At 38.2% G+C, this 72,089-nt stretch overlaps 1 protein-coding gene across 1 annotated transcript; it reads left to right on the top strand.

Moving 5' to 3' along the window:
- Positions 1-37,733: 37,733 nt before the first annotated feature.
- LOC114417829 (annexin D5-like) lies at positions 37,734-48,727 on the top strand. The gene is made up of 6 exons (XM_028382865.1): positions 37,734-37,906; positions 38,726-38,871; positions 39,263-39,481; positions 47,549-47,764; positions 47,853-47,942; positions 48,391-48,727. The coding sequence occupies exons 1-6, from the start codon at positions 37,831-37,833 to the stop codon at positions 48,592-48,594; spliced, it is 951 nt and encodes a 316-aa protein (XP_028238666.1). The 5' UTR covers positions 37,734-37,830; the 3' UTR covers positions 48,595-48,727.
- The last annotated feature ends 23,362 nt before the right edge of the window (positions 48,728-72,089 follow it).

The raw sequence follows: 72,089 nt of genomic DNA, 5'->3' as shown, positions 1-72,089 counted from the left end.
CCTCCTTCACACTCACCTTTACTTGGCCAGGCAACAAAGGAGTGTTATGAACAACTGTGGATCCCTCATAAACTCTCCCCATGGCCACCAGGCGGGTAGGATCTGCTTCTATGTACAAGCCGCACCTGTCAGAGTCACCCGTCTTAGGATCGTTTCCTGAGGGATCAACACAACTCCCCTTTGTGCTCACTCGAGGATCGGAGGGACCAACCAGAGGGTTAGGAGGCACTGCAAGTCCCTGAGATTGCATCTGCGACTGAAGTTGGGACTGCATGTGGCTGAAGGATGCCATGACCTACCGCGTCACTTTCTCTGTGATGGACTCCTCTAGCTGCTCCCTGATTTGCTGGGTCAGCTGCTGCAATTCGTCAGGAAGCAGGGAGGAAGCGTTGCGGGACATCCGTGGAGCCGATCCAAAGTATTTCTTGATGGTGACACCGGCTCCACGGACACGTCCAGGGTGCTTTGGACGTCCAATAGCAGCGGCGAGAACATCCTGACGTCTATGGGGGACGAAGGATCCCTGTGTGGCCTACTCCTCAAAGGAATCTTGCACAAAAAACACACAGTGGTACATGGCATTCACAAAATAATGAAATATAATTGTAATGGTTAGTTGAAAATGACTTACAATCTTCTCAGCGATTTCCTTTGCGGCCTCAGTCGTCATCTCCCCTGTTTTCTTCGTGCGGGCCATCTTCCACTTCACGTGGCGTCTGACCAGGGATGGAGGGTCGATGACGCCATCAACGCTTCCTGACTGTGTAGCTTCCTCCAGCTTCTTCTTCGTCTTCTCAGCCAGGAGCTTCTGCTCCAAATAATCATAACCCCCACGAGACAAAACATGGGGGGCAGTATTTTGCTTCTGGATGGCCTGTGCCTTCTTGCACACATCTTGAAAAAATTAAACAATAATGCTTGAAATTGGTAGAATGAAGTATAACAACATCATGTTTTTGGAAAAACAACTTAAATGGCAAGGAACATACCTCCCAAGAAGGGTCTCTGCGAGTCTGGAAAAACAGGGCCCACTTTTCCTTACTGATGCCGTATTTCTCACAGACAGTGTCCTGGACACCGTCCTGATCGGCTGCAAGGGCCCATTTCCTCCTGAGGTCTGATTTAAACTACCTCCATCTCTCCCCCACGGTCTGCAGTAACTTCCTTTTCGTCCTACTGTCAGAAGCCTCTGGGATATCAAATTCCGCCTGACAACATCAAATAAAGTTTATTTGTTACAATAATGTATTTTTTGGCTATTAATTAAACAAAATCAAATAAGAAAAGAAAAATACCTAAATATCCTCCCAAATCAGGTCCTTCTGAACGGTAGGGACCTCTTTCCTGTTTTCGTAGGTGATGTCCACCTTATCACACGCCACAATCCCCAAATATGTTCTTAATTTCTTCTTGTGGGGACAGTCGGCCTTCCCGGTAGCAGGATCAACATGCACCACTGGTCTCTCAGCACTAGGTGGTCTAGTGGACAACGATCGTAGACGTGAGGCTTTGTGTGTCCGCTTCACAGTAGACGGCAAAGCCGATGCGTTAAAAGGAGGAGGAGGAGAAGGAGGAGAAGGAGGAGGAGGAGGAGGAGAAGGAGGAGAAGGAGGAGGAGGAGTGGAGGCAGGTGGAAAACTCATGATCTTTTATACAATAACATACAACAACATACAAAATAGGATTATTCAAAAAAGGATCAGTCATAAGTTTTTTTTTTGGAAGGCAAAAGTATAATATTATTAATAAAACATAACAGTACCAGAGGTACTGAGGAGATCAGATACAAGACACCCAAGGTGCCACCTTCCAAAAACAAAAAACCCAACAAAACCCCACCACAGAAGGAGACAAGACAAATTAACCAAAGGACTCCGAAAGATTGGTAGACCAATGGTTAAATAAAGTATTGAAACCTTTCTCACTAGCTTTTAACCAAGACCAAGCAAGAAATAAAGCATCATCCATGACTTTGGGAGGCTCAAAAGGGGTGCCCTGAAAGTGATTTAGTTGTGCTTTTTAATTGTGATTTGGGGCAACTATGTTATAAAAAGTCTATTACATGTAATCAACAGTCAACGTATGCTTGATGGAATATAAATACTATATCTTCAGAAATACACATGTGTGTGTGTGGGTGTGTGTGTGTGTGTCGCAATCTGTGTGTGTGTGTGTGTGTGTGTGTGTTGTTATGTATGTGTATGTGTGTGTGGCTGTGTGTGTGTGTGTGTGTGTCGATGTGTGTGGTTATGTATGTGTATGTGTGTGTGTGTGTGTGTGTGTGTTGGTCTGTGGGTGTGTGTGTGTGTGTGTGTGTGTGGGTCTGTGGGTGTGTGTGTGTGTGTATTGTTATGTATGTGTATGTGTGTGTGGTTGTGTGTGTGTGGGGGTCTGTGGGTTAGTGGGTGTGTGTGTGTGTGTGTGTGTGTGTGTGTGTCTGTGGTTGTGTGTGTATATGTGGGTGTGTGTGTGTGGCTGTGTGTGTGTGTGAACAGCACAACCTACATTTCAAAGATAGCTTTAGGGGAGGACTATTCACAGATACTCATTAGATGTTAGATAAGTTAGTCAAACAAATACAACAATTTATCTACCAAACAATGGTATTGGGCTTACAAATTCATTATTTGTTACAGCAATATATCAAACAGTTCTAAAAGTATACCAGTAATGCATACAAACAATTTGACAGTAGTTTTCGAATAAAACATATAAATACCTGAGTTCGAATAAAACAATTTGACCGCTAGACCAGTTTTAATTAATTTTGAAACAGCAATGACCTCTGGCTTCTCAACAATGCCTATCACCACAGGATAATTTCAAAGTCAACAGAAGCACAATAAATCTTATCATAATAATAATAGGAAGAATTTTGTAATGACTTATTACAAAAAGAAAATTATATGAAGCCGATATAATGTTTACGAACATGCTAAAATGGTAGGAAATAACAAATTATGACTTATGTATTATATGTTCCTCTGACTGTGGCCCGGTTGTATCATTACCAAAAATTTAGAAAATTACATTCTTGTTTTAATATCTTCTGATGGGCAATAAGGTGCTGGAACCTTTATGTCTTCTAGACAAGGTAAAAGTTTTAAAAAAAATCCCATTCCCTCTTAGGAAGGTAACCACAACACTCAGTTGAGGGCAGTGTCAGTAAGTCATTTTGATTTGGAACAGAAATGATTTCTACTGCAAGCAGAAACCAGTAGTGATTTGTTTCTGTTTAATCACTACAAAATATTAAACCCTTTTGATTTATGAGTTTCTCAAACTTGTTTATTCACTTCATGCAGAACTAGGAAACTGCTGTGGAGCAACCGAGTGAGTCCTAATGTTATATACTCCTTACAGCACATGCATAGTGACACATCAACATTAGTTGTTGGCGGAATAGATGGTATCTTAAGATTGCTAAATCAGAACGATGGCAGTGTTATTTCGAGTTGTGTTATGGGAGATAAATTGTTTTCACTAGATCCTCTATTTTTGAATAATAAATTGTAACCTTTTTGGATTCTTTTTTGACAACATCGTTTTCACTCTAATTCAAATTTTTGAGAATAGGACACAGAGTAACATTTTTGTAGTAAAAGTGAAAACAAAAACTCCTCACTTGCTCACAACAAACAGTCCTTTATTTGTCTTGCATTCTGCATTCATACAAATATTTATGAAAAGAAAGACAATTGTTCAATGCATACCTTGGAATGTATTTGCATCAATTATTAGAAAATTTATTAGCATATATTCAATGTATATTTTGGAGTGTAGAGTGGGATCCTTGGGGTGTTCCAGATGATTACAGATGTGAGGTGATTGAGAATGATGCACCAGTTCCCAAGCATGTTCCTCTCCTTATAGAATTTGACAAGACGCTAGAGGCACTTTGATAGAACCAGCAGGGCTACTGGCTTCGAGGGCCTGCTCCCCCAAGAAGAAGAAGAAGGAGAAGAACTATGAAGGAGAGGAATTCTGTGTTTTTCATTGATTTCCCACTTGCTTTATTACATGGCTATTTATTATGATTCCTTACTAAAAACATTTGTCTCTTTGTGATTACAGGAATATTACAAAATGCCCAAAGGAAATGCCAGACGATGAGACTGTTAATGAATTAGAATAAATTTGAATGAATCTGATTGATAAGAAGGAGCCCAAGTATTTGACTACATGAAATGGGAATAAGTCCCTGAATACAGAAACAAACTTACTCTTATAAAACAGGAACAAAAACAGTGCAAGTACTAAGAGGGGTGGTGGGTGGGCTTCCTCCCTTCCCAAATGTTACTCATAGTTCTCTGTCTTTCCCCTCTCCTCTCTTCTCCCTTTATCCCATTCCCATTACTCAAATCTATTTCCTGGCCCTAGATGCCATGTGGACAGGTTGTTACAAGCCACTCTCTCTATGTACTTATTACACTTCCCTTGCACACTGCCCAAAACAGCCTCTACTCTCCTACATTCCCTCCTAGTTTTCTTTATACCCACCCACTTGTTATGGATGAATATCTTTCATTGGTGCTGCAAGTAGCCAGCTCCAAGGTGTATCATGCTTTGTAATTTGACAACTGAGGATGCTCTTAACTGCAACTGTAATAACTAATGATTGCTTATGAATTTCTTTGACAGTGCTATCATGGCACCTCCAAGGTTACAGATCAGCTAGTGCAGATCATCCTTGGTCCAGGTCTAGAACCTGGAGCAGTAGAGGTCTTTCTCGAGTTTATTTGTTACACTGGTGGCCCTCTTCCTGAGGAACTACTACCTCAAGTAAAGGTAAGCCTTCAAACACCGGTAGTTTGAGAAGCCAAAATCCAACAAACATAATAATATGTGTAATTTCTCTTCTTTCAGTGCCCGATTTTGATAGCATGGGGTGACAAGGATCCTTGGGAACCAATTGATATTGGAAAAAATTATGAAAATTTCAATTCTGTTGAAGACTTCATTGTCCTTCCCAATGTTGGACATTGCCCCCAGGTAGTCTCTCTCTCTCTCTCTATTGTGTTCATGCCCTTGCTTGCTCCCATATGTAATGATTATTTTCGTTTTCCCTCATGGCTTTCTTAAGTTAGTATCAACTTAAAATTGCCAACATATTAACACCATGACATGTTAAGAATTGAAAACAAAAAAAAACATAGCAAGAGAAAGACAGAGAGAGAATATTGTTGGTAGAAGATTATTTTGCTTCCTGTCTACATGTTTATATAAGGTGTTTAGAAATTAGAATATGTCTGTACATGGGAATGTTTGTCAATTTATAAGAGAGGTATGCTGGTTTCGTAATCTTTCTTTTGGGCTTCACCATTTGCACCCCTGCTTGCACCTCTGGTTCTGCTTCTTTGTTTCTGTTTTTCTATTGCTGTGTATGCTTCCCTATCACACTTACAATCAGGGAATCATATCCCTGCTGCCAGCTCTAGTGAATCACCGTCAAGTGAATGGATCAAATGTCTTCTTCCTATCCAGGTTCTTCTAAATTTACTATCTATTGTTTATAAATGTTGTAATTATGAATTAAACCGTAGAATTAAAATGTAATGTTGTTTCTCCCATATTTCTTTATATGATTGATTACATTTATCATAATTATCTTGTAGGAGAATTCTGGCATGAGGAAGAGAAATTTGTCTTTCTAATATCCTAGAATAAAAATTTGTCCATATTATGCCACTTAACCACTAATCACTCTCCACCGCAGTTAAATTTTCAAACCCCCCAACCCCGATTTGGATTTGGCATACACTCCTATAGTCCTATCACACTTGACTCGAACTCTAGGTTTTTGGTTCAATTTAGTCCTGGACAAGCATTTTGTCATTTCCCCAAATGCATCTATTTTTATTGAATTCATTCAAGGACAAGCATTTCGTTAGAAGACAATCCCCAAACAAAAAATGGGTTCTTGTCCTTTTGTTTACTGCAATTACTAATTGGATTCTATATTGAGATTTTTTCAACAAGCATCCACTAACTGGGGGGAGGGAAGCATAAACAAAAGGTACCACATAATGTGATCGTAGGTAAACAAGGGGTGCAGTGGGAGCTGTGTAGACATGCAAATGGAAAAAGCTAGTATGAGCCCAAGGGGTGCAGTGGAGGAGCAGAAAGAAGAAGTTATCGAGGTGGCAGAAATGGATCAGAAGCAAAAAGGCTTGGTGGTCTTGTCTGGTGCCAAATGGGCAGCCATTAGAAGGCTCATCTCAAAGCATAAGGTGGATATTGTTTGTATTCAAGAAACTAAGAAAGAGAGCTTTAATAAAGGTATATGTCAGTCCATATGGGGGGATTCATCTGCCTCCTGGGACAATGTACCTTCAGTTCAGGCTGCTGGTGGGTTGTTATGGTTATGGAATAATTCTGTTTATGAGGTGGAAAGGAAGGAGAAAGGTAGAAACTTTCTAATGCTTGAAGGTAGGTGGGTCAATAATAATCAGAGAATGTTTCTTGTTAATGTTTATGCCCCTTGTGACCTTGCTGGGAAGAGAGTTCTTTGGGATGAATTGAAGCAGCTGAGGGCCTCTAATCCTCCTAGTGTCTGGTGTTTTCTGGGGGATTTTACAGTATTAGAAGCCAAGAGGAAAGAATTAGTTCCTCTTAAAGAACTGCTGATCCCTCGGGTATCTCAGACTTCAATCAATGGATATCCGAGATGGAGCTCCAGGAGATTAAGTGTGCTGGTAGCAGTTTTACTTGGATTAGGCCCAATGGAAGTGTCAAGAGCAGGCTTGACAGATTCCTGGTTTCAGACCAGTGGTTGTCTATTTGGCCTGATAGCTGTCAACATGTCCTCCCAAGGGACTTTTCTGATCATTGCCCAACCATTTTGAAAACTAAGATGGTGGACTGGGGTCCTAAGCCTTTTCGGTTAGTTGATTGGTGGCTTCATCAAAAATGGTATCAAAGATTGGTGAGGGAGGCTTGGAGTAGTGCTCAGCAGGGGGGCTGGGGGTGATTTTTGCTCAAAAACAAGCTGAGGTACTTAAAAGATGTCATAAAGCAGTGGAGTAAAGATTATGGGTTCATTAATGCCAAGGGGATTCAGAAAATTCAGAAGAAGCTAAATGAAGTGGAAGATCTAGTCTCTAATAGAAGTCTATCTAAGGATGAGATTAAGGCTAAGAGAGCCTTATAGCAAGATCTGTGGGAGGCCTAAAATGCCTATGAATCTCTTTTGAGGCAGAAATCTAGAGCAAAGTGGTTAAAAGAAGGTGACTGCAATTCAGCTTATTTCCACAAAGTCATAAATTTCAGAAGAAATTATAATGGTCTACAAGGAATTCTCATTGATGGTGTGTGGGTTCAGAACCCCAATGTAGTCAAGAATTAAGCTGTGAATTTTTTCCTCAAGAGATTGACTGAACAACACTATTTCAGACCTACCCTTGATAGAGTTCAATTCCCCTTAATTAATCAGAGGCAGAGGGAGGACTTGATTGCTCCTTTCTTAGATCATGAGATCAAGGAAGCTGTGGTGGGGACAAATGTCCTGGGCCTGATGGTTTTAATTTCAATTTTATTAAAGAATTTTGGGGAGTGGTGAAACCTGACTTCAGAAGATTTGTGGATGAGTTCCATGTGCATGGCAGCTTCCCTAGAGGTAGTAATGCTTCCTTTCTGGCTCTAATTCCCAAAGTAAAACACCCTCAGTCCTTTGATGATTACAGACCAATCTCCTTGATTGGTTGTATGTACAAGGTGATAGCCAAGTTATTAGCAAACAAATTGAGGCATGTTATATCTATCCTTATTGATGAGAGACAGACAACTTTCATCAAAGACAGACATATCCTTCATGGCATATTAATTCTCAATAAGGTGATTGAGGAAGCTTGTAGAAGTAAGAAGCCAGTTATGGTCTTCAAGGTGGACTTTGAAAAGGCCTATGACTCAGTCTCATGGTCTTTCTTGGATTATATGCTGCAAAGAATGGGCTTCTGTCCCAAATGGAGAAAATGGATTTCTGTTTGCCTCAACTTAGCAACCATATCAAGGCTCTGCTTAGAGGCTTTGAATTGGCCTCAGATCTGAAGATTAATTATGCTAAAAGCCAGTTTAGGATTATAGGAGGTATGGTTAATTGGGCCAATGAAGCAGCCCAAATCCTGAATTGTAGGCAATTGGAAACTCCTTTCTATTATCTGGGTATCCCTATTGGGGCTAAACCCTCAAGCTGGTTGATGTGGGAGCCTTTGATCAAAAAATGTGAATCTAAATTATCCAAGTGGGCACAGAAAAATATATCCATGGCAGGGAAGGTCACTCTGATAAATTCTGTCCTCAATGCTTTACCAATTTACCTCTTATCCGTCTTCAAGATTCCTCAAAAGGTAGCTCGTAGATTGGTAGCTTTGCAAAGGAATTTTTTGTGGGGGGGAGATAAGGATTACAAGAAAATTTCGTGGGTAAAATGGGAGGTTATTTGCCTTCCAAAGGCTGAAAGGGGTCTGGGGATTAAAGAAATATCTAAATTCAATGTAGCTTTGCTGAGCAAATGGATATGGGCCTTGGCTTCTGATCAACAGCATTTATGGGCTAGAATCATTAACTCCAAATATGGAGGTTGGACGAGACAAAAGGGGATTTTCCTACTGGTGGAGGGACCTGAGGAAGCTTTATCTTCAAAAATGTGGCTATCCAAGAAATGTGGCTATGTCTTCACTTGGAGGCTCCTCAAGGACATGATCCCCACTAAGGGTAATCTCTTAAGAGGCTGTTTGTCCTCTCTGTGGTCAAGTGCAAGAGGAAGTGGGTCATCTCCTCTTCAATTGTAAAAGGAAAATAGGCCTGTGGTGGGAATCCATGAGATGTATTCAGGCTGTAGGACCTCTTCCAGCTTCCCCAGCAAGCCATTTTGCCCAATTTTGTGATGGGTTTGGTGCAGACATAAATCATAGCAAATGGTGTGGGTGGTGGGTTGCTCTAACTAGTGCTATATGGCAACATAGGAACCTCCTGATCTTTCAAGGAAATCCTTTTGATTCCTCTAAAGTCATGGAAGAGGCTATGTTTCTAGTTTGGTCTTGGCTAAAAGCTAGAGAGAAAGGCTTCAACACTAGTTTTAACCACTGGTCTTCCAACATATCAGACTCCTTTGGTTAATCTATGTGGGGTTGCCTTTCTTGTTGGGTTAGTTTGGGTTTTCTTTTGGAGGGCAGCACCATAGGTGCTTTGTATTTCCTTTCATTCAGTACCCCTTGTACTGCTTCCATTATCTTAATAATATATTATATTTTCTGCCTTAAAAAAAAAACTCTACAAGCAAAATATCCTACTTTGTATTTAATAAGCAATCAGCAGACCTTTCTATTTCTATTTTTTACACGTTTAAAACTCAAACATATAAAATATAAAATATATAAAAAACTAACAAAGATAAAGACAAAAAAAAGGAAATATAAACTCACCTCACTTTTTCACTGGAAGGAACAGATTGTACGAAGGCTAAACGGTTCAATCTTACTTCTGAAGCAGATAGAGGTTGAGATATTCCAGTGGTTTAACCTATGAACAAAGAAGCTATAGTAAAGCAATAAATAATTATACCCATTTGAGTTCAGTTTAATTTTTTATGACAATATTGAACGCAGATGCAAGTAAAAATGTTATTATCATCACAAATAAATATCAATCAAATTTGGTAACTAACTTAAGCAATTTGGTCTTCAAGTTGGTGTGTATCAGGCAACCAAATTGACTGGTTCAGAACTTTATTTTCAATATTAAGGATATATTTACCTAAATATTAATTTCTCAAACTAAATTGAAAATTTTAAAATTTAATGATTAAATACATTTTTGTAATATGAAAAGGATTTAAACTGATTAATAGAACTAGTATCAAAGCCACCAAATTGATGCAGTGCAGCTTCTAGAATAGCACAAAAATCTTATAACCTTGACAAATTTTTGCAGCTTCCTTGACAAGTAAAGACAGGTCAAACATCACCATGGATGCTTTGCATTGTGACTCAACTTGAGGAAACCAACCAAATGATGAAAATGGTTTTGGTTTTGATTACTACATGCATTCCAAGCATCATCATAGCTCAAACCACCACACTCTTTATCAAAAAAGGCACCACACTAGACAGGAGAATGGGACCCCATTTTGAAATCCCTCCAGCATGTCTCATAGCACTTGTAAGCAACTATAATGACTTAGTATTGTCTTAGTCTAATTTAAATCTCCAAATTCACAGTAACATGAACGGGTAACAAAACCTATTGTTTGGAAAAATAATCATATTGCCTAGTCTCAGCTTACTCAAATATTAATCATATTAGTTAGTCTAACTAAGGTTTTGAAACATCACAACAGAGACAGACCATTGAACAATGAATTTTCATCATTAACATACAACAGAGACATACCTTCAATGGCTTCCCTGGGAGTCTTAAAGCCAAGCACAATGGACTTCCACCCTTTCTGGGACTCTTTCCTTTCCTAGTTTTCTTCGACCTGCGAAAGTGAGCAAATGTTAAAATGAGGAACGCCTAATGTTAAAATGAAAAGACGTACCTCAAACGATAACTGGCAGACATGAACTCCACAATGTGGTTGCAGTCATGGAAGCGCAGCCCAATTTGCGACAAAGACGAACTCAAGCAGAAGGAGAAACAAGAAGAACGCCCTGGGAGTACCCTTTCCGGGACTCTTTCCTTTCCTAGTTTTCTTCGACCTGCGAAAGTGAGCAAATGTTAAAACGAGGAACGCCTAATGTTAAAACGAAAGAACGTACCTCAATCGATAAGTGGCAGAGACGAACTCCACAATGTGGTTGCAGTCACGGAAGCGCAGGCCAGTTTGCGACAAAAACGAACTCAGGCAGAAGGAGAAAGAAGAAGAACGATAGGCTTCAAGCGCGTGGGTTGTGCAATTTCAGATTTTTAATATATAATGATAACAACATCAGTTTGTTAAAAATAATTGATGTTAACATCAACTACCTAACATCGGTTTTCTTAAAACCGATGTTAACATCAACTCGATAACATCGGGTTTTCCAAAACCGATGTTAACAACGAGATACTAACATCAGTTTTGTTAACATCGATGTTAATATCGAGTAGTTAACATCGGTTTCGGAAAAACCGATGCTAACTAAGTCTACTTATTTACAAAAATGCCACCGCGCTTTTGTTAACATCGGTTTTGTGAATAACCGATGTTAACCGTCTGATGTTATATCTAAAAATTGTAGTAGTGTGGGGGAGTGCATCGACGACATACTTCACCTTCCATTCAAGATAGGGGTGCACTGATGTCATTATCTAGCCAAGCCTCTACTCCCTCTAATCTACGTGGTTATGGAACTTCTGCTATTGTTGCGATGGATAGAAGTTCAAGTTAAGTCGTTCATCTTTCATAATTAATGCTGATTTATCTTATTTTGAGGGGTATCTTTTTCTTGTAGTTATTTGGTTTTTGGATTTGTGGTAGGATACTATTATTATGGGTGTTGCTTCGTAGGGGTTGTCTTCGCTAGGTGTAGAGTGATGGAAGGACTTTAATATTGTTGTGTACTCACTCACTGTGTGTGTTTGTCATAAGACCAAGTTAACATCATGCTCCTCTATTTTGGTCTTCTCACATAAACGCTATTTAGTACTACTTAGTTGATGGGTGATGCAATGCAATTATGTGATCCTTCTTTCTAATACCACTGCTTACTAGATGATAACTGACGAGGCTAATAAGGATAGGAGTGTTTGTTGGGGTACTCTTGCATGCAAGCTAATTGAAATTCTGATACCAATGCCAGATGTCGTACCGGATGTCACGACATCACGCTTCAGAACATGCAGATTATATTTGAGAGTATGAACAGATTAAACAAGTAAATAACACACGAGAATTGTTAACCCAGAGTGGTGCAACGTCACCTACATCTGGGGGCTACCAAGCCAGGGAGGAAATCCACTAAAATAGTGTTAGTTCGAAGATCTAACAGCCACTGTTTACAACCTTCTCACCTAACCACTACCCGTGCAATCTCTACCTAAGAGCCACTCTTAGATATGAGAACCCCTCTCACTCCCTCTCAATCACTCTCCCGTGTTTACAATTAAATCAAATACACACCAGAGATTGCTCTCTGAACAAAAGAGATCAACTCTACACACTAGAGATCAACTCTACACACTCAGGTCCGACACTTGATGTTAGAGTAACATCAAGGTGGCTCACAAAACACTCAAGTCCCAAAACTCACAAAATAACTCTTCAATCCCGGACTTGGTACAGAACTCGTGCAGCCTCCATGTTTTTATAGCAGTGTGTGTATCTGGGCTGCAACCACTTGTGCTGGATGAGATCTATCATTCTTCTGAAAAATCTGCACTTAAAGATCTAAAAGATACAGTTTGATCTTTTAGTTTTTATCTTTAATCTTTAATCCCTGAACGAACTCTTCTAGTTTGTAATTCGAACTTTAATTATCTTTTAATTCGTTCCTAAAGATAGATCGTCTAATCTGTTGCTAACTGCACAATAATCTGTTAAAGATATAACAGATTTATGTGTCCAGTATTTTCGGGCAAGATGTCCTGGACATCGTATCCGACATCGTGGATCCTGCAGCTTCAATTCTTTTATCTTGCCTTGTGCATTGTGCAGCAACTCCAGTATTTTCGGGCAGGATGTCCTGGACATTGTATCCGACATCGTGGATCCTGCAGCTTCAATTCTTCATTGACATTTTATCTTGCCTTGTGCATTGTGCAGCCCGATCTTATTTCTTGACATAACGTTGGACATCATGTGCAGCAACTCCAGCTTTCCTTCATTGTCTAAGTGCTTATGTTTTAACAAAATCTTAGCCAATCTTTTAAAACTCAGTAGAGCTAAGCACTAACAATCTCCCCCTTTGGCAAATTTTGTCTAAAACATACTTAGACACTTCCTGAGCAGGTACGAGCAGTTATGCAATTGGGATCAGCAACTTTCATTATCAGAGTAATCAAGCACAGCGGTATCTGTAGTGGTGACAGCAAAATTCTGCAAGTTGCAAATCGTTTCCAGGATGTCAAGACATCTCACGTGACATCAGCTTTCTGCTCCCCCTGTCTCCATGCTCCTACTGCTGTGAAGCAGTTCACTGCAGCATCTTCTATCAGCTACTAGTCTTTTCCAGGATGTCAAGACATCTCATGTGACATGTCTCCATGCTCTTACTGCAGCATCTTCTATCAGCTACTAGTAGTTACAGTAGCTTACATCAGTCATCATCAGCAGCAGCAGTCTCCCCCTCAACATCATATACATACGACTCCCCCTCAAAATCATGAATCATGCATACATCGTATCCTACTGCCATACATCGTATCAATCATGCATAGTACTACTATTGCATACATATATTGCATACATAGTATCCTACTACTCAGAATCATAAATCATGCATGATACATAATACTATTACTCCCCCTTTTTAGACAGAATTTGACAAAAGTAGAATGCATGAACTTAAAGTGCAAATATTACAGACCAATAGCAAATCAATTGTTCAAAGGGACATGTCCCTATAGCTAGTAAAAACAAAAATAAAGGTCTGATGATCATGGGGTGGCTTCAGAATCATCATCATCTGATTCTGTATCCTCTGCTGCATCTTCCTCTTCCTTTTCCTCAGCTGCTTCTTCTTCTTCCTCAGCTGCTTCTTCCTCTTCTTCAGCTGCTTCTTCTTCATCAATGCCACTGTCTGAGAGTCTTTTGATCAGCCGTTCCAGCTCCATTTTCTTCTCTGTGTTGGCTTTGATGGTTGCCTCCAGCACCTTGCATGTGTCCTTGAGTTCAGTAATCAAAGCATCCTTGGACACAGCACCTGAAGCAGCAGCTTTCCCTGATGTCGAGACAATGTCTGGGACATGTGTCCCCTCAAACAGTTTGTAATGCAGGGATAGAGGAGATTCTCTCTTCATCACAGAGTCAGTGTAGTTTAAAATATTGGGATGCTGACTCAACATAATGCCACACAATACAGTTGGGAAGGCAATGGGTAATTTGACAGCAAAGGATTCTGAATGCTTAACAGTTTGATCAAAAATATAGTTTCCAAAATTAAATTTGGACTTGGTTCCAACAGCATACAGAAATTTACCCAAACCTGTGGCAACAGTGGAAGTATGATTGGTGGGTACCCAGTTTGCAGCGCCAATCCTGTGCAGGATTGCATACTTCACACTTAGCTTCCCTGCAGAAAGCTTCCCTTTCTTTGGCCAATGCTGGACCTGTTTGGCAGTGATTTCCTTGGCAATTTGATGCTCAGAAACAGCAATGTCCACCACTCCATCTGTTGGTCTGCCCAGGTATTTGTTGATTACAGCAGGGGAGAATCTAACACATTTTCCTCTGACAAATACTTTTTGATACTCATCACTCTTTCTGTTTGTTATGTCAGAGGGAATGTTGACAATAAATTCCCTGACTAGACTTTCATAGCAATCTCCCAACTTGGTGACAGTTTTCAGCAGTCCAGCAGCCTTGATGAGGTCCATGATCTCCTTGCAATCCAAGGCATCTCTTCCCAGTTCTCTTTCTACAGCAAGTCTGCGTTGATATACAAATTTCCACCTTTCAACATTGCCAATGGAGTGGAATGAAATGTTGTCCAATGGTGCATCAGGGACATTTCCAGGCACCTTTTTCCCTGATGTCTTGGTCCTCTTGATGTCGGGAACATCTAGTTCGACATCATCATCAGAATCAGATGAGGAAATTTCTTTCCTCTTCTTGGAAGGGATTGCAACTTTGCTCCTTCTGGATGTGGTAGGAGTGATTGGAGTGCTCTTCTTCTGTGCCATAGTCTTGATTCGTCCAGACCTCTTAATGGGGGTTTTACCTTTTCGGCTTTGTAATCTCTCTGCAATGCCAGGTGCCAACCTGTTGGCAATGGGTTCCTCATCAGATTCTACTTCTTCTAGGTCAATGAGGTCACCTGGAGCAGGTTCTGGTGCCCTTGGTGCAGGGGTCTCCTCTGTGGCTTGATCCTCTTCCTCTGTTGAGTCCTCTTTACTGGGTGAAGAGAGGACTTCAGCATTTGGGGTGGAAGATGTTGGAACATCTTTCTCAGCATCAGGAACAGAAACATTTGGGGTGGACGATGTTGGAACATCTTCATCAGCATCAGGGACAGAAGCATTTTTCAGAATGTTACTCACAATACTGCGGATCTTCTTATCCATCTCTGTGTCTACTTCCCTAGGACTTGTTGCAAGGCTAGGGTTTTCAGAAATCTTCACACCCTGTTGTCGTTTGGGGACCAGTTTTTCAGGAACAGGGGCTGAACCAGGAATCATTTGTATGGGCTGGATATTGAATTCAGGTCGTTCCTGGTTTGATGGTGCTTTGGTGGATGATGGAGATGATGGTACAGAGGGTGAACCAGGAGCTGAAGTTTCTTTTGGTGAGGTAGCCATGGAAGTGCAGAGCCTTTGGAATGATTTCGTAAATCTCTGAGAGCTGTTGGGGAATGCTGAAAACGAGATTACCACGAAAATATAAGTTTGAATGAGGAATGTAGAGGGACGTGTGAAGCAACGGTCGAATTTGTTTTGGCTCAGTAGTGAACGTGCTATTAATGTTAAGTGAGACGTTTGAGCACGTTCAGATAGCAGTAGCTGCTATAATTCCTCTAGCAGACAAATGCCCAGCTTGCCCCTCAGTTTTTCAAACTGTTTTGCATCCAATGCCTTTGTGAAAATATCTGCTATTTGTTCCTCAGTGTCAACATGCTCTAGTGTGATAACTTTATCATCAACAAGCTCTCTAATATAGTGATGTCTAATGTCAATGTGCTTGGTTCTGCTGTGTTGAACAGGATTTTTAGAAATATTAATAGCACTCATGTTGTCACAGTACAATGTCATGACATCTTGTTCGACATTGTACTCCTTCAGCATCTGCTTCATCCAAACTAGTTGTGAACAGCTGCTTCCTGCTGCAATATACTCTGCTTCAGCAGTAGATAGGGACACACGGTTTTGCTTCTTGCTGAACCATGAAATAAGATTGTTTCCCAAATAGAAACATCCACCATAAGTGCTTTTTCTGTCATCTGCACTTCTAGCCCAATCAGCATCACAATACCCAACCAGCATTGAACCTGAACAATGACAGTACATGATCCCATAGTCACTGGTGCCATTTACATATTTCAGAATTCTCTTTACTTGATTCAAGTGACTTATCTTGGGATTGGCTTGATATCTTGCACAAACACCTACTGCATAGGTGATGTCAGGTCTGCTAGCTGTTAAATATAGTAAGCTCCCAATCATGCTTCTGTACAGACTTTGATCAACACTGGTGCCAGCTTCATCCTTTGACAGCTTCAAGTGAGTAGGTGCAGGTGTTCTTTTATGGCTGGCATTTTCCATCCCAAACTTCTTGACAATGTTCTTTGCATACTTGCTCTGTGAGAGGAATATGGAGTCTTCCATCTGCTTCACTTGGAGTCCCAGAAAATATGTCAGCTCTCCAACAAGACTCATCAAATTCAGATTGCATCTGTTGGACAAAATGTCGAAGCATCTCATTCGACATCCCTCCAAACACAATGTCATCAACATATATCTGTGCTATCATCAAGTTTTCAGCATCTTGTTTGACAAAGAGAGTCTTGTCAATTCCTCCCTTCCTATACCCTTGCTGAGTAAGGAACTCTGTTAGCCTTTCATACCAAGCTCTTGGAGCTTGCTTCAATCCATAGAGAGCCTTCTTGAGCCTGTATACATGATCTGGATGAGTTGGATCTACAAATCCCTTTGGCTGCTCCACATAGGCTTCTTCATTCAGGTATCCATTCAGAAACGCGCTCTTCACATCCATCTGGTACAGCTTGAATTTGAGGATGCAAGCTACACCAAGTAACAATCTGATGGACTCAAGTCTAGCAACAGGGGCGAAAGTTTCATCAAAGTCTACACCTTCAATCTGAGTGTAGCCTTGAGCAACAAGTCTGGCCTTGTTTCTGGTTATAACACCTTCTTCATTGGTTTTGTTCTTGAAGATCCACTTGGTGCCAATCACATTAGTGCCCTCGGGTCTAGGAACTAGCTCCCAAACTTCATTCCTTTTGAATTGCTCCAATTCTTCTTGCATAGCATTGATCCAGAACTCATCAGTCAGTGCCTCTTTCACATTCTTGGGCTCAATTTTGGAGACAAAGCATGAATTGGAGACAATCTCAATCTCCCTTGATCTTGTAGTGACCCCTCTGTTTGGATCTCCTATAATCAGCTCCTTGGGGTGCATCTTCTGGATTCTAATGGAGGGTCTCTTGTCAAGTTGGTTGATGTTTGATTCATCTGTAGCAGAATCAGAGTTTTCTGCATTTTCTGCACTTTTAGCTGTATCTGCCACATTGTCTCCCGATGTTCTGACATCTTCTTCGACATCCTTCTTTCTTGCTGGAGTTAGATCATCAACAACCACATTGATGGATTCCATCACAGTTCTGGTTTTGGAATTGAATACTCTATATGCTCTGCTGTTTGTAGAGTATCCCAGGAATATTCCTGCATCACTCTTGGGATCCATCTTTCTCCTTTGCTCTCTATCTGCCAAAATGTAACATGGACTTCCAAAGATGTGGAAGTGCTTGACAGTTGGCTTCCTCCCTTTCCAGATTTCATACAGTGTGGTTGGAGTCCCTCTTCTAAGTGTGACTCTGTTGTGGATGTAGCATGCTGTGTTCATGGCTTCAGCCCAGAGATTATAGGGAAGTTCTTTGGCATGAAGCATGACCCTAGCAGCTTCTTGCAAAGTCCTGTTTTTCCTTTCAACTATGCCATTTTGCTTGCTGTTTTCAAACTCTCTGCCATGGTCACTCCTGATTCTCTTGATGACACAGTCTTTTTCTCTTTGAAGTCTTAGACTCAACTCCTTGAATACTTCAAAGGTGTCTGATTTCTCTCTGATAAAGTTGACCCAGGTAAATCTGGAGAAATCATCCACAACAACATAGGCATACCTCTTTCCTCCAAGGCTTTCAACTTGCATGGGCCCCATCAAGTCCATGTGAAGTAGTTCCAGCACCCTGGAAGTGGTCTGATGTTGAAGCTTCTGGTGGGACATCTTGACTTGCTTTCCAATCTGACATTCACCACAGATTCTGCCTTCTTCTATTTTCAGATTGGGAATGCCTCTAACAGCACCTTTGTCAATGATTTTCTTCATGCCTCGTAAGTGCAGATGTCCAAATCTTTGATGCCATATTTTGACTTCATCTTCTTTGGAGAATAGACATGTGGAGGAGTGACTGGTTTCTTGAGGTGTCCATAGGTAACAGTTGTCCTTTGATCTGCTGCCCTTCATTAGAACTTCACTCTTCTCATTTGTCACCAGGCATTCTGACTTTGTGAAGTTTACATTCAATCCTTCATCACACAACTGACTGATGCTGATCAAGTTCGCAGTCAGTCCCTTCACCAGCAGTACTTTGTTCAGACTAGGAAGTCCTTCATGGACTAGCTTTCCCATTCCAGTGATTTTTCCTTTAGAGCCATCTCCAAATGTCACATAGCTAGTGGAGCAAGGTTCAATGTTCACCAGGAATTCTTTAACTCCTGTCATGTGTCTGGAACAGCCGCTATCTAGGTACCAATCTTCCTTAGCTGATGCTCTAAGTGAAGTATGAACAACAAGACTAACAGTCTTGTGTTTTGGAACCCACATCATCTTTCTTCCACTGCTGCTACTTTGAGTTCCATGATGTGGATGGCCATGTAAATGATAGCAAAAGGGCTTTATGTGACCATACTTGCCACAGTAGTGACACCTCCAATTCTTTCTTTTGCTCCTTTTCTGCTGCGTTCCATGATGTCGAGACCGATGTTGTGACATCGTGGCTCCAGTGCTGTTTTTGGCAGGAACAAATTCTGTCATGGTTGTTCTGCCAGCAGACTTATGATTAAATCCAAGTCCTCTCTGGTTTCCAACATTCTTCCCAAGCTGTAGCACCTCATCAAGCAAATCTGAGCCTTTATTCAGCATCTTTATTGACTTTGTCATGTTTTCCAGTTTAGAGTTCAGAAAGCCAATTTCTCCTTTAAGTTCAGAGATTTCCTCTTCATGTGCCTCCTTCTCAGCCTCCAGATTTGCAATGACCTTCTTCAGTTGTGCTTCTTGCTGAAGAATCTTCTCACTTTTGATGCATAGTTCTCTATAGGATGTAGCAAGCTCATCAAAAGTGATTTCACTGTCTGTATCACTTGAATCTTCAGCAGATTCAAATCTCCCAGTGAGTGCATTCACATCTCTGTCAGAATCACTTTCTTGTTCACTCTCTGTATCATCAGACCGACATACAGAAAGTCCTTTCCTCTGCTTCTTGAGATGAGTGGGACATTCAGCTTTGATGTGTCCATAGCCTTCACACCCATGGCATTGAACTCCTTTGCTGTGACTGGGCTTTTCATCTGACCTTTTATGGTATTCACTACCTTTCCTGATGTCGAAAAGGATGTTCCGGACATGTGGTTTCTGCCTCCTGTCCATTCTGTTCATCACTTTGTTGAACTGTTTTCCAAGGAGCACAACTGCGTTAGTCAGACCTTCATCTGTATCCAGGTCATACTCATCTTCTTCTCCTTCATCATTGGACACGAACGCCAGATTCTTGCTCTTCTTTTCAGTCCTATCCGAGAGTCCTAGCTCAAAGGTTTGAAGGGAACCAATGAGTTCATCTACTCTCATGTTGCAAATGTCTTGGGCCTCCTCTATTGCAGTGACTTTCATGTCAAATCTCTTAGGCAAGGATCTGAGGATCTTTCTCACCAGCTTTTCATCAGTCATTCTTTCTCCCAAGGCAGTGCAAGCATTGGCAATTTCAAGAATGTTCATGTGGAAGTCATGAATACACTCTTCCTCCTTCATCTTCAGATTTTCGAATTTTGTGGCCAATAGTTGCAATCTGGACATCTTCACTTTGGAGGTTCCTTCATGAGTGGTTTTCAGGATCTCCCATGCATCCTTGGCCACTGTGCATGTGTTGATCAGTCTGAAGATATTCTTGTCAACTCCATTGAATAGAGCATTCAAAGCTTTGGAGTTTCCAAGTGCCAATTCGTCTTCTTCTTTCGTCCAGTCTTCTTCTGGCTTCAATTCATTAGTGGGCTTTCCTTCTGTGTCCAGCATCTTGGGATGTTCCCAGCCTTTGATGACAGCTTTCCAGGTTCTGCTATCCAGTGATTTGAGGAAGGCCACCATCCTTGCTTTCCAGTATTCATAGTTGGTTCCATCCAGAATTGGTGGTCTGTTCACTGGTCCTCCTTCTTTCTCCATGTTCATCAGAATTTATCTCCCTAGATCTCACTCAGTGATTTCGAGTGCCTGCTCTGATACCAATTGAAATTCTGATACCAATGCCAGATGTCGTACCGGATGTCACGACATCACGCTTCAGAACATGCAGATTATATTTGAGAGTATGAACAGATTAAACAAGTAAATAACACACGAGAATTGTTAACCCAGTTCGGTGCAACGTCACCTACATCTGGGGGCTACCAAGCCAGGGAGGAAATCCACTAAAATAGTGTTAGTTCGAAGATCTAACAGCCACTGTTTACAACCTTCTCACCTAACCACTACCCGTGCAATCTCTACCTAAGAGCCACTCTTAGATATGAGAACCCCTCTCACTCCCTCTCAATCACTCTCCCGTGTTTACAATTAAATCAAATACACACCAGAGATTGCTCTCTGAACAAAAGAGATCAACTCTACACACTAGAGATCAACTCTACACACTCAGGTCCGACACTTGATGTTAGAGTAACATCAAGGTGGCTCACAAAACACTCAAGTCCCAAAACTCACAAAATAACTCTTCAATCCCGGACTTGGTACAGAACTCGTGCAGCCTCCATGTTTTTATAGCAGTGTGTGTATCTGGGCTGCAACCACTTGTGCTGGATGAGATCTATCATTCTTCTGAAAAATCTGCACTTAAAGATCTAAAAGATACAGTTTGATCTTTTAGTTTTTATCTTTAATCTTTAATCCCTGAACGAACTCTTCTAGTTTGTAATTCGAACTTTAATTATCTTTTAATTCGTTCCTAAAGATAGATCGTCTAATCTGTTGCTAACTGCACAATAATCTGTTAAAGATATAACAGATTTATGTGTCCAGTATTTTCGGGCAAGATGTCCTGGACATCGTATCCGACATCGTGGATCCTGCAGCTTCAATTCTTTTATCTTGCCTTGTGCATTGTGCAACAACTCCAGTATTTTCGGGCAGGATGTCCTGGACATTGTATCCGACATCGTGGATCCTGCAGCTTCAATTCTTCATTGACATTTTATCTTGCCTTGTGCATTGTGCAGCCCGATCTTATTTCTTGACATAACGTTGGACATCATGTGCAGCAACTCCAGCTTTCCTTCATTGTCTAAGTGCTTATGTTTTAACAAAATCTTAGCCAATCTTTTAAAACTCAGTAGAGCTAAGCACTAACACTAATATTATTTAGAAATTAAATTAAATTTAATGATATTGTTTGATTGTGGCGTGAAGGTAATGCAAGAAATAAATTTGATGCACCATTTATTGAACAAACCTTATGTTGGGTTTTAAAGTTGTTATTTGCATATAATGAAAATAACAATTAGTTCTTCATATGTGTCATACCCTAATTTCATCCGGGTACCATTGTTTGATGGCATGCAACCTTTGTTTGACCGCTTTGAGGTACTGGACACCCTTTGTTGCACAATACGCGAAGTTTCGTGACGTGCCGGAGATCAAAAGGAAGCATTGTTACACAATTCGTGAGTTTCCGTAACATGCCGGAAATCAAAAGGAAGCATTGTTACGCAATCTGGGAGTTTTCGTAACATTCCGAAAGCTAAAAAAGGAGTAATTACATGACCCGTAAGGTTTCGTAACCTTACGGAAAGAAAACAAGTATCGTTACGAAATTTGTAAAGTTTCGTAACGTTACGGAAAAAGAATCACCAAAAAAAGCAAGGGGTGTATTTAGTAAAAAAGGGGGTGCAAATAGAAACCAGGCCCACTTGGGCCTTCCAGGATGTTCCTCTAGAAGGCGGTTGCTTTTGGAGGAAGCAACCTGGCTCGCCTGGGCAAACTGGCTGGCAAGCTCCTCCCCTATTTTCCTATAAATAGGGGGAGTAAAGGAGAAAGGGGTTCAGTCCTTCTGGTACTTTGTAATAACTTAAAATTAGTGAGGAAAATTGTTTCCGTGAAGAAAATCCAAGCCGAGGCGCTTCTGTAACGTTTCCGTGGGTGATTTCGCGAAGATTTTCAACCGTTCTTCGTCGTTCGTCGTTCGTCGTTCGTTCTTCGTCGTTCTTCGGTCCTCAACCGGTAAGTTCCCGAAATCGAACTTTTCAATTCATTCTATGTACCCTTGGTGGTCCCCATTTGTTTCGCGTACTTTTATTTTCGTTTCATTTACTTTCCGTACCCCCTTTTGACGTGCTTAGTCATTTACTTAAGTCATTTTCTCGCCTAATCAAAAAATAAAATAAATTTCCACCGATCATTTGATTTGTAATATCCGTTAATTTCTGTTAACCAAAAAGAGGTAAAATAATAATATAATAATAAAAAAATATCTTTTAGTAAAATAAACCAAAAAAAATCAATCGGACGTTTCTCTTTAGGATTTCTCTTTCTTAATTGAATTGACTAATAACTAAAGTGAAACTAAGGCTAAAATCGACTCGCAAAGTCAAGCTCGTCCGTAAAAAATCACTAAAAAGGATTTTAAGGTTCGATACCTCAATTTTTCTCACCAAGTAAAAATGGATCATTTTAAGGTCCAACGCCTTAAAAGGACCACCTTCCAAGTAAAAAGAATCACTTGATTCGCCCTCAAGAAAGAACTACGTAGGTCTGATTTCCTCTTTGATGGAGGGTACGTAGGAGCAAGAGCTCCGCTTTTGTCGACCTCAAAAATAAAAAAGAAATAAAAGTTTAGGTACACAATTTCACACAATTCTAAAATTAAGGTTTTTGTCCTTTGGGACAAACGTGAAAGGTGCTAATACCTTCCTCAAACGTAAATACAACTCCCGAATCTGGAATATTCTTCATGGCCGGTTTCCTTCAATTTTTCCAACGTTCTCCACAAATAAACATTAGTGGCGACTCCGCGCATTTTCCTCCTTTGGAAGATGCACCCGTGAGCCTCACCTCGCATCGCTCGCAAAAGGGTAGGTTGCGACAGTTGGCGACTCCACTGGGGACTGTTTTTTGAGTTAGGCCTATTTTAGGAAAGTGTGGAATTATGAAACTTTATGTGTGCGTTTTTTCTTGAACTGTGTAAAAATAATAAATGCTGTCTTTTCCCCATTTTTACGCCGCATTCTAAGCACCCACGGGTTTGAGTAAAAAGGGGCCCTATACCCGGGTCCATGGAAATCCAAGGAGTGGAGGTGAATCTATGGTCATCCTAGGTCTCCGTGTTATGCTTTATTTGTGGATATTGCCATGCTATGTGCATCCCCGTGCTATGCTTTTGCGCGTCTACATCATGTCTTCACGCACACATTGTATGTTGGTCTCTTCTTTTGTCATGGGAAGCCGGAAGATCCATATTACCTTCTTAAACTGCACACATGGGGCACTGCACCCCCAAATGCGCAAGTAAGAAGAGATAATTTTTCGGGCCCTCGTGTCTGTAAATGCATTCATATCATGCATCGCATAAGCATCTCTTCATGGCATCATAATGAACATATCGTTCCTGCATTTGATATTTATCATATTCCAGCATCACATTTTGCATGAGTCATTGCATCATCATGCATATGCGTTCAACTGTCTTTTTGATCTACAAATTGCATACCTTTTGTTTTCATGTTTGCTCATGCATGATCCTTGCGTTTTCCTCTACAAAACAAAAAAACAAAAAAAGGAAGCATGAAAATTCATGATGCATTCTTAGTTGCATATATTCGGTACCATGAGCCAACCATGTTGGGATCATAAACCCGTTTCACTTAAAAACAAAATGATTGAACATGGTACCTAATGCGTGGTTAACTAGGAAATGATGTCTCTTCGGGCATCTCAATCTCATTTTCCATGCATAGCATGCGTATTCCCGAGTCTTTCATCCCTATGAAATGTTGTTGAAGTATTGGCGATCAAAATTTCCATTCCTTGGGTTATGGGATTGAACCAAGCTCGTGCTTTTATGAAAAGGTTCATCAAGTCAAGTTGAAGTATGGAAGTAACCATCTTGCAAAAAATTGGGGCAAGAGATGGATCGAGTTACATCATTGCATCGTCTACTGCCAAACACGTTTAGGATTGTTGATATCCTTGTTACTTCTAGTTTCACCTTGACAAAGATGTCATGGACCATGTTGAAAATCTAAGTTGATTCAACCCCATGTCCTGCGTAAAAATTCGCAATACTTCAACTATGCATCATTCGCATACATCCATGCTTTTCATTGGGTGCATTGCTCATTGCATTCTTTCCTTGAAAAAAGAAAAAAAAACAAACTTAATCATTGTTATAAAAAAGAAAAAAAAACATGCTTTACGGTGCCCTTACCGAACCCATGCTAGAGCTAGAGTAATGGGTAAAGCGGAGGAGGTACAAGAGAAGATGAAGGCCGACATGAAGGCCATGAAAGAGCAAATGGCCACGATGATGGAGGCCATGATGAGCATGAGGAAGATAATGGAAGCCAATGCAGTTGCAGTTGCCGCCACCAGGGCTGTTTCTAAGGTGAACCCGATGCCCCCATCTGATCTCAACCAAATGAACCATCCAACCTCAGATATGGCGGGCAAAGATTTGGGAAGTACGGGCGGCCCCCATGATGTGCAAATTCAAAATGAGCACGCCTTCCCGACATATGGTTTGCCTCTCAACTATACGCCACCTAATGTGGCGTACACTCCCAATAAGAATGTCAATTACTCCACTCATATACCCATTGAGAGCCAACAACCCCAAACTGATCATGCACATGTCTCTTAAACCGTGGGGGAGACACATGAAATTCCCCACCACAATCTAGCCGACTTCGAGCCTTGGCTCGGATGTGCCACTGAAGGGCAAGCAGTTGGTGGTATACCCCTGCAAAACACTTTGGAGGGCCTGAGTATCACCCCCAACTACACCTCTTGCATTCCATAACAAGTAAAAGCCCTCATGCTATGGAAGAAATGGAAAAGTTGGATCATCTAGAGGAAAGGCTTTGGGCCATTGAAGGAGGTGAAGATTATGCCTTTACTAACCTAGAAGAGTTGTTCCTAGTGCCCAATATCATCACCCCTCCCAAGTTCAAGGTGCTGGACTTTGACAAGTACAAGGGGACTACTTTCCCCAAGAACCATCTAAAGATGTATTGTCGGAAGATGGGGGCATACGCAAAAGATGAGGAATTGCTGATACATTCCTTCCAAGAAAGTCTTACTGGGGTAGCTGTTACCTGGTACACTAGCTTGGAACCTTCCCGAGTCCATTCTTGGAAGGACCTAATGGTTGCCTTCGTTAGGCGGTGTCAGTATAATGGCTTCGGATATGATGCAACTACAGAACATGTGCAAAAAGGAGCATGAATCCTTCAAAGAATACACCCAAAGGTAGAAGGATCTGGCAGCCCAAGTGGTACTTCCAATGATGGAAAAGGAGACGATAATCGTGATGGTAGACACATTATCGATATTCTACTATGAAAATATGGTGGGCTACGCACCTTCAAAGCTTTGCGGATTTGGTCTTCGCTAGTGAAAGGATCGATGTGGGTCCGAAAAGAGGAAAATTTAGTCATCCTGCTTGGACGAATGAGAAAACTGGGGCAAATGAAGAAAGTGAGGATGAAGGAGAAGCCCATGCTATGATTGCCATTCCTATATGGCCAAGTTTCCCACCAACCCGACAATGTCATTACTCAGCCAATAACAACCGTTATCCTTACCCACCACCCAGTTATCCCCAAAGGCCATCCCTAAATCAAACCACAAAACCCACCTACCACACGACCAATGCTAAACACCACTTTTAGCACGAACCGAAGCACCAACCAAAAGGGAATTTTGCAGCAAAAAGCCTGTAGAATTCACCCTAAATTCCGGTGTCATATGCTAAAGTTGCTCTCATATCTACTCGATAATTCAATGGTAGCCATAACCCCTGCTAGGTTTCCTCAACCTCCATTTTTTCGAGGATACGACTTGAACGCAACATGTGCATATCATAGAGGAGCCCTGGGGCATTCCATTGAGCACTGTATGACCCTGAAGCATAAGGTGCAAAGTCTAATTGATGTGGGCTGGCTGAAATTTGAGGAGAATCGCTTGTTGAATCCAAACACTGACAAGCGACACCACACATGGGGCAATTTTGAAATCTGTTGTTAGATGTCTCTGATGACTCATCAATATCTTCAAGTTTATGCCATTATTGTAAACCATTGTTACAATGCTAAATAAAATGGATAAGTTTGACATCTTTGTCCCTCATCCTCTCGTAATTACATCTTTTCTTCCACTGGAATGTGGGTGCAAGCCATTGGTTTGTTTGCTCGAGCGACGTGCGCTCCTGAGTGCTGACTTCCAAGACCGTTCAATCAGAAATTACTCGTCTTGCACGTTGGTGGGGGTGCCGTAAAACAACGAGTAAAGTCCAAAACAAGTTTCAAAATAAAAAAATTCAAATAGAAAAAAAAAGCATTTGATTGACTGTGTTTCCCAAACATTCATGTGACCTCATTTTATCATTCTAGAAAGTTTTTCTTTTTAGAGAGAAGTGAGTTATCAAGAATAGGATGTGGGACAAATGGCCTCAGTTATCTTAAGAAGGGGGGTCGAATTAAGATACAAAGACTATTCCCCAATTAAACTTTCACTCTCTCTTTTTGGATTAACAATGCACCCCTAAATGAATTACTCAAAAGGCAATTCAAAATAAACTTCTTTAAAGCAAAGATAAATAGCAATAAATAAAAGAAGTTTAAGGGAAGAGGGGAATGAAAACTTGATTTATACTGGTTCGGCCACTTCCCGTGCCTACGTCCAGTCCTCAAGCAACCCACTTGAGATTTTCCACTCTCTTTGTAAAATTCCTTTTACAAATTCTGAACCATAGAGGGACAACCCTTCCCTTGTGTTCAGGAATCCTCTACAACAAGAGACCCACGGTCTCTTAATCCGTTTTCAGAAATAAGAAGAAGAGAAGAAGAAATCTCTCTTAAAAGAGATAGATTGTACAATGAAGATCAATCAAAATTCCTTATTGAATATGCAAGTGGTTGACCAAGGAATCTTTTTTAGAGGATAAGACATTTCAGTTCAGAAAAACTCTTAATCTTTTGAGAGGATAAAACTTTTTGGGCAATGAAAACTCTCTTTAAATTCGTGTTTCCAAGTCACCTTTGAGGGTCATTCATAAAACATTTGAATAGATGTGACTCTTGGAAATTATTTTTTGAAAATCTCCTCTGGTAATCAATTACAAGACTTGTGTAATCGATTGCAGGCTTTAAAATTTGAATTAAAACGTTCAATAAACTGCTGGTAATCAATTACAATCCATGTGTAATCGATTACACATTATAAATTTTGAATTCAAATTTCTAGTGACTATTATAAACATTTTCAGCTTCTGGTAATCGATTACCGGAGAGTAAATCTCAATTTAAAATGATTTAGATAGAATTCTTTGGCCAAACCTTTTACTTTTTCAATTTGGAAACTTCTTCCTAAGATTCTAAAGATCAACTTGATCATATATCTTGATTTTCTTGGATTCTTGTCTTGAATAAAACTTAGAAGCACTTGATCCTTTGGCATCATCAAAACATCTTGCTTCTACATAGGAGTCATTTGACTTAATCCATCAACTGAAAAAAATCCTTCAACTATTTCTTGTCCTTGGAAAATTCTTTTTGCAAGAATCAACTGCTTCTTTCATTCTTCCTCACTACAAGGTTATGAAAACAAGACAACGATGGTTACCTCATAACCCTACACTGGGGCAATGAAAGGCACCATGCATAAACCTCAAACGAACCTAGGTGCAGATTAGAAGTTCTCACCCAATAGGTTCCCTGCTACAAGGTCATGACAAAAGACAACGATTGGTACCTCAAAGCCTCACACTGGGGCAATGAGGGGCACCATGCATAAACCTCCAACGAACCTAGGGGCAGATTAGAAGTTCTCACCCAATAGGTTCCCTGCTACAAGGTCATGACGAAAGACAACGATTGGTACCTTAAAGCCTTACACTGGGGCAATGAAAGGCACCATGCAAAAACCTCAACCGAGCCTAGGGGCAGATTAGAAGTTCTCACCCAATAGGTTCCCAGCTACAAGGTCATGACGAAAGATAACAATTGGTACCTCAAAGCCTTACACTGGGGCAATGAGGGGCATCGAGTGAACATAGGGGCAGATAAAAAATTCTCACCCGTCAATGTTTTTAAACAAAAAAAAGGGGGACAAACCCTGGAATTTCAATGGATTGATTAAACATCAAATGGCTCCATTGCCATCACTCCAAAATGGTCAAGTGACTAAATCAAACAGAACAAACACTCTGAGGGAGTTCCCGGAGAGATTTGCCACAGATAGGATAAGGTTGCATGAATTATCGCCTCTTTCAAAAGGACAGTCAATCTGTGTTTTCCAAAAAAAAAAATTCAAAATCAAAATCACAAAATAGGGAAAGAATGTCATGAACATTGTACAACTTTCCATTGCATGGCATTGTTTCATATGAGGTCCGCATTTACCAAATTTCACAACAAAGGTTACATGCATCTGCATCCCTAAAAATCATGTTAACTGCATAGATTTCCTACATCTAATGTCCAATCTTTTGAATTTGGGATGATCGGCCCTCTCGATGAGTCAATCTCTTGCTTTCTCATAAGGGTGGACCCTTGACTACATGTCCTCACCTTCAAAGGACTACACGTCCTCACCTTCAGAGGACTAGACGTCCTCACCGCAGAGGGCTAGACGTCCTCGCCATGATTTCAGTGGGCTCCACATCTGCACCTTAAAAGAATTTAAGGTCCTCTACCCTTAATGCTTAACCGAGACTTGCGCTCCCGGTTAAGGGGCCAGTAGTTTCCTTTTATTAGTTCCTGGGCCACCCCCTGATATTGGAGGGCAACCAACTGTGCAAGCACAACCAGGGAGGCTATCACACAACTACTATACATACAGGGGCAAGATTTCACCCGTGCCGCTGCAAAGAGAGGAGTGCGGATCATGCGCGCCAACATGACCACTCTTGCACATATATACATTGACGTTGCTACTTAGGAACATTTTGCCCAACGACCGCAATGCCGATCTCCCCCCCCCCCCCCCCGTGGAAGTATCAGTTGGTGTGTGTCGTTCCGACATAGGTAAGTATGCATATGGTTAAACTGATTTCATATACCATCTATTGTTTGCAGGAATCGCACCCACAAAGACACCCAGTGGACCCGAAGAAGTCCAACAGGGCCCTGGGGTTTCCAGCTCTGGTTACAGGCCTCCGTTAGTCCTATAGGGTGCTTGTTTCCCCCAGCAAGGTCTCGCCATCATGACATAGGTAAGTATGCACATTGCTCAACTGATTTCTGATGTCATCTATTGTTTGCATGGATCGCGCCCGCAAGACACTCGTTGGACCTGAAGAAGTCCAACAGGGTCTTGGGGTTTCCAGCTCTGGTTACATGCCTCTATTAGTCCTACAAGGTGCCCGTTCCCCCCAGCAAGGTCACACCATCATGACATAGGTAAGTATGCACATCGCTCAACTGATTTCTAATGTCATCTATTGTTTGTAGGGATCGCGCCCGTAAGACACCCAGTGGACCTGAAGAAGTCCAACAGGGTCTTAGGGTTTCCAATTCTGATTACGGGCCTCTGTCAGTTCCACAGAGTGCCTACCGCCCCCAGCAAGGTCATAAGGCCCCCTACTAATCGAACTTTCATCAAGAAGTACTACGCCCCCAGGCAGACGCAGGGCAAGACACCACAGTAGCCTGGGGATGGCCGACAGCGGGCAACAGACGCACCGCCACCACCTCCAAAGCCCCTCAGCTCATCCACAAAAAAAGTTAGTGCGTTGCCTACGACCCATGGCCGACCAGCAGGCGACCAAGTCCAAAGCCAAAGATAAGCAAAGTACTAGGTCCGTGACCGACAAGTCATTAAGCGTCCAGCTCAAGATGTTAAAGAAGCGCTACTAGGAGGCAACCTAGTACCTTTTAAATCTCTGCTTGTTATTTGATCACCCTTTGTTTCGTAAGTCATAGTAGGACACACCTAGTTGCTCATGATCCTAGAAATTTAAATAAAACAAGCACAAGCTCGGAAGGTAGTCATACCTCAAAAAATATATGTATGTGTGTTTAGGTAGCAAGATACCTTGGATATGCATGTGTATAGAAAAAATACCTCACAAAAATATACAAATGTTTAGGTAGCAAAATACCTCATGAAAAAAAAACAAAAAAACAAAAACAAACAAGAACAAAAAATATATCTTTCAGCTAAAAAGCCAACATGCTTTTGAGAAGAGATAACTTCCAGCTTTTCTTTGGAAAAAAAATTCACTGATCATAACCAATTTTTGAAAGAAAATGTGTGTAATACACCTGAAGGTTGAATGCTGTGAAAATTTTCCCGAACACCCAAAATGGACTCGGATGAATGCATGAATTGATAAAAGAACATATTTTGGAAACACTGGGTTGACTTAAATAGGAAAAAATGAATCCTGAACCCTAGTATCACATGACCATAAAAACTTAATGCTTGAGTGTCCACATGGGTGCATGCATGACCAGTTCTGCATAAAATTTCCTAATCATCATTGTTGCGTGTGTATCATGGAAATAATGTGGGGCATCCCCTTTATCTCTGAACCGCTGGCCACACCCTGACATATATCATGACCAGCCGTTCTACAAGCCTTGAGCCAAAATCCCAACTTATCATAAACCTTGACCCAGGGTGAGAATGTCAATCCTTGCCCTCAGAAGAAAACAAAGCAAAAAAAAGAAAGAAAATTCTCGATCAAGGATCAGAAGAAAACAGAAGAAATATGTAGAAAGGCCTTTGGACCAGACAATATCTGAACAATACATAATTGTCACCAAATAAACAAGAAAAAAAAGGAAACCACGACCTAAAGTGGTCCTCTCCCTTTGATTGCCAACCAAAATCCTGTGCGTCGGTGACTTGTTCACCTCACACTAAACAAAAACAAAAAAGGAAAAGGCCAAAAAACACTCAAAGCCAAATTTCCCACCAAGAAAAACAAACCATTCCCAAGAAAAAGTCCTATTGATCCATGATCACACATGTAATCTTTGATTTAATAGGAAATGATTTGCAAAATCAAGTCATGACATATCTATGATTCGGAATTAGGATAAAACACTTATCTTGTGAGATTGATACACTTTGAGTGATTTTCTTCTATTTTTGTTGGACCCAGTGTTTCCACTAAATGTCGTTTAGAAACGAAAAGCTAACCTCCAAAATCTCATTTATGGTTATGAGAAAATTTCATCAGCATACTCTCCTTCCCCAATAAACACATTGTTTTTCATCCAAAAAAGCATATGTTGCTCTGATCAGTTGGAAGTTTTGTCTCTTTACTAAAGCATGTTCGCATTTTAGTGAAGAAAATACCGAGACTATTTTTAGTCTCACAGTTATCAAGAACTACGTAAGTCTGAGTTCCTCATCACAAATTGAGGATACATAGGAGCAAAAGCCCTGCTTTTGTCGACCACCCCACCTTTTGTTACCGTGACCCAAGAGTCCAGTGGCGTGGGGAGCCCCATGAATTGATTGCCATTCATGCATCCTCCACCATCGAGTCTGGAGCCCCACGAACTGATTGCCTAGCTTGTTCGTCTATCCTCCACCCTCAAATTTTATCCGGAGCCCCATGAATTGATTGTTGTTCATGCATCATCCACCATCAAGTCTGGAGCCCCACGAATTGATTACCTAGCGCTGTTCGTCTATCCTCCACCCTCAAATCTTATCCGGAGCCCCATCAATTGATTGTCATTCATGCATCCTCCACCATCGAGTCTGGAGCCCCACGAATTGATTCCCTAGCACTGTTCGTCTATCCTCCACCCTCAAATTTTATTCGGAGTCCCATGAATTGATTATCATTCATGCATCCTCCATCATCGAGTCTGGAGCCCCATGAATTGATTGCCTAGTGCTGTTTGTCTCTCCTCCACCCTCAAATCTTATCCAGAGCCCCATGAATTAATTGTCATTCATGCATCCTCCACCATCGAGTCTGGAGCCCCACGAATTGATTGCCTAGCGCTGTTCGTCTATCCTCCACCCTCAAATCTTATCCGGAGCCCCACGAATTGATTGTCATTCATGCATCATCCACCATCGAGTCTAGAGCCCCACGAATTGATTGCCTAGCGCTGTTCGTCTATCCTCCACCCTCAAATCTTATTTGGAGTCCCATGAATTGATTGCCTAGCGCTGTTCATGCATCCTCCACCATCGAGTCTAGAGCTCCACAAATTGATTGCCTAGCACTGTTCGTCTATCCTCCACCCTCAAATTTTATCTAGAGCCCCATGAATTGATTGTCGTTCATGCATCCTCCACCATCGAGTCTGGAGCCCCACGAATTGATTACCTAGTGCTTTTTGTCTATCCTCCACCCTCAAATTTTATCCGGAGCCCCATGAATTGATTGTCATTCATGCATCCTCCAACATTGAGTCTGGAGCCCCACGAATTGATTGCCTAGCGCTATTCGTCTATCCTCCACCCTCAAATCTTATTCGGAGACTCATGAATTGATTGCCTAGCGCTATTCATGCGTCCTCAACCATCAAGTCTGGAGCCCCACGAATTGATTGCCTAGCGCTGTTCGTCTGTCCTCCACCCTCAAATCTTATCCGGAGCCCCATGAATTGATTGTCATTCATGCATCCTCCATCATCGAGTCTGGAGCCTCACGAATTGATTGCCTAGCGTTGTTTGTCTATCCTCCACCCTCAAATCTTATTTGGAGTCCCATGAATTGATTGCCTAGCGCTGTTCATGCGTCCTCCACCATCAAGTCCGGATCCCCGCGAATTGATTGCCTAGCGCTGTTCGTGTATCCCCCACCTTCCTATTCGGAGCCCCATGAATTGATTGCCTAGCGTCGTTCATGCGTCCTCCATTATCAAGCGCGGAGCCTCCGGTGACTAGGAAATGTGGTTTTTTGTTATTTTCCCGATTGGTTCCTTCGCCAAACATGTGTATATGTGTATATTATGTTATTGGTGTTTTTTGTTGTTTGTGTTTGTTCTGTGTTTTGCAGAGAAAGAAGGAGAGACGAAAGTCGTCATAGACTAATCACGCAAAGGGCGAAGACGGACGAAATTAGTGTTTTATCTTTGCTTTCCTCTTATCTCCGATAAAAGGTAAGTAAAGAGGGGCAACAGTCATACCCTAATTTCATCCGGGGACCATTATTTGATGGCATGCAACCTTTGTTTGACCGCTTCGAGGTACTTGGCACCCTTTGTTGCACAATACGTGATGTTCCGAGACATGCCGGAAATCAAAAGGAAGCATTGTTTCGCAATCCGTGAAATTCCGTAACATGTTGGAAATCAAAAGGAAGTATTGTTACACAATTCGTGAGTTTCTGTAACATTCCGAAAGCTAAAAAAGGAGTAATTACATGACCCGTAAGGTTCCGTAACCTTACGGAAAGAAAACAAGTATCGTTACGAAATTCGTAAAGTTTCATAACGTTACGGAAAAAGAATCACCAAAAAAAGCAAAAGGGGTGTATTTTGTAAAAAAAGGGGTGCAAATAGCAACCAGGCCCACTTGGGCCTTCTAGGATGTTCCTCTAGAAGGCAGTTGCTTCTGGAGGAAGCAACCTGACTCGCCTGGGCGAGCTGGGTGGCAAGCTCCTCCCCTATTTTCCTATAAATAGGGGGAGGAGTGAAGGAGAAAGGGGTTCAGCCCTTCGGGTACTTCGTAATCACCTAAAATTAGTGAGGAAAATTGTTTCCGTGAAGAAAATCCAAGCCGAGGCGCTTCTCTAACGTTTCCGTGGGTGATTTCGTAAAGATTTTCAACCGTTCTTTGTCGTTCGTCGTTCGTTCTTCGTCGTTCTTTGGTCTTCAACCGGTAAGTTCCCGAAATCGAACTTTTCAATTCATTCTATGTACCCATGGTGGTCCCCATTTGTTTCGCGTACTTTTATTTTTGTTTCATTTACTTTCCGTACCCCCTTTTGACGTGCTTTAGTCATTTACTTCCGTAAAAAGCAATAAAAAGGATTTTAAGGTTCGATACCTCAGTTTTTCTCACCAAGTAAAAATGGATCATTTTAAGGTCCAACGCCTTAAAAGGACCACCTTCCAAGTAAAAAGAATCGCTTGATTCGCCCTCAAGAGAAAACTACGTAGGTCTGATTTCCTCTTCGATGAAGGGTATGTAGGAGCAAGAGCCCCGGATAAAAAAGAAATAAAAGTTTAGGCACACAATTTCACACAATTCTAAAATTAAGGCTGTTGTCCTTTGGGACAAACGTGAGAGGTGCTAATACCTTCCTCGAATGTAAATACAACTCCCGAATCTGGAATATTCTTCATGACCAGTTTCCTTCGGTTTTTCCGACGTTTTCCACAAATAAACGTTGGTGGCGACTCCGCGCATTTTCCTCCTTTGGAAGACGCACCCGTGAGCCTCGCCTCGCTCGCCCGCCCGCCCGCAAAAGGGTAGGTTGCGACAACATGCACTACGAAGGTTGTTCCATCAAGCTAGGAGAAAATTATAATGTTTCTAGTTTTTATATGGTAACTGTGGTTTAAATAATCCAATGCTTTATTTGGCCTATATAACAAATGCCTTGTTTTCTCATTTCCATTTTTTTTTTAATTGTTGAGGGATTTTTTTTTTTTTACCTTTTTAGGTGAATGGGTTGCAAGCTCAATTGGTGCTAATTTTACTCTCTATATCATCACTGTTAATTTTGGAGAGGTAAGTGTCCGAAATATCTACTGCCTATAAGCTATGCTCTTGTTATGCAATGAAAAATAACATTTCTGATATTTATGGTCAGGGAATAGCCAAAATTATTGTGGAATAATATTATTATCTGACATTTTTCTTGGGTGGAAGCACAACTTTCACCAAAAATAGTCATTGCATCTATGAGTATGGATTTTTCTTGTGTTGTTAGCAGATTTTTAGTTAAACCAGGAAAAGAGCATTGAAATGCTGTGAAATGGATTTTCAGATATGTTAGAGCCAACTTCCAAAGTCAGCTTCTTATCATGGCCTTGTAGAATATAGTAAGATAGACTTAATTTAAAGATCTTGTGTTTTTCATTTGTACGATTATGAATAACATACAAATTATTTAACATATATGCTACTCGAGTTTGTATACTCTTTTCAACTATCAATAATATAAATTGCTTTGCATAGCAAAAGTTTTCTCAATTAATACCATTGTAGTTGTTTCACAACTTGTATGATTCACGCATAATGAAATGCATGGTATGTTTAACATGCATGATTGGTCAAACAAAAGCCTTAAACGTACATGACTTTTGATTATGGATATCAATAATTGTAAAATACCTGGGAAAAAAATTTAAGATGAAAAAAAATCTAAGACGGTTATGGCAAAAACCGTCTTAGAATGAATGACATTCTAAGACGGTTATGCCAATAACCGTCTTAGAATGTCACACATACTAGACGGTTATTGCAATAATTGTCTTAGAATCCTATACATACTAAGACGGTTGTACCAAAAAACCATCTTAGTATGTGTCACATTCTAAGACGTTATTTCATACGATTCTAAGACGGTTACTTTAATAACCGTCTTGACCATTTCTTTTGCCACTCATTCTCGGGCAACAGCCGAACCATTCTCCTCCTTTCCAAAATCTTGATTTTTTTTACTCAAACAATTTAACTCATTAATTAACCTAAAAAATTAGAAGATCAAACCAGATTCTCTTAATGCTTTGGCTCAACGTCCTCACCACCTAAGCAATCTTCTCTCTTACTCAAAACTTGCTATCTAAGGTATATAATGGGGAGTGAGGAATAACTTTTTTTTTATAGTGAAGAATAACCTTTTATATCTATAATCAAAGATTACTAACATCATCTAGAGGTCTATAACTCTTATAAACACAATTATCTTATTTTGTGTACATTTTTTTTTTTTACATTTAGTGTTCTAACTAATTCTGAAAATTACCTCTACAACAGAGGGTAATTATAAAACATAACTCCTAAAACATGACAATTATTTGCATCTTTCAATCATCTTTTTTTTTTGATTAAAAACTAAAAGTTTAAATATATTTTTATCCCTAATAAATATATAATTTTGTGTTTGTTTCCTAATAAATTTTTATTTTGCACCAAATCTCTAATAAAACAACAATGTTATTATTTTTGGTCAATGACACTTATTTGTAGTCCTTGATAAATAAAGAATTTTCTAATTGCTTCCTGATAAATTTTTTACATTTGTTATTAGTCGGTATTAAAATAAAATTTACTAATTTATTAGGGAGCAAACAAAAATTTGCTAATTTATCAGGAATTAAAACAAAATATCAAGGATTAAAAGCAAAAAATTTATTTTATTAGGAACTCAACTGAAGATAAAAATTTATTAGAGAGTAAACACAAAAATAAAATATTTATTAGGAATCAAAAATATATTTAAGCCAAAATTAAAAAAATAAAATATATTATTAGTTAAGGCATGAAATTGCTTATTTCGAACTAGTATATAATATCAATTTAAGAAATTTGATTTTTTCTTGTGGCTACTATAATTATGACTTTTGATTCTCAAATAGGATCTCAAGATATTATTATAAGCTTGGATTCTTTGGGTCGATTATGGGGTCTGTAACTTGATTACATTTAAAGTTTATTGTCCCCCTCCAAAAGTATATTTTATGGGGACTGAATTTTGATAATTTCCACAAACTCAATTTATGCTATCAACTAAATTTCCCTCATTGGATCATTTTAATTTTAACTACACAAATGATAAAATATTGAAGTTCCTGTTGTTCAGTAATATTTTAAAGGAAAATTTTAATAATATTAAATTACATTAAAAAGTATTTAAATACGCATGTGATGAGTAGCTAATATTAGCAATTTTTATATAAAAGATTATATTATCTTCCGGTTATGTATGTCAGAACACTCAATAAAATAACAAACACAACAATGTCAAAACGCTAGTTTTTTGCTAGCATTCCTCATAAATTATTGAAGCTATCCTTGTGTCATTTGACATTGATCTTAAAACGAGCCAAGGACATATCCTTCACAAAATATTTTTCTCTCAATGAAGATTTTAACGTCTTTACTGTTTCACAAGATTTGCTTTCTCCTTCATGTATTTTAACAATTGATTTATATGCATTTTTCACATATTTGAATTATATATATTTAATTTTTCCTTTCATATTTACAGTTTTTTTTGTGTCTGTAAAACACAACAATTAAAATTTGAATGTTTTTATATTTATACAATAATCACATTGAAAGTATATACGTAACTCTAGACAAACATCCATCTCGTAGCCATTGCTCCACTTTACTATTTTTGTGGATTATTTCCCTTAAAATTAGTTGAGGCATATTTCGTGTCATGAAAAAACACCAAAATTAGTAAATTGACAATTGAGATTGGTAAGAAGTGTTAGCTAAGTTTATTGTGTGCGTTTCATTCAAAATGCCATAAGCTGGAAAAACGACAACTTATCTATGCAATAGAATTTGATTTGTTTGGCAGAGATACACATAAAACAGAAAGATTGGCAATGACAACTTTGAGCGTACCTCCAGTAATACCCTCGCCTAGGGAAGATGCTATCAAGTTGCATAAAGCTTTCAAAGGTTCGCAAAATTCACAAAGGCACATATTGATATAGTAATGTTTTTCATATCATTGTTGTAAGTTAAGTACTCTTAGAGCCACCATGCATATCACAAGTGATTGCGTGATGAACATTTGAAGAAATACTATAAATTGAAATTAGCATGATCATTTTTATACCATAAAAGAAGTCTAGTTGATTTGTTTATGTCAAATACTGAAATTCTGATACTCAATATCAAAGGACTTAATTAATTGAAAGAACAAAATTAATTTGATAACGGAGAGGCAAGTCTTCAGATTGATTAATTAGTAGAGATGAAAATGGAAGAAATAGTAGATGATTATGTAAAATGAAGCTATAGAGAAAATTTGAGAAAGCATGATGAGACAGCATTTGACACATACCATAAACTCATAGACTCTATCAAATTTGGTGCCTTTTGGCGTTATTTCTTTTTCCTAACCTCCCCCCACCACACCTGTTCGCATTCCATTTTGACCCTTTCTCAATTTGCATATACCCACCTTTCCTTCATGTTTCATTTCTCAATTTTATGCTTGACTCAGCCATTAGTGGTGTAATGGGTTGATAAAAAAAAGTTGTTGTAAAACTCCGTTGGGATGTAAACGAAATTAATGCATGCTAATTCATTGAAAACAATATGTGCTACTTTCCCCCCTCTTCTCTTTACTTTTCCATGTCACATTGAATATGGTTTGGTTTCTCTTAATGCTTGTACAAGACAAGATATAGAATTCAGGTAAATGGGTGAGAGATTATATAGAAAATAACCATTTGAATTTTGAGTCATCTTATAATGTATTTCTCATTACAGGTCTTGGTTGTGACACGTCTAAAGTTATCAAAATCCTTGCTCACAGGAATGCAGAACAACGCAGCCTCATTCAACAAGAATTTGAAACCAACTACTCTGAACTACTTTCCAAACGATTATCAAAAGAGCTTCGTGGGCATGTTAAGGTAATTAGACAAATATCACAATTTTGTGTTGTTCTCAGCATAATTCTATTAAAGTACTTTTATTTGTGTGGTTGTATACTTGTGAAATAACTCAAGGGCTATTTTTTGTGTGCGTGCGTTTTGGCTGATCAACATGGATATTGTTCTAATGCAATATCGGATATCAGGTTAAACATTGGACTAAAATTAAATAATGGATATCAGGTTATCAAATGGACTAAAATTACATAATTAAAATAGTAAGGAGATTTGGAAAAAAACGGGGGATCAAATTTGTAAAATGACAATAGTAGATGAATCAAAAGTGCAATTAAATCTTTGTATCATACCACTCTCAAATGAGAAGAAAATACTAAGTTATTTCTCTCATCTTACTTCTAAATGCTTTCAGAAAGCAGTGTTGCTTTGGTTGCATGATCCTGCAACTAGGGATGCTAAGGTAGTAAGAAAAGCCTTAACTATCTCAGTTGTTGATAATCAAGCTATAACAGAAATAATATGTTCTCGTACCCCATCACAATTAAGGCGATTGAAAGAAGTTTATCTGTCAACTTATCATTCCTATCTTGAGCAAGATATTGAGAGCAAAACCAGTGGTGATCACAAGAAGGTGCTTGATCCACCCCTTACTCCTATCTTTTTGCAAGGCATTTTTGGTTGTGCATTATTTCTAGTATGATTCATGTATCCAAGTGCAAGCATTTATTAGAGTGAAAGCTAGCTTGCTATAAGCAATGATTTTTATGAAGTTAATTAATTAAAAATAGGTGATAGTATTGGTTATCATGCTATAGGAGTGAAGTATTGATCGGCTTTATCAATAACTAATTTCTATCAAGGAATTATAGTAGGCTACCTTTAGTATGATCTCCCTTTTAATCATGTGTTTTTCATTTAGAAGACTTAGATCCAAGATCTTATTTAAGGGATTAAAGCTCGGTTTTACTTAGACCAATAAAATGTAGTGAATTAGTTGATAGTATAGTAATTATATCATTGGTCTACACCCTTTTTCAAACTAAATACATCTAGAGAGGAGGTTTGTAGATGTAAAAAAGGATTAAAATATCTTTATTTTAGTTCATAATGCATGTCATTAGGAAAGAGATAGATATACGAACAGTTTCCTTTCCTATGCAATAATGTGGGTCGCTATACAAGATTTACTCACACAAATAGAGAGAGAAATTAAATTAAATTTATGTATGATATGTTGGAACTTTAGATTAAACACAATTAAAATTATAGTCGGGACTTAAATATGTTTGACGTCCTTGATGTATACCTAATTTTATTTTGAATCTCATAAAAAAAAATTGTTATTCTAAGTCCATGATATATTAAAAGTTTTGTTCAAGGTCCTTGGCATCATTTAAGTGATGACATGACACCATCTCAACGACTCTTCCAATATATTAGTTGTTGAGATGTTGTCATGTCATCATTTAATTGATGACATAAACTTGAAACAAAACTTTTAATATATCAGGAACGTAAAACAATAAAAAAATTTATTAGAAACTAAAAAAAAATCAAATATATATCAAGGACCTAAAAATTATCAAGATACTATATAAAAGAATTCAACTACTAATAGCAATTTAGTTGACTATGAACTAATATTGAATTTGTCTATGTAGGGATTCAATCAATCAACCTAACTTGATTCTAACAAACAATCATCAATCCTAACCACATGCTTTCTATTCATGTAGAGAGAAATTACTGCATAAAGATGAATAAAACCCCATTGTGTTCCCATGCTCAAAATCATGATGAAAACTAAATGCAGAAGCGTAGCTGAATTAACCATAAAGGACTGATGAAAGGTTGATGATGATCAATATTGGTTTTATGATCTTCCAAATGTAGAGAGCTTTATTTTCTTCTCTGAATTTTCTCTTATGACGGGGATAAAGAGAAAAAGAAAGCAAAATTGTACGTTTTGTCACTTCTCTCTACACATGGGAACCATAAACTCTTGTATTGGTAATTGTCATCAGTTATCCCAAATTTGATGATTATAATTTGGTCCCTCATCAAATTATAATATCACTAATGGTATCTATACAATTAGTCTTTCATGACATACATGCCCTTAGCCATAATTTTCTATTGATTAGACCACTTTAATATTTTGGCTAATAAAACAATGATCTTAACTCATTCAATTATGTGATATATATATATATATATATATATATATATATATATATATATATATATATATATATATATATATATATATATATGTATGTATGTATATATATATATATATATATATATATATATATATATATATGTATGTATGTATGTATGTATGTATGTCCCAGAATTGCTAACAATCTCTCACTAGTCTCAAATATATATATATCCTTACAATCCTTATGAATGTGTTAGACTTTATGAGCTCAAAATTTGCCATTACATGCCTTGAGCATATTCCAAAAATCTTGTCCATTGATTACATCCACACATATAACCAGAGCAGTTTTCATTGTATCAATCATAACTAAACCCATCAATGATCACTAATGCTGATAGAAACAAATGACATGGACTCATCATGAAATGCGTAGCATGAAAATTACGTGAAGGTGGCCTGTACATGTTTATTTTTAACTAGTTCTACTTTACCTCAATGAGATCATTTAATAACCTTAATGTACAAAGTGTAATAACTGAATAATAAAACACACACACACACACACACACACACACACACACACACACACACACACACACACACACACACACACACACAGATATATATATATATATATATATATATAACCAAATATATCCAAAAGTCAATGTATGCATACATAAAATCTAACATAGAACATAAAATACATAAAAGTGACTAACTCCCATCAACCAAAGATTCCTCAAACTGTAAAACACCCATGTGAGCAACATGGTCATGAAAGACCTTGGGTGGAAGTCCCTTAGTATGAGGATCTACTATCATAGAGTTTGAACCTAAGTGTTACATGAAAATTTATCCACTCTGTACCATTTCCTTAACAACTAGGAACTTGATGTCAATATGCTTCGACTTGGTCGAGCTCCTATTGTTGTTAGAATACAATACAACTAATTTATTGTCACAATATAACTTAAGTGGTCTTTCAATTCCTTTCACAATTTTCATCCCAGTGACAAAATTTCTTAGCCATATTCCATGATTTGATGCCTCATAGCATGCCACAAATTCTACTGCTGCCATAGTGGATGATGTAGTAAGGGTTTGCTTGGCACCGCACCAAGAAACCGCACCACCAGCTAACATAAAAATGTGACCTGAAGTGGATCTCAAACTATCTAGGCATCCTGCAAAACTCGAGTCAGAATACCTAGTGATCTCCAACTAATCTGACCTCTTGTATGTGAGCATATAATACTTTGTTCTCTTCAAATACCTCAGAACTCTTTTGACCGCTTTCTAATGATCTATTCCTGGATTGCTTAAATATCTGCCTAATACCCCAACTATGTATGCTATATCTGGATGCATACATACTTGGGCATACATCAAACTCCCAATAGTTGATGCATAGGGAATCTTCTGCATTTCCTGAATTTCCAAATTTCCTTTTAGGAACTGTTTGAGACTGAACTTGTCTCCCTTAGCAACTGGAGTGTCCCCGAATTTACATTCCTGCATGTCAAACCTTTTAAGTATCTTTTCGATATAACTCCTTTGTGATAATCCTATAATACCCTGAGATTGATCTCAATGTATCTAAATTCCTAATACAAAGGAAGCGTCACCAAGACCTTTCATTTCGAAGTTTCTTGATAGAAATCTCTTGGTTTCATGAAACATACCTATATCATTAGTGACAAGCAGTATGTCATCAACATATAAGACCAGGAAAATGTACTTGCTCCCACTGAATTTGTGATACACACAATCATCAACAAGATTCATCTCGAAACCAAATGAGAGAATTACTTGATGAAATTTGTGGTACCGTTGACGAGATGCATGTTTTAGCCCGTAAATGGATTTTGTTAGTTTGCAAACCATATTCTTTGGGTCTCCTGACACAAAGTTTTCTGGTTGCACCATAGAAATTGTCTCATCAATGTTGTCATTGAGAAATACCGTCTTGACATCCATTTGATGAAGCTCCAAATCATAATGTGCAACAAGATCCATGATTGTCCAAAAAGAGTCTTGCGATGAAACTAGAGAGAAAGTCTCTTTAAAGTCAATCCCTTCCTTCTGGGTATAGCCCTTCGCCACAAGACGAGCCTTATACCTCTCAACATTACCTTTGGAATCTCGCTTGCTCTTAAATATCCATTTGTAGCCAATGGGTTTCACACCTTTTGATAATGGGACATGTTCCCATACCTTGTTGTCTTGCATGGACTTATACTCCTCATTCATTGCTTCAGTCCACTTTTCTGAGTTGGAATCTTGCATGGCTTGATGGAAGTTGACTGGGTCATCTTCCATCATACCATTATTTTTCTCATGTTCCTGGAGAAATACCACATAATCTTCTAGAATAGCACTTCTTCTTTCTCTTGTAGATCATCGCAAAGGTACTGGCTCATGAAGCATAGGTTCTTGAGGATCTTGAGTTTGTTCTTCATGAACAACCAAATTATCTTGAGTGGGAGATTCAATAACAATATCTTCTAGAGGTTCCAAATTTTCTTTATCAAAAGCAACTATATGAATCGGTTTTGGAATTGTTACTGATTCTTCCTCTAAGACAAAGTCTCTAACCTTATTCTTCCCCCCAAACTCAATATCCTCAAAGAATGTGGCAGTTCCTATCTCAAAAATTATCTTTAATTTGGGATCATAATATTTATAGCCCCTGGATCTTTCAGAATAACCAATAAAGTAGTTGCTGACCATTCCATGAGCAGGTATGCATCCAGAGATTGTGAACACATCCAGAGATTGTGACTTTTCATGTATAAGAAACATGTATGCATATTTGGAGTAATCGTCTATGAATGATATAAAATATCATTGACCATTCCATGAAGGTGTATGAAATGGCCCACAAATATCAGTATGTATCAATTCCAAGATGCCTGTAGCTCTATATGCACCTGATTTCTAGCTTTTGGTCTGTCTACCTTTAATGCATTCAACACAAACATCAAAGTTTGTGAAATCAATGGAATCCAAGGTTCCGTTTGACACAAGTCGTTCAATTCTATTCCTAGAAATGTGACCTAAGCGCTTATGTCATAATGCTCTTGAGTTTGTATTATCAATTCTACGCTTAGTACCACACAATTCCGCATTAAAGGACTCACCATAGGAAGCTACAGTATCAAGTAAATATAGATTATTATAAGCCAAGAGTGAATCAGTTCCAACAATATCTGAATTGAAAGACAACCTAAACACATTGTTTCCAAATGAACACAAATAATCCAATTTGTCCAAATAAGAAACTGAAACCAAATTTCATCTAAACGATGGTACAACAAAAGTGTCTTTCAAATCCAAATAAAAACCAGTACATAATAATAATCTAAAGTGCCTTATCGTTTCCACCTCCACCGATTTACCATCTCCAACATATATCCATCTTTCATAATCAATTGGCTTCTGGTAGCTTAGGCAACCCTTTATTGAAACATTGATGTTAGTAGTGGCACCAGAATCTAACCACCAAGTGTTTCTAGGTACTGAAGCTAAATTGACCTTAGAATAGACCAAAGTAAGAAACATACCTTTCTTTGCACGCCAAACATGATATTTGGTACATTTCTTCTTTACATGTCCAGGCTTACTACAAAAGAAACAGTTGTCACCTTGATTTTGTTTCTTTTGTGCTGGACCCTTAGCAGCTTCATTCTTGGGCTTCTCAGTTCTTTTTATTTTGCCCTTGTCTTTAGAGGTACCCACAACATGAGCACTTTCAAACTTTTCTTTCTTCATTAAGAGACTCCTTCTGACAGTTATAAGAGATCTTAAATTGGCTAAACTGTGAAGGTAGAGAAATTAGCATTAAATGAATAAGCAAGTCTTCTAATAGCTCAAGCTTTAGTGCCTTAAATTCTGAAGAAGAGTACTTGTTTCCGCCTTATCACTTTTTTGCAAAGTGCTTTTCAATTTTAGCAAGGAATTCTTTGGCACTAGTTATATCATCTGAAACAGTACCCCTAAAGACCTCAGGAATGCCACACTTAATAATCATAAGACTCATGCGATTTGAATGATCCCACTTCTCATGAAGTTTCCTATGTTCAGAGGTAGGAGTAAGGGGTTTCTCAATCCTTAATGAAAGGTCTAGATTCATGCAGCCAAGAACAATTTGCATGTTTTATTTCCAGACCTTAAAATTTGTACCATTAAGAACCGAAACCGAATTTAGATGAGCAGATATAGAAGCAACAATTGAGAAGATCAAAACAAATAATACAATAAGTTCACATAACAGTCACCAATGCATTTAAATAATAGTATATCTCATCTCAAGATATTTAGTGCACCATTAATATCAAGTCTTTGGACAGTGGTATTAATTGCTAGTGATATCCTTGTTGTAATGTTCAAACATTGATAATAAAAGCATATCAAATAACAAACCCATATTTTGATGTGATTTCACATGCAAAACCTCATAATTATCACATGTTTAACATCACAGGTGTGTATGTAAATTAGTTGAATGGTAACTTTCCTTTGGGCCAATCACCATTCATATAAATAATCACTCACGTTTACCTTTCTCATGAACAATCTACACAAGAGAGGTCACTTTAGAGATATCTTGATTCAATTAGCTCATTTAAATGCTAAACAATTAAAATAATATATCATAACTAAATTTTGAACATTGATGCACCAAATCCAAAATTAAACATTTCTAGAGTAAATTATTTTAACTATTTATTTATTTTAAATTTTAGAAGCCCATGATTGTTATTTTAATTTACTACAACAACCTCTAAAAGTAAGAACGAGCACAAAGTAATATGTATATATATTAATGATGCACTATAACCTTTAAATGTTTGTACCTATTATTCCACATGAAATATGTACATGATACTCATAAAATGCATAACCTACTAACACATCGAATTGCTATGCCTGCACCGTTTTTGCAGTGTTGCTCTACATGTGCTATATTGATGTATTGTTACCAAGTATCATTTACTACCTGTGAATTTGTCATGCTTATAGCATTTAAATAACATTGCAGAATCATTTTCATGTAACATATCTATATTACCAATCACGCGCAATATACTCTACTATATAATTGTTATATTAATTTGATGTTATCAATCACCTTTTATTTCACTGTCCATTCCGCTGTAATAATGTAATAATCTTATTTGTTTCCTCAAAAAATACTGTATTTAATGTGTGTATGTTGTCCAAACATCATCATAACACACAATAACAATATACACTATTTAAATGACCCATTGCTAGAAAAGTTACGCTTTAGTAAAAGGTAAGATCAAGTAACAGTATATAAAATATCTAAATTCATTTAAAATTTAGAACATGCCAACAGCCTGAATAAATAAAATTTTCAAAATCATACATGAATCAAGTATGAGTGGCTCTGATACCAAATTGTAAGAATTCAATTAATCAACCTAATTTGATTCTAACAGACAATCGTCAATGCTAACCACGTGCTTTCTATCCATGTAGAGAAAAATTACAGTATAAAGATGAATAAAATCCCATTGTGTTCCCATGCTCAAAATCATGATGAAAACTAAATGCGAAAGCATACCTAGATTAACCATAATTGAGTGATGAAAGGGTAGATGATGATCAAGATTGATTTTATCATCTTCCAAATGTAGAGAACTTTATTTTCTTCTATGAATTTTCTCTTTTGATGGGGATAAAGAAGAAAAGAAAGGAACATTGTACGTCACTTCTCTCTACACATGGGGATAATAACCTCCTCTTGTACTTGTAACTGTAACTGCCATCAATTATGTTTATAATTTGGCCCCTCATCAAATTATAATACCACTAATGATATCTACACAATTAATCTTTCATGACACATATGCTCCTAACCATAATTTTATATTGATTAGACCACTTTAATATTTTGGCTAATAAAATATATATATATATATATATATATATATATATATATATATATATATATATATATATATATATATAATCCAAAGTTGTTAACAGTCTAAAGTAACAATTTTAGTCTTCTTATATTCCACTCCTAGAACTTTAGTTTTGGGTGAAATAGACTACCAGCATGGTATGATAGGGTTGAGAGACATAACATGTCCCATAACAAGCATTTAGTTAAAGATTTGATATATGTCTTGGGATAGGCCCATCTATTAAATAGATTTAATTTGATTAGACTTTAAGATATTAGTCTTTTATGTTTTGGCCGGGTCTTTTGAAGATACCTTGGATTTATCAATAAATAAGAAAAGTGAATCTAACCAAATGATGTGGGAGTCCACTTTATATTTAGTGAGTTCCACTTGTATTTCACTCAATACTAGTGTGTTGAAAATACAATGTGTTACAAACTGTTTTAGAAATCTTATAAATTTATAATTTTTCCAAGTTAATTCTTGTGATCGATTCTTACAGTATTTGCCGACATTGCATTTTAGTAGTCTGCAACACTTATGAAAACTAATGCAAAATCTTGACATGTTAATGTTGGATACTTTAATATAGTTGTTGCTGGCATATGTAAGTATACCACGCTATGAAGGCCTAGAGCTAGATCATATAATAGTACAGGAGGATGCAAAACAACTCTATAAATCAGGGGAGAAAAGGATAGGAACTGATGAGAAGATGTTCATAAAAATTTTTAGTGAAAAAAGCGGCGCACATTTGGCTGCAGTCAATTCTACCTACATAGCTTCATATGGACACTCGCTAGAAAAGGTGTACATATATGCCTCCAAACAAGTAGTGACCTATTTTTTCCCCTCTTTATTCTGTGTGCAAACTCTAACTTGTCTTTCTCATGCAGGCAATAAAGAAGGAAACATCTGGCAATTTTGAGAGTGCCCTCTTAACCATACTGCGTTGTGCTACTGATCCTGCTATGTACTTTGCCAAGGTATTTGTTGTTCTCAAGTTGTCATCTCCTAAAATTTCTATTTTGTTTATCGTCATAGTTCTCTCTTCTTTGTCTTAATCAAGCTTTACCATTGGTTCTAAACATTTTGATTTTTTTTGTGTTATTATAAAGTGTCTAGAGAATGAAAAACTATGTACCTTTTTCTTCATTTGTATGAAATTAATGATTTATTTGTTGAATATTTTCTTCAACACCCTAATTAAAGCTTGTTTACCTGAAGAAATTATAGAGATTATGTTAAATTGGAAAAGTTATAGAACAAAGGACTGGATAATTTAACATTGAAAGTGTTTGGCTAGCCATTTTAATTAGAGATGTTTACAAAGAAGCCTATTTTACTGGCTTATGCAACTTATATGGCTCCACTTTGCTTTAGGTATATGTTAGCTTTTGCCATAAAATAATGCTTATCCTTGATATTTTGCAGATTCTGCGCAAGTCAATGAAGGGTGTGGGAACTGATGATAGTAGACTAATAAGGGTAATTGTGACAAGGACTGAGATAGACATGCAATTTATAAAAATAGCATATTATAAGAAATATGGAAAACCATTAACTCATGCTGTCAAGTCAGACACATCAGGCCATTATAAAGATTTGCTTCTAAATCTTTTAGGTTCTGATTATTAGTGGAGGACAATTTAAGTCATGCACTGCCATGATAAGGATACAATGTCTCTCTGTCCTTGTGGCAGTTTGATAACTTCTAATCAAACCATCCAAGGAATTATGTTATGATGTCAGAAAAATTTACTCATTGGAGCTAAACTCTTTACACAAGTGTTGGTAATGGGTTTATTTTGTTTTAGTTTCAACATTTGATAGTGTTTCTTGAGAAATAGTTATTGTATTCATGCTATTTGTCATAATTTTTGTACATTAATTTAATCTATATATTATTTTAATCATAATTTTTCCGTACCACTTCTTAAATCGTATGTTGCCTCTTAATTCCTCTAAAATTTATTATTGAAGATAGATGCATCATGCATTATTAACTCATGAGTGAAAACTTAACCCATGTGATTGTATTAAAACATGTGTATATGTTAAATAAATTATAAAGTTGTTTGAATTTCAACTGATATTTTTATTTTGTAAAAAAAAAACCCTGATATTTTTATAACTGTTATTATTTCATGTTTTATATGATAGGATTAGGCCCATTCCTATCATTATCCTTTAAATATATTTCATATTTTAGAGGTGGACTTATGCACGTAGAGTTAAAAGTCCCAATATTTATGCTTGGTTATCGTGGCTAAAAATGTCAGGAAAAAAAGTAGCACTTATGCTACTATATTAAATTTCAAATTGGATCCGTTTAGCTAGAACTGGGCCACTTGAAGGTTTGATTAAGTTATTCAAATTGATGTTGCAACAATGAATTGAAGGAGCACCAGTCAAAATGTGGCCAGCATATATAGTTATGAAATAATTCAAAATCATGTTATAATTACGTATAAATATGAGAAAAAGAAATAATATAAATATATTTAAAAAACAATTTTTTATAAGGAAAAAAAGTTATGTATTAACAATGTAAATTTTTTTACACAATCATCTGATCTTAACCCACTAGTATGATAAGTTTGTTAACTTTTAAAATAACTAACTTAAAGTAAATGAAATAGTGATTTGTGATTGGATGATCGTAAAACTGTTTTACACTATCAATGCATAGATATTAAACTTTTTTTAATAAAAGAAAAGAAAATAGTAGTATATACATTGAGAGTGTAAATAATGTTTACACAATCCTCTGGTTACAATTCACCATATATGTTAAGATTGTTGACTTAATGTCACTACAAGAAAATAGACTTTTAACATCAGTTATCAAGGACTTTCAACATTGGTTATTAACCAATGTTGAAATTACCGATGTTAAAAGTCTTAACGTTAACATCGATTTTCCAAAACCAAAGTTAAGTAAATTACAAAACATCGGTTTTATACAAAACCAATGTTGTATCATAAAAAAATAACAAAAAATATTTGAAGTCTACATTGGTTTTCTTGTGAGTCAACAACAACAACATCAGTTTTCCAAAAAACTAATATAATTTTTAATAACAACATCGATTTTCATAAAAAATTGATGTTTTTTGTATTTTGTAATGTCCTATCTATTTTTGTAACTACCCCAATTAACTTGTAAATCCAAAAGAGTGTCAGACCAGACAGTTGTTATCAACCAGTTTAAATTTTGTCCACTATATATAATTGAATATTTACAATAAATTATAAGAAAAGTGGAAGTCAATACACAAAATCATTTGTAACCTAATCTAAATTAACATAATAACTACTCTACAATTCTAAAATCACTTAAACTCTTAGGGTTTGATTTTTAACTTTCAAATAATATCTTGCCCACTGAATACGAATTATTTTCATTCTCTCTAGTCCCATTGGTCTTTGATCAGTAGAATATTTCGTGACATAATAAAACACATAATTTAATAAATGAGTCTAAATAATAACAATTATAAGAAATTGAATTAGTTTTGAAGTAAACAATTACTGCTTTCCAGTTATCCTTGAAACCTCCTAGGACTATTATTGACATCCAATGCATTATGCAGTACCTGCACTTATTGCTTCTTTTTTGCTTATTACACTAAATTAAATAGGATATTTAGATATTCAAAGTTAACTGAAGCGTAGTAAAATTTAATTTTTAAGACATGAAACATTATTTAAATGACTTACTTTAACTATAATCCATCTAGTAGCAACCTTGGATTTACTTCCTTGATTGTCATTGAATCATTTCAAAGTACTGATTAAGAGAAACATGCATGAGTAAGAAAGACATTTGTACTTGTGATAATGGTCACTAACAATCTCCAACAATGAATACCATGATCATGATACAAACAACAAAGTAAAAGTGCCTACAAAATTAAATAAGCAGTTAGGCTTGAGTCTGGCTGACTTTACTTTAGGCACTTTATTATCTTATGTCTAATGGGAGCAACCATATTAACAGACTATATTTCATTTGATTCTATCTTGGTATTCTAGTCTTTTAATTCTTGGGCATAAGCATCTAAATATAATGATAAAATATTTTACCAAGTTCATTTGGCAAACAACATTCTATTATGAATCCTGACAATTAAATGTTGGAGTAGGTTTATTGGTGGCATGACAAATACAGGCCTAGGAAGCATGCATAAGCTACGTTATGATTTAGGCAGTGTGCATCACAAATATTCTAGATTACACCAATAGTTATAGACAATATGTCTTTCAAAATCACAAGTCATAACAACCTTCACAAAGGTCTACAACAGTGAAAGCACAGGTCAAACATGGAGTAGCAACCCAATAGGCAAATAGTAGTAGAAACTTGACTTTCTTGTCTCCAAACAAAGATTTCTTACAATGATTAATTCAAGGATTTCGATATTATAGGAGTTAAGATGACACACAATTATCGATGATAATTAATCAGCCAAAGTAGATAGTTAGAAGAGCAAATTTATTGAAGTTGCTATAATAATTTTAAACACAAACAATTACCGTGCTTCGTACACATTCTACTTTTAGGCTTTTATACAGAAGGTTGGCTTAGTATTACATTTCTTTTCATCATTTTTCAGAATTAAAAACTATAAAACAAAACATAAAAAACCCAGGTCAGAATGCCTTGCCCATTTTGCTGACCATTAATACTTAAACACAAAAACAGAAACAACTCTAGAAACTCAATTTTTACCAAATTTAAGCTATGTCACAAATAAAATAAAGAGATAGAATGTAGTAAATAGAAGACTCACTCACAAATGTATAAGCAAGGCCTACAGGGCCTAATCTTTGGCAATTTCTCACGCAATGCTTTATGGCCACCTGCAAATCACCATGGATAAACAACATTACGAAAATTTACAATATATATTTTGTGTTTAACTGATTTCAACACTAATTCCAAACTATTTTTCAGGATAAACTTCTTGTGTGTGTGTGTGTGTGTGAAGAACTAATTTCTTTATTAAAACTAACTTTAATGTAAGACAATGTTTCATCAAAAAAAGTAAAACACAACAATGGTGGAATTCCAATGAGTTATCAGCTAACTAAAAGACGAACAAATCCTAGAGGACAATCGCGACTGACGGTGGCTGATGGAACACGATGATGACAGTGTCGTAGAACAAGTGTCCCAAACACATACTGACGTCAGTGAACAATGACGATGAAATCAATAAATAGGGGTGAAAGTGATGGTGTGACAATAGTGAGAGTCGTAAATGAAGGCAGTGACGATCCCGAGTCACAATGGTGAAGTGTTCAGATGCTCTGGTGAAAGGGGGGCTTGGGAGAGTGAGCACGGGGCGAGAAGTGTTTTGGGTTTTTAATTAATTTAAACCACAACATCTGTTTTTTTTAAACCCAATGTTAAAGACCTCATGTTAACCTCGGTTTTACAAAAAATTGATGTTAACGACTTCATGTTATTTATGAGTATGCCATCACGTTTTTGTTAACATCGGTTTTTTCTAAAACCGATGTTAAGCTAGCGATGTTAAAACCAATAATTCTCGTAGTATGCAGTGAGAGTGTAAAACTCTATACACTGTCACTATATAGAAATTAAGTTCTTTTTATAACTGTTTATCATATACAATATTTTAGTATAGTATGTGGAATTTTATAAAGATTAAAATTGTCAACATTTTAGTTAGTTATAGTTAAAAATAAAATATATCAAAGATAATTATATTGAAATAGCTTATTAAATATTCTACTATAAACTACGTTTTTAATAGAGAAAAAAAAGTTTATATACCGATAGTGTAAACTCATTTTATACTATTGTTAAATTATCATATATGATAAGTTTGTTGACTTTTACAAAATTACCTAAAAATTCATAACAACGGTGATTTTTGCTTAAATGGCAGTTTAAAACTGTTTTACATTGTCAGTGCATCATCATTAAACTATTTTTAATATTCTTTTCATTCTATTAAAACAATAAGAGTTCCCAATTCTTTTGATTATATTACTTTAAAAAACAATACAAAAAAATTATATATGACAAAATTAGGTGGTCTACCATAGATCACAATTAGATTGATCTTAATCTCACAATACAATGGTGTACCCTCTACATCATAACACCACCATCTCTTGTTGTCGACCATTGCCTATTGTCGTTGACTACCGTTGTCATCATCGAAGATGATTTCCAATGACGATGTTTCGTTTCTTTTTTCCTCACTGCCTACATCAACATCACACCCCTCTCTCTCTCTCTTAGCACTGACTACCTTCTTCCTAACTATGTCACCATGGTTGGGTTCCCCAATCCTTCCCATCCACCTTCTCGAGCACAACCAAGAATTTTACAAATTTTAGCCATGAATGGTGACAAACCCCATTGAAATCAAAGAACAAACTTTACGAATTGTAAGATCTAGAAAAAAGAGGGAGGCTTACAAAATCGTCGGAAATGACCAAAAATAAATTGACTCAAATTTGAGAAACCAAAAAAAGATTCAAATTTCAAAAATTGCATATCATATAATTAAGGCTTAAATATCTTTTTATTCCTTGTAATTTAGCATTTTTTTCATTCCTGTAATTTTTTTGTTGGTTTTCGTCCTTGCAAATTATGTTTGTTTTGATTTTCGTCCTTAAAGTAGTTTAGATAACGCTTTGAATATTGAAAAAATGCTATCTAAATCACTTAAAGGAAAAAATAAACAAAAATAATTTGTAAGGACTAAAACAAAAAAAAATGCAGGGATGAAAAGTAAAGAAGCGCTAAATTTTGCAAGGACTAAAAAGTAAAAATGGTATTTAAACCTATAGTTAATTACATGTGTGTATTGTTGACATGGATGTCATTAACCACATTAGCAATGACTTATGCTGTTAGTGATGAGGGACCAAAAATTGTTGAATCTACAACCCTGGTTTTAATTATGACAAACCATTACCAATGCAAATTATAAGAATAATAGGATTGTGTGATGATTAAAATTTTGCTTATGTGTTTCAATGTTAAATATTCTTAAGAAATATATATGTACATGCATTTTGAGTTCCTCAAAACACTACTCAGAAAAGTTGTCTCAAAACTACTGTTAAGAGTAAGAGCCTCATAAGATCTTTTGAAGCTCATATGCATGATGAAGAGTTCTTTCCCCTGAGTACCTGATCTTTTCAAAGTACAAGACAACAAGGCCTTACATAGAAGACATATCAAAGGTTACAAAGAGAGCATCCAACATCAAATGAAGTTGCATCAGAGTCTACATCAAAATGATGAAGAACTTGACTCTAAGAATTGAACTTTAGAATGGAGTTTATAATGGTTCAAGCCTGCACCTTAAGGATAATATCTTGTCTTCCATATGCAATCACTAAAGAAAGCTGACTCATCAAAAGACTAAGGTTGAAAACATCACATCTCCCAAATGAAGCCACACATACTGAGTGTTCGTGAGAAGATTAATGTTGAAGCATTTCCAGTTGCAACCAAGTTGAAAGCTAAAACTGTCCATGAGAAGATCTGATGTGCAACATTAGAATGGAAGATTAAAGCCATTATGTTGTCTAACCTTGGATAGAATACTAACACACCAATAATTCTTCATTCACTTTCTTTTTATGAAGCAATCTACTTCAAAATGCTTTGTGCTGTGAACATGTGTTAATTATGATGAAGCTATGTTACTTTAGAAAGCCATATCAGTTGTACTTCATCAAAATGATCTACTTTAATGTGAATCATTTCTTAGCTAACATTAGAATCACCATTTTGATGTATCTTCATAATGCTCAACATAAAAGTTCCTTAGAATTACTTCGCTAACTGTCATTGTTGGATTGGGCTGAGAATATAGAAAAGGGGGGTTGAATAGATTCTTTCAAAATCTTTACAAAATTGTTCTTAACACTAATTAAAAATAATCCTTTAAATCAATCAAAATTTCCTCAAAAGATATTTAGAAAACAAAAACTTTTATGATGACCCTTTCAAATTGATTCCACTCCCAAGATGATTACATAACATAGAGTTATAGAGAATAAGAGAATCACATAAGAGTTTATACTGGTTTAGTTAATCCAAACCTACATCCAGTTTGTTCTAAGTCCTGTTAGAGCATCCACTAGATAAAGAACACTAGTACTAACACTATGCACACATTATTCTCTAATAGAAAACAATCTTTCTCTTGAACCCTACAAGAAAAGATCTAGAATTGAAACCCTATCAATTCTTCAACATCCCTAGTAACTCTAACCTAGAACAACACTCTAAAAAGATTAAAAGATAAGGATCAAATACACCTAAATTGTGCAACTCTTCGATCTTCAGTATTTCTTCACAAGTTGATCAATACATGGTTGTAAAATGAGTGATTCTTTGATCAATACATGGTTAATCAATACACTTGTCTTATTTTGGAGACACACTTTGAGGTGGTTCACTTTACACATGAGAACCACAACCTTATACCCCCTTCCTCTCTAACCAATGTGTCACTGAATCCTTGTTTCCTTTACTTGGTGCATAATATGTTGTTTGTGGTAGGTGGTTTCCTCAGGAGTAGTCTCCTCCTCTGCTGCTGCTGGTGTTGGTGCTCGTGGCTCCTTAATCACAGGCTCCACCCCCTCTTGAAGGAGAGGGTTGGTCTCCTGGCCAGGCCACCTGAGCATCAAACTCCTCCATGCTCATAATGGAGGGAAAGCCCAAGCCCTAAAGGTTTTGCATGATGATGGATAGTCCCCTGTGGATGCTCTAGAGCATGGAGTGCAACATCTCTGGTGTAAAAATAAAATCTGATGGACCTGCAGAGAGAGGAGCTAGAAGTGGCATCTGTAGAGGTACTAGAGGAATAACTAAAATCTGAGTGGATGAAGAGGAAGGTACTGAAAAAGAAGAAGGTATTGGTGCCTCTGATGCTGAAGTGGAAGGTGTAACACCCTGATATATATATATATATATATATATATATATATATATATATATATATATTATTAGTAATTATGTTTGATGTTTGATTATTTGTTGCTTTATTTTCATTTGTAATTATTTTTAAGGAGGTTAATTAAGTTAAAAGAGGGGTGTGGATAGATAAGTATTTAGCTTCTCAAAGAAGCCTCTTGAGAAAGCTTCTCAAAGAAGCCACGAGGAAGCTTATGGAGGAAGCCTCTTAATGAAGCTTCTAGAGAAAGCTACATGAAGCTGCCTTGGTAAAAACGATTCCCAGCATTTGTTAACCGTTGGATCTTCTCGAAATTTGGTCAACAACGTCACAAGACACTTGTCCATGATCTGACCGTTGGGATCTTTGAGAAGATATCTGGAGTGTGCTCAAAGCTTCCGTTCCTGAGAGCATTTCTTATTTAAGCACTTCAGCCTTTGCTTTCGTGTAGCTTAGGGAAAACATCATTTCTTCTTCTTTCTTTCTTCCAAATCCATTTCTAAAGTTCCAAGAACTTTCTCCATCACCCACAGCCACCATTAGCCACCACAAACCATCATTGTTCTCCATTGAAAACCCACACCGAGAGGAACCCTTCAACCGAAGGGTAATCTTCCAACTTGGCTTGCGGTTTCGGTAGAGAACGAAAACCCTAATCTGACTTTTCATTTTCTTTCGAGGTAACCATGGTTCTATGCTTGTTTCTTGTTAGTTCCATCCTGTCTTTTCATTTTTTCTAACTTTGGAACCGCCATTGCATGTCTTATGCTTCCTTTGAAAAACGTTAGAGAAAGAGACTTTGTAAACGTTATCCTTTCATGAAATGCATGTTATTTTCGTAACCTACACTGAACCCCGGTCACATTGGCATGGTCAGAATTTACAAATGATGTTCCTTTGTAAAACCCAAAATGCTCTCAGCTCTTTCATGTAGTGATGTGGGTGTTTGACCCAGAGCACTGTTACTAGCTTTGTTTTCTGAAATCCATACTAAGTCTCCTTCGTTTTGGCATGGTAGAGGCTTGTGTGGAATCGACGAGCAAGGACAAAAAGGAATCTTCAAGTGACGCGACGAGGAATCCGCGGGGTAGCTCACGATAGGTGAGGGGAGTTTATTATAAAATTTACCGTTTTAACACCATAGTTAGGGTCAGGGAACCTAGCTATGAGGATATCTGCCTGTCCCTGTTGCATGCTGATTTTTCTTCAAAGAAAATTACATTTTAACTAATGGGATGTGTATATATATATATATATATATATATATATATATATATATATATATATATATATATATATATATATATATATATATATATATATATGTATGTATGTATGTATGTATTGTGATGAATGATATTGTTTTGGTTGTTTGAAATGTGTTGTTTGAAGACCGTGCGTGTGGAAATGATATTGTTGTGTTTGTTTGAATTGTTGTTGATGTTGCTATTGAGGATTTTAATTGATATGTGATGATAATGATAATTATGATGATATTGATTTGAGATGACATTGTTAATAAAGACCATGTCAACATGAATTGTTATTATTGATGAATATGTGAATATGAAATGAGGTTGTTGTTGTTGTTGATAACGTCATTGAGATGAGATGATATTTATGTTGTGAATGACATGGAAATACGATTTGTTGATTGATGTTGGAAATGCATTGGCATGTGCATGTTGTGTATGTTCGTGGGGGGCACTGTGCACTGACCTTTCAGGGTCTTTGGCACTAGCTTTTGGCCACGTTTATACCTTGGATGTTGTGTATGATCGTGGGGGGCACTGTGCACTGACCTTCCAGGGTCTTTGGCACTAGCTTTTGGCCATGATCATATGTCGTATAAAGTGTATGTCATGGGGGGTAGAGTGCACTGACCTTGTCGGATGGCCCAGACGTGGCTAACTAGCGTGGTTAGAGAATCTAAGCATTCCTGAGGGGATGCTTAGGCGCTTTAATTGGTCCATGGTCTTTGGCACTTACTTTTGGCCATGATCATAGCTCATACGACACAGGAAATAGAGTAAATGTGGCCAAGTGTACTTTGTACTAAGGGGCTGTCACCTGGTAGGGAACACCTTTGGGCTCCCAGGTTGATCACCTATGGGAGGGGGGCTGTTACGTGCACAACCGGGTGGTCTCGAAAAATTCAGCACAGTTCCCTAAGTGAGAGTGTCGTGTGGACACGCTTAGGCTATTTCCTGATATTAGGTTGTTGTTGGTACGTACCACATTGCATCTGAGTGTTGAGTCAGGTGCATGCATCATTCTGTGCAGTCTTGAATGGGTCCATGGATGGATGATGAGTAATTGTTGGATGTGAATGATGAATATTTGTTGGATATGAGTGTTGAATAATGATTGTTGTGTATGCTTATCATGTTTGCCTGTGTTCCTTGCTAATTGTGGTTATTTGGAATTGGTATTGCTTCTTTTATAATAAACTCACCCTTGCAATTTTGTATTGTGTGGTTGATACCTATGATGATCACGAACCTTGTTCGTGGGAGCAGAATGACAGTGGCAGGGTGTAAGGAGTAAGATTCTGGTGAGGAGCCGCCGAGCCGACGTAATGACATTGGCGTTATTTTGGGGGAGAGTTGTGTTTTGTAATCAACTCTCCCGTAGTTGGTTTTTAAGTTTTATTTTGTTGAGTTAAAGATGTAAAACTGGAATTTTAATTATATATATGAACATATTTAATTTTCGTTATGTGTATGACATGTACCGAATTATTGTTTCTATGTAATTATGCATATTCACTTAAGTAATGGCGTGTTGTTGGATGAATTTATGTTGTGACAAAATCACTTCTATTTTCATAAGCAAAAATCAAGGGAGTTCTTTTTATAAAAATTGAAATTATCTAATATTAGAGTGTGGATACCGTAACGACGAGGCGGGTCGTTACATTTAGTGGTATTAGAGCAGGTCGAACCTTTCGGCCAGTGAGTTGTGAATTTGCTATGTTTTTCTGTGCATTCTCTGGTTGTTTTGTTGAATGCTTGGTTTTGGTTGTTTGCTGATGTTTGATGTTCGTTGTTTGCTATTAGCACTTACTCACTTGTTGTGTTTTAATGAGCTATAGAGATTTGATTTTTGTAGTCATATTGAATTTGTTTTTCTGATGTCTGCTATACCATGAATTTCAATGCCGGGTCACGAATTATCAGACTGACCACCTGTATAATTTGTGAAGGGCAATGGAATGATATGGCAAGCGATCAGAAAATGCAAATGATGGAAAGTGGGTGTTAATGTCTTGAGGTATCAACTCTCAAGAGTAACTGAGTAGGAATTTGTGATGGTTGTGATTGTTGTGTGGTTCTTTGTTTGTGTATATTCCTTCCACGTCTAACTCTCTGGTGTATAGGGAGTGATGGCTGGACGGAATGATCATGCGATAGCGGATGCCCTTCAAGCCTTAGCTTAGGCTATAGGGAATCCGAATAGAGGAGATTTCTGGTAGGACATTCTTGATTGATTTGATTTATTTGCCTTTAAGCCAGATTGATGTTATTCTTGGTATGAACTGGTTATCTTCCAACCATGTCTTGTTGAACTGTTTTGATAAAAGTGTGGTGTTTGATGATTCTGGAGTGAGTAAGGATATGATGTTTATCTCTGCCAACCAAGTTGTGACATCTTTAAAGGAAAATGCTCAAGTGTACATGATCTTGTCTAGCCTAGAAGTAGAGACAAAGGTTTCCATGCGTGACCTCCTTGTTGTCAGAGAGTTTCCTGAAGTGTTTCCTAAGGATATATTCGGTCTGCCACCTGAGAGAGAGATAGAGTTTTCCATAGACTTAGTACCTGGTGCAGGACCCATATCCATAGCTCCTTATAGGATGTCTCCTATAGAGTTAGCTGAGCTTATGAAACAGTTAGAGGAGTTGTTGGATAAGTAGTTTATTAGGCCTAGTGTATCTCCGTGGGGAGCCCCAGTGCTGCTAGTGAAGAAGAAAGATGGAATCATGAGGTTGTGTGTGGATTACCGCCAGTTGAATAAGGTAACGATTAAGAATAAGTACCCTTTGCCTAGAATAGATGACCTTATGGACCAGCTGGTAGGAGCTTGTGTGTTTAGTAAGATAGACCTTAGGTCGGGTTATCATCAGATCCGAGTGAAGTCTGAGGATAGACCAAAGACTGCTTTTAGGACCCGTTACAGTCACTATGAGTATCTAGTCATGCCCTTTGGTGTGACTAATGCTCCAAGAGTGTTTTATGGACTACATGAATAAAGTTTTTCACCCTTACCTTGATAGTTTTATGGTAGTATTTATAGATGATATTTTGGTATACTCCAAGACTAGAGAGGAACATGAAGAACATTTGAGGATTGTGTTGCATACTCTTAAGGACCGATAACTCTATGCTAAGTTGTCCAAGTGTGAGTTCTGGTTAGAGAAAGTTAGTTTCCTAGGGCATGTGATCTCTCAAGGGGGTATAGCTGTGGATCCCTCTAAGATAGAAGTTGTTCTTAAGTGGGAGAGTCCTAAGTCTATTTTTGAGATTAAGAGTTTTCTAGGTTTAGCAGGATATTACCGGAGATTCATAGAAGGTTTCTCCAAGTTGGCTTTACCTTTAACTAAACTGACTCGTAAGGGTCAAGCTTTTGTGTGGGATACCCAATGTGAGCATAGTTTCCAGACCCTTAAGGAAAGATTGACGACTGCTCCAGTGCTAGTTTTGCCTAACCTGAGAGAACCCTTTGAGGTGTATTGTGATGCATCAAAGATGGGTTTAGGTAGAGTGTTGATGCAAAATGGCCAAATGGTGGCCTATGCTTCTAGACAGCTTAAGACTCATGAGAGGAATTATCCCACCCATGACCTAGAGTTGGCTGCTGTAGTTTTTGCCCTTAAGATGTGGAGGCATTATCTATTTGGCTCTAAGTTCGAGGTGTTTAGTGATCATAAGAGCCTTAAATACTTGTTTAGTCAAAAGGAGCTGAGCATGAGACAAAGGAGATGATTAGAGTTTCTTAAGGATTAAGATTTTGAGCTTAGCTACCATCCCGGTAAAGCCAATGTAGTGGCTGATGCCTTGAGTAGGAAATCTCTACATATGTCTTCCATGATGGTTAGAGAGATGGATCTCCTGGAACAGTTTAGAGACCTTAGTCTTGCATGTCAGGTTACTCCTAATAGTCTAAGATTAGGAACTTTGAGGATCACTAGTGAGTTACTAGGTGATATCAGGAAAGGTCAGAAGATTGATCCTTTTCTAAGGACTCAGTTAGAGGCTATAGAGTCAGGAAGGGACAGTAGTTTCAATGTTGGAACATATGGAGTTTTGAGACTCCAAGATAGGATTTGTGTTCCCAATGTGCCTGAACTTAGGAAGATGATCTTAGAGGAAGGACATAGGAGTAATTTGAGCATCCATCCTGGTGCTACCAAGATGTATCATGATTTAAAGACGATGTTTTGGTGGCCCAACATGAAGAGAGAGGTTAGTGAGTTTGTGTATGCATGCCTAGTCTGTCAGAAGGCTAAGATAGAACATCAGAGACCTTCAGGTAAGTTACAACCCTTAGAGATACCCTAGTGGAAGTGGGACAGCATTTCCATGGATTTTGTGGTAGGACTACCTAGAACCCCTAGAGGTTTAGATTCTATATGGGTTATTGTTGATAGATTGACTAAGTTTGCTCACTTCATTCCCATTAATATCAGATTTTCCATGGAAAAGTTGACCACCTTGTATATAAGTGAGGTTGTCAGGTTACATGGTGTGCAATCTAGCATAGTATCTGATAGAGATCCTAGATTTACCTCTAGATTTTGGGAGAGCTTGAACAGAGCGTTGGGAACCAAGCTTAGACTGAGTTCAGCCTACCATCCTCAGACTGATGGCCAAACTGAACGGACCATTCAGTCATTGGAGGACCTTTTAAGAGCATGTGTCTTAGAGCAGAAAGGAAACTGGGAGAGTTCTCTTCCATTGATAGAGTTCACTTATCACAACAGTTTTCATTCTACCATTGGCATGGCTCCCTATAAAGCTTTGTATGGTAGAAGGTGTAGAACACCCCTATGTTGGTTAGAGCCCGGAGAAGGCCTCACCTTAGGACCAGAAGTGGTACAACAAACCACTGAGAAAGTTAAGTTAATTCAGGAAAGGATGAGAACTGCTCAGAGTAGGCAAAAAAGTTATCATGATACGAGGAGGAAAGATCTGGAATTCGAGGTTGGTGATCATGTATTCTTGAGAGTCACTCCATGGACTGGGGTTGGTCAAGTATTGAAATCCCAAAAACTCACACCTCGCTTTATTGGTCCTTTCCAAATTCTTAAGAAAGTTGGCCCTGTGGCATACCAAATTGCACTACCCCCGTCTCTTTCTAATCTTCACAATGTCTTTCATGTGTCTCAACTCCGTAAGTATATCCGTGATCCATCCCATGTGATTGAATTGGATGATGTACAAGTGAAGGAGAATTTGACATATGAAACATTGCCCTTGAGGATCGAGGATAGGCGAACAAAACACCTAAGAGGGAAAGAGATTCCGCTGGTCAAGGTGATCTGGGGAGGTGCATCAGGAGAAGATGCCACGTGGGAATTAGAAAGTCAGATGCGAGAAGCTCACCCATCCTTGATTGAGTAAGGTAAATTCCGAGGACGAAATTTCTAAAAGGGTGGGAGAGTTGTAACACCCAGATATATATATCTATATATTATTAGTAATTATGTTTGATGTTTGATTATTTGTTGCGTTATTTTCATCCGTAATTATTTATACGGAGGTTAATTAAGTTAAAAGAGGGGTGTGGATAGATAAGGATCTAGCTTCTCAAAGAAGCCTCTTGAGAAAGCTTCTCAAAGAAGCCACGAGGAAGCTTCAGGAGGAAGCCTTTTAATGAAGCTTCTGGAGGAAGCCTCTCAATGAAGCTTCTAGAGAAAGCTACATGAAGCTGCCTCGGTAAACACGCTGCCCAGCCTTTGTTAACCGTTGGATATTCTCGAATTTTGGTCTACAACTCCACAAGACACTTGTCCATTATCTGACCGTTGGGATCTTTGAGAAGATATCTAGAGTGTGCTCGAAGCTTCCGTTCCCGAGAGCATTTCTTATTTAAGCACTTCAGCCTTTGCTTTCGTGTAGCTTAGGGAAAACGTCATTTCTTCTTCTTTCTTTCTTCCAAAGCCATTTCTAAAGTTCCAAGAACTTTCTCCATCACCCACAGCCACCATTAGCCACCACAAACCATGATTGTTCTCCATTGGAAACCCACACCGAGAGGAACCCTTCAACCGAAGCGGAATCTTCCAACTTGGCTTGCGGTTTCGGTAGAGAACGAAAACCCTAATCTGACGTTTCGTTTTCTTTTGAGGTAACCATGGTTCTATGCTTGTTTCTTGTTAGTTCCATCTTGTCTTTGCATCTTTTCTAACTTTGGAACCGCCATTGCATGTCTTATGCTTCCTTTGAAAAACCATAGACAAAGAGACTTTGTAAATGTTATCCTTTCATGAAATGCATGTTATTTTCATAACCTACACTGAACCCCGGTCACATTGGCGTGGTCAGAATTTCCAAATCAAGTTCCTTTGTAAAACCCGAAATGCTCTCAGCTCTTTCATGTAGTGATGTGGGTGTTTGACCCAGAGCACTGTTACTAGCTTTGTTTTCTGAAATCCATACGAAGTCTCCTTCGTTTTGACTTCCGGCATGTTACGGAACTTCACGGATTGTGCAACAATGCTTCCTTTTCACTTTCGGCATGTTATGAAACTTCACGGATTGTGCAACAATGCTTCCTTTTGACTTCCGGCATGTTACGGAACTTCACGGATTGTGCAACAATGCTTCCTTTTGACTTCCGGCATGTTACGAAACTTCACGGATTGCCTAACGATGGGTGCCAAGTACCTCGAAGTGGTCAAACGAGGGTCGCATCTCAACAAACGAATGGTCCCCGGACGAAATTAAGGTATGACAAGCTCAAACTGGGTGCAAGGGATACATCATTCAAGCACATGGTCAGCTTTTTGGCTAAGTGGCTATCACAATCAAACATGGCCTTCATCATCCTCAATTTCATGCATTCAGTCCATACTTCAGAGATTCATGCAAAAATCAGTACTAAATGATAGTCGTTTCTCTCAAAATTTAAGGATCACACTCTCACCGAGATACGGTCAATGCATTCCTTCACAATCAATCTGACAAACTGACTAACATTTTCAGTCAAAGTTCTTATCACATGTTCTTTCTCTTGTAGTGGTTGCAAGCTTGATCAAAACAAACATCTAATCATTCCAGTCCACTCAATTCATACATTTGCTCAGTCAATTCAAACACAACCATTCATTTCATAACAAACAAGCCACTGAAGCATGATTCAATCAATTCACTGTTCAAACAAGCTTTTTGTACAAGCAAACTAAATGACTGAAATAAAAACAACTGAAGCATAAATCAAACTCAAAAGAAAACTAAATGCTGATAAACTAAAGTGTTCATAATTTGCAAAATTAAAAACAAAATAGAATTTAAATGTCCTGATCCTCCTATGGCTGATCTTTATTCAGATCCAATACTGAAGCTGCTAATGAATCCTGAATGGTGAGCTACTCATGCTCCAATACTGGTGCAGATGGTTGGTTGGGTATCCTCAGCTAGCATGGTGTCCTCAGGAATAGGTGTAGGAGATGGCTCTGGAATAGGCTCTGGTTAAGGTACTTCCTCCTATGCCACCACTGAGTCAGAAACAAATTCAAAGGGCTCGGGAGGAGTAGGCTCATCCTCCTCTGCTGGTATCTGCTCCTTTACAGCCTCAGGCTCTTGAGCTGCGGAGGTCCTACCCTCTCTAGAAGGAGAAGACTGGACTCCTGGCCAAGCCACCTGAGTCTCAAACTCATCCATGTTCATGATGGAAGGCAGGCCTAAGCTCTTAAGGCTCTACATGATAATGGCCTGCTCCCTGTGTAAGCTCTGGAGCATAGAATGAAGCATCTTTGGTGTAAATGTGAAGGCTGAGGCAAGAGCAGCTAGAATCTGTGCTGGAAACTGTGCTGGAGTCGAAGTGGAAGGTGTTGGAGGTATAATCGAACTGGGAGGTGTTGGAGGAGTGGATGAAGAAGGTGCGGTTGTCTCTGGTGCTGCTGAAGTAGTAGGAGCCTCTGATCTCTTTCCCCTAGTCTTCCTAGGCCCTCTGAATGTTACTGTTGGATCATCCAGATTCCAACAGTTCTTCTTAATGTATGCCACATTGATGGCGGGGCTAAGGCTCTCAAGAGTCCTAGAATCAGATGTGACTCCTCTAGCTTTACATAAAGCTATGATTAAGGCTAGAAATCCAAGCTTAGAGGAGTCATGCTGTGCTATAATAGAGATCTGGTGAGAGATGAGGTAACCCGCATTCACGTCCATCTTCATAATTATTCCATAAATTAACTTGGCCCTGTCTAATCTGACATCATATGTGTCGGAGGTAGGAACCAAGTTAGGGAAGGAAAGAATGCTCCATGTCTGAGCTAAAGTGGTCATGTTCTTCCTTAAAATCTTCAAAGGTTGACCCTCAACATTAAGCTCAAATCCCCTCCCTGGGATGCAGAGCTTTGTAGCTAACTCTTGAGGATTAGGCCTCAAGAGTTCAAATCTAGAATAAGCACAAAGATTTTCCCCCTCTTCCAGAATCATTGGGGTCTTCAGAAAAGTGTTCAAAGTATCTTCATCAAATTTGATCAGATGACCTCTAACCCTCACCTGCTTAGGTGACTTGTCTTCTGAGTCGTAGAGGTTTGCGTAGAATTCCTTGACAATAGCTACATCAATACTACCTTCAGGGAAGCTTGTCAACTCCTCATCCCATTTTCTTTTTTCTAATTCCTCCTTAAATTCGTCAAATTCAGTGTAGTATACTACCACATTTCTCTCTGTTAGTAGTTTCCTTGGCACCATTATATCAGTGTACCTCTCCTAAGCTTCTTGAGAATGAAACCTACATCTATCAAATCTTGCTTGGGTAGAGGAAGAAGCAAAAGACTTTCTCTTCTTGGAAGCCATCTAAAAATATAAGATCAAACAACAAGGTTAAAACAAGATTATTCAACAAAAAATAGAAAAATAAAACTAAAAACTGAATTGGGCGCTTAGCGTAGCAGGCTGGGCATAGCGCGCCTTATGAAATTTTACTCATGGGCTAAGCGCAGTAGACTCGCGCTTAGCCTAAAGACACAAAAAATATTTTTCTACAGATTAGGCTTAGCGCATTGGGCACGCTTAGCTCAACCTCCTCGACACACAACAAGGGCTTAGCACAACAGTAGTGCTTAGCCTTATTCAAAGGGTTAAAACTCAGAACCTAGATGGCACTTAGCGCCTAAACTACTCTGAGTGTCTAAAACACTTGTGACGCTTAGCGCGCAGGTGCGCTTAGCGCCTCCATCGTTTTTGTTCATCAGAATTGATGAACACGCTTAGCGCGACATGGTCTGCTTAGCGCGTTCGTCTGGAAATCCAAAATTTAATAGTTGCGATGAACAGGTTAAGCGCAGCAAGCGTGCTTAGCGCGTTCATCGTGATTTCCAAATAGAAACACAGGGGTTTTCACCCCTTTCAGCCATATTGCCCTTAATGGGCTTCTAAGTTACCTAAAATCCTAAAATGACTAACCCTCAAACTAAAAAACCTAACTTAAACAGCAATGCAAGCTAACAAAGCACAAAATCATCTATCCTAAGGTTCAAAGCATGAAAATGAAAGTGAAAATGAAGCACCACTTACTTGGATTGTAGTGAAGAATGTAAGATGAAACCAACAATGATGTAAGGAGGATTTGAAGCATTGAAGCAAATCACACACGCAAAAGGTAAGCACAACAAGAGTTTTTGTGTAGAGGGAACTGCCTAAGGCAGTTTTATTTTATTTTGGCATTTTCAATTGGCGCGCTTAGCATGCCCACGTGACGCTTGAGTTTAAAGCCCAAGCGCTTAGCCTAACCTCGTGCTAAGCCCAACTTGAAGTTTCAAATTCCTGTGAGCATCTGGGGCTTAGCGCAGTAGGTGGCGCTTTGCACTTTCTACAACACAAAATTTTCTGCAATATGCACTTAGCCTAAGATGTGAGGCTTAGTGCACAATCAAGCTTCAACTTACAAAGAGTAGTTCAGGCTTAGTGCAACAGGCGCGCAAAGCGCACTTCCATTTTTAGGGTAAAAGAATACCTCCAGTTGTCACTTTATACCTAAGTCAGGGATTGAACCTTAGACCTTGGTTAAGGGACCTAAGTGCCGAACCACTTGTGCCAACAACTTTTGGTTCAATTATGGTATTTCATTCATAATCAAAGATTGAATACAAGTAGGAATATTGTCAAAATGGTTACAAGCATAAATTTTGGATGCCTTAGCCAAAGAATGAGCAACATGATTGGTTTGTCTCCTTGAATAACTCACCCTAGAGTTTGAGACATAAGTAAGAATTGCTCTACATTTAGCTAATATACCATGGAAAAGTGAAAGACCAAATGATAGATTGTTGTAGGTATTAACCACTAGCTTGCAGTCTAATTCAAGAATGACCTTTTACAATCCAAGATCTGTTATCCACTGGAGTGCATGCCATATATAAAATCTAGCATTCTACTTCTATTGGGGCAGGAATGCCATTGAAGAGGCTAGTTTTTGCATTGACAAAGATTCATTTTTCTCCTCAATTACAGATATTGATACTGGAAGCTTGAATATCATTGAAAATGTGGCATCAATGTTGCATTTGATACAGTCCGTTGGGGTTGGTTGCCATGATGTTGTTGAACACGAGCTTTTGATGAGGGAGTGTTGGTCTAGTTATGTTGATCATACAACCATTTTGATAAGAATTGGTTTGATGGTGAAAGAAATGTAGCTGGTGGGATATCCAGCTCATTCTGAACCTTTTCATTTCTTGACTTTAATATATGGACCTGTCTCAACCTACCCTTTTGCGGGCGAGCGAGGCGAGGCTCACGGGTGCATCTTCCAAAGGAGGAAAATGCGCGGAGTCGCCACCAACGTTTATTTGTGGAAAACGTCGGAAAAACCGAAGGAAACCGGTCATGAAGAATATTCCAGATTCAGGAGTTGTATTTACGTTTGAGGAAGGTATTAGCACCTCTCACGTTTGTCCCAAAGGACAACAGCCTTAAATTAGAATTGTGTGAAATTGTGTATCTAAACTTTTATTTCCTTTTTTATTTTTGAGGTCGACAAAAGCGGGGCTCTTGCTCCTACGTACCCTCCATCGAAGAGGAAATCAGACCTACGTAGTTCTTTCTAAAGGGCGAATCAAGCGATTCTTTTTACTTGGAAGGTAGTCCTTTTAAGGCGTTGGACCTTAAAATGATCCATTTTTACTTGGTGAGAAAAACTGAGGTATCGAACCTTAAAATCCTTTTTTAGTGATTTTTTGCGGACGAGCTTGACTTTGCGAGTTGATTTTAGCCTTAGTTTCACTTTAGTTATTAGTCAATTCTATTAAGAACCAAAAATCCCAAAGAGAAACGTCCGATTGATTTTTTTGGTTTATTTTACTAAAAGATATTTTTTTATTATTATATTATTATTTTACCTCTTTTTGGTTTCCAACGTGGTTACGGCATGACTGAACGGTCGGATTTCGTTTTAACAGAAATTAACGGATATTACAATTCAAATGATCGGTGGAAATTTATTTTATTTTTTTATTAGGCGAGAAAATGACTTAAGTAAATGACTAAAGCACGTCAAAAGGGGGTAGCGAAAGTAAATGAAACGAAAATAAAGGTACGCGAAACAAATGGGGACCACCAAGGGTACATAGAATGAATTGAAAAGTTCGATTTTGAAAACTTACCGGTTGAAGACCGAAGAACGACGAAGAACGAACGACGAACGACGAAGAACAGTTGAAAATCTTCGCGAAATCACCCATGGAAACGTTACAGAAATGTTACGAAAGCGCCTCGGCTTGGATTTTCTTCACGGAAACAATTTTCCTCACTAATTTTAAGTGATTACGAAGTACCAGAAGGGCTGAACCCTTTTCTCCTTCACTCCTCCCTCTATTTATAGGAAAATAGGGGAGGAGCTTGCCACCCGGCTCGCCCAGGCGAGCCAGGTTGCTTCCACCAAAAGCAACCGCCTTCTGGAGGAACATCCTGGAAGGCCCAAGTGGGCCTGGTTGCTATTTGCTTTTTTGGTGATTCTTTTTCCGTAACGTTACGAAACTTTACGAATTTCGTAACGATACTTGTTTTCTTTCCGTAAGGTTATGGAACCTTACAGGTCATGTAATTACTCCTTTTTTAGCTTTCGGAATGTTACGGAAACTCACGGATTGCGTAACGATACTTCCTTTTGATTTCTGGCATGTTACGGAATTTCACGGATTGCGTAACAATGCCTCCTTTTGATTTCCGACATGTCTCGGAACTTCACGTATTGTGCAACAAAGGGTGCCAAGTACCTCGAAGCAGTCAACCAAAGGTTGCATGCCATCAAACAATAGTCCCCGGACGAAATTAGGGTATGACAGTTGCCCCTCTTTACTTACCTTTTATCAGAGATAAGAGCAAAGAAAAGATAAAACACTGATTTCATCCATCTTCGCTCTCTCCGTGATTAGTCTATGACGACTCCCGTCTCTCTTTCTTCTTTCTCTGCACAACAGAAAACAAACACAAACAACAAAAAACACCAATAACATAATATACACATATACACATGTTTGGCGAAGGAACCAATCGGGAAAATAACAAAAAACCATATTTCCCAGTCACCAGAGGCTCCGCGCTTGATAACGGAGGACACATGAACAGCGCTAGGCAATCAATTCATGGGGCTCCGAATAGGACGGTGGAGGATACACGAACAGCGCTAGGCAATCAATTCATGGGGCTCTAAACTTAATGGTGGAGGACACATGAATGACAATCAATTCATGGGGCTCCGGATAAGATTTGAGGGTGGAGGATAGATGAAAAGTCCTAGGCAATCAATTTGTGGGGCTCCAGACTCGATGGTGGAGGACACATGAACAACGCTAGGCAATCAATTCATGGGACTCCGAATAAGATTTGAGGGTGGAGGATAGACGAACAATGCTAGGCAATCAATTCGTGGGGCTCCAGACTCGATGGTGGAGGATGCATGAACAGCGCTAGGCAATCAATTCATGGGACTCCGAATAAGATTTGAGGGTGGAGGATAGACGAACAATGCTAAGCAATCAATTCGTGGGGCTCCAGACTCGGTGGTGGAGGATGCATGAATGACAATCAATTCATGGGGCTCCGGATAAGATTTGAGGGTGGAGGATAGACGAACAGCGCTAGGCAATCAATTCGTGGGGCTCCAGACTCAATGGTGGAGAATGCATGAATGACAATCAATTCATGGGGCTCCGAATAAGATTTGAGGGTGGACCGAATGGTCCACCGGTTCTTTCACCTAAAAGGCGAACATGCTTTAGTAAGGAAAAATAAATCATTCACGAGAGCACCATATTTTAGAGAAACAATATACTCATGCCAAAAGTAATTTTCCTTGTAACCGAAAATGAAGGGCAGGATGTCAACATTTAGCTTTTAAATGAACATTCAGGGGAAACGTCGGGTCAAACTAAAACTGGGAATAAAATCACTTATAGTGTATAAAAACTCACACAGGTAAGTGTTTTACCCTAATCCGAAACCATAGCTGCACCATGACTTTATTTTGCACATGATTTCCTATCAAACCAAAAGATCACACGCACGATCACGGATCAATAGGATTTTCTCGAGGGTAGTGTTTTTGGAGAGGAAGCTGGGTGTTTCGGTCTTTTCCTCTTTGTTTATGTGGGGCGGGATATCGCCAGTCGAGAGCGACTTTGAATGGCAATCCCAACGTAAGAACTACTTCAAAAATTGGGTTTTCCTTTGCCGGCAGTCATTTACCCTGCCGAAAAATTTATCTGGTCAGAAAATCTTATGTTCTCTTTCCTAGTTTCCTGTATTGATCGGGAATTATTCTGTTTTTCCTTCGATCTTTTTTCTTTTTACTTTCTTCCGATCTTCGATCGGGAATCCTTCTTTTCCTTTTCTTTTCTTTCTTTTCATTTCTTCCTTTCCGATCTTTGATTGGGAATTCGGGTTTTAGCATTCGTTATTCGCTCTCCCTTGAGGAGATTCTGCTGTCCTTTTCTTCGGGGGAAAGGATGAGGATTCTTTTCATGGGCCAAGGTTCAAAGTAGCTTAAAGTTGTGTCTCAACATGGTCTTTTCATCGTGCGAGCCCGATTTTGATATTTGGGGCAAAACAAATTCGTGTGTCAAGGTGTCGGTCTCGGGTTGAATTTCCATATTATTTCCACGAGGCACGTGTAACAAAGATGATTTGGAAACAACGTGCAAAATTAGTCATGGCTACAGCTAGGTGGGTACTCAAGCATCCAGTTTATGGCATTATGATACTAAGGCTTGGGATTTACACAAGTAGACCCAATATTTCCAAATTATGTTCTTTCATCGGTTCAATGAATCCATCCATTCTTATCTCGGTTATTTTGGAAAATAAACTCTTAGCGTCAGTCTCTTGTTTCCAAAAGATATGTTTGCTCTCTATGAATGATTTATGCTTCCTATGACCATAACATGCCGACCTTCGAGGTCTTTCTTTCTTTTTCTTTTTGTTTCATTTTTTTCGTTTGCAAAAACTATACATCCATCGTTATCTATGAGAAAAACTTTTACTTTGTACACCTACATTCCTATACACGACAAACTTTTTCTGTATACACACGCATTAAAAACTCTTTCTCTTTATATCAACACGGTCTAACACGGTCTATATAAAAACTCTATTCCTGTTCAAAGATTTCTTTTTCGTTTTTCAACATAGACTCGTGGTTTATACAAAAATTTCTTTATGTACACTCATTACTCACACACCAGAATTTCTTTTCACACATTATTTACACACACACAAAATCTTTCCATACACTTTTTTACATATAAAAACTCTTTTCTTTTCTTTATATATAGACACGACGTTTGTTCACAACGCCTCTTTGTTTTTCAATTCTTGGTGTTATCATGATTTTTGTTCATTTTATTTTTAGGACGACGTTCCTAAAGGAAAACTCTACAAGGTTCCAGAATTTCAACAAGCATTATCGATAATAACGAAGCAAGCACTAACACAATAGTCCAAACAAAA

This window comes from Glycine soja, chromosome 7, assembly GCF_004193775.1.
Source record: "Glycine soja cultivar W05 chromosome 7, ASM419377v2, whole genome shotgun sequence".
NCBI classification, from domain to species: domain Eukaryota; kingdom Viridiplantae; phylum Streptophyta; class Magnoliopsida; order Fabales; family Fabaceae; genus Glycine; species Glycine soja.
This window is presented reverse-complemented; position numbering and strand designations above follow the sequence as displayed.

Bases quoted from the DNA above. Each gene is read 5' to 3' on its own strand.
- LOC114417829 (XM_028382865.1), top strand. From the start codon at position 37,831: ATGACAACTTTGAGCGTACCTCCAGTAATACCCTCGCCTAGGGAAGAT. The intron at 37,907-38,725 runs GTTCGCAAAATT...TTCTCATTACAG, and splicing joins GTTGCATAAAGCTTTCAAAG to GTCTTGGTTGTGACACGTCT. The intron at 39,482-47,548 runs GTGCTTGATCCA...ACTTTAATATAG, and splicing joins CCAGTGGTGATCACAAGAAG to TTGTTGCTGGCATATGTAAG.